The sequence below is a fragment of the Parasteatoda tepidariorum genome, chromosome 6 (genome assembly GCF_982258835.1).
Source record: "Parasteatoda tepidariorum strain Cologne lab strain chromosome 6, Ptep-v5.0, whole genome shotgun sequence".
NCBI classification, from domain to species: Eukaryota; Metazoa; Arthropoda; class Arachnida; order Araneae; family Theridiidae; genus Parasteatoda; species Parasteatoda tepidariorum.
This window is the reverse complement of record NC_141760.1, coordinates 88722366-88794454: the sequence shown is the minus strand read 5'-3', so window position 1 is coordinate 88794454 and position 72089 is coordinate 88722366. Positions and strand designations below refer to the sequence as shown.

The following is a 72089-nucleotide window of genomic DNA, read 5'->3' as shown; positions in this document are numbered from 1 at the left end:
AATTTATCAATGTAATAAACTTTATTCAAGCTTTTGCTTAATATGCAGCTACATTGTTTATTTTGAAGATTTATTGCTTTTACTTATTCATTCTCAAGAGATTCAAAATTTCTGATTTAAAAAAAAATTATATTTTTTTAATAAATCATATGAATATACATGCACAAATCATAATTTATAATAATATTTTTTTATTAATATTAAATGTTGGAAAATTTACTTGAAGATTTGTAAAAGAAATAAAATGCCTAAGTAATACTTTATTTTTATTTTCAATGAGAAAAATTACGCATTCATTATATTTAGAAATGTCATTATTAATGCCTAAAACTATGAACTTAATGGGGCAGTCAAAAATGCTTCACTTTAAATAATTAAAATATTCTTGGTGCTATTAATTAAGTAATCAAACCAACATTCTCTTACTTGATATTTTGAAACTTATTTCCGACATATTTCAAGCATATTTTCGTAGATACAATTGAACAAAATACTGGGGGTGGCTCAAAAATGGAAAAAACCCTATACTAATTTTCATATTTCTGCAGAAATACTGAAAAAATCCTTTTATGACTTCAGAAATTTTCATATAATGCAAATTATCGTACATATCTATGAAGCTTAAAGCTTTTAGAGTTCTGAGAGACCAACAATAAGTTACGAACTGAAAATAATGTTTTTGAACACCCTATGCCATGCAGCAATAAATTTGTTACTTGTGACAGTTATTTTGGTTATTATATACAATGATAACACAAAATTTCATAAGCTTACCCAGCATATTTATTAAGATATGGATATTTTTATAAAAAAACTAATTGTTTTTGTATAACGCTTTTTTTGCTATAGCTTGAAAACTATTTAATAACACTACACAAAACTTTTAGAGCAATTTAAAATTAATTACAAAATTTTGCTTTTAAATTTGAGAAGGATCCGTTTAAGACTGCGCAAGATATGAGTAATTAAGTTGGTTCTTTTATACTGAGCTGCGGATGAAAAAATTTTTTAAAAAATCTTAATTTTCTAGTGAATCACATTTGAGAACTAATAAAAAAAGTCCATTTGGAATATCTTAAAAATTTCTAAAAAGTTTTTAAAGAATGTTCAATGTGATAATGGGTTTTCCGCGTATTTCCTTTTGTACTTCTTTAAAATAAGATTTATTAAAAATAACCCGAGCATTTTTGGGGATAATCAATAGTAAAAGTATCTATTTTTCATTTATGTCCTTATTAAATCTCATTTTGGTGTATGAACGATTTATTGTAAGGTCATTTGTTATTAAATTCTGTCTTATGCAAAATAATATTTGTAGTAAATCCCTTATCATTTTGAACTTGTATTATTATTATCTAAATATTTTTTGAAGAGTAAAAAAAAAAAAGAAACAATTTTGAAATTCGCTTTAATTCGTAAAATTTTTGGAATATTCGCATCAGGAATTTGGAATTGTCTCTAATGTTATGACTTAAAATATCGCCAGCATTAATTAGCATATTTCAGGTCTCCCTTGAATCATCAAGATTGAATCCTATAAAGTGAAGATTCGATCATTAGATCAAAAGTTATTCCGAGTGTTCCAATTTTTATCTTCGACACTCTACATCAATGATGAATATTGCCTCTTACTACGAACTCTGAGGTCTTTGTTTCGAATTCCGACAGCAGTCATCATCTCTCTCGCATATTTCTTTTTCTACATCACGTTTGAGGTTATTCATTTTGCTAAAATATGTGCATATACTGTTTCATAAGACTAAGATTTTCGAAATCGACTATTATTTGTTTCGGATATATTTTAACGCATTTTTGCTCCATTTTGAGAAACCTTTTCTCACAAAGCAAAATTGTGAAATTTATGTGCGAATGAAATTAAATGCAGTTTGACATTTACATGAACACATTAAAAATACCTCTTGCAAGCGTTAATTCTTCGTGACATAATTAAATAAACCGTGAAACAAAGTGAAATGGTTTTGTGTTCAAAACTTATTTCCTTTCAGCATTTTAATAGTGCTTAAAATTGCACATAATTCGCTAAATGATTACATGTTTTTGCATATTTATATTTAATAAAGCACAACACTTCAAAAAGGAAAGAATTAGAGAATGTCAGGGGAAATTAATCTATTATAATTACTTCAATGCATATTTTAATTCTCCGAAAACACCTTTCATAATAACTGTCATTCATAATTATATTATTTTATTCAAGAATACAGATATAAAAAGAATGGAAATATAATTTAGAGAAATATTTTGAGTATTTACAAACAGATAAAATATAATAGCTAACTCAAAATAGCTGAAGATAATGAAATTATATTTATTTAGAAGTTTAAAATAATTCGAGGTGATTTTCTTTATGAATAGACAAACACAAGTTAATTTAATCAATTCATTTTTTTACATATCTTTGTATACTTCCTTAGACTTCATACTACATCTTTGTGCTATTATTCACTAAATTTATTGTATTTCAAAATACTTTCCGATAATATCCAAAGTATATATATATATATATATATATATATATATATATATATATATATATATATATATATATATAAAGTAAAAAGGAGATCAATTCAAAAAATTAAGTAAAATAGTTAAAATAAATGCAATAGCTTTTATCATATTATTGCAATTTTTATAAAATATTATTGTTTATTTGAAATTTTTAAAGGGAGAAAAGACAATGATGGTAATTTATATGAAGAGAGGAAGAAATTTATTTCCTGTTTTAACTTGTATAAAAAACTCATTCGCTTCTAAAACATACAAATTGGAAGTAACAATTGAAATTTTTCAAGCACTCAAAAATAGGCATCCATTTACTAGACTTGCTAAACATAAACGAGAAAAAACAAAAGCGATTTGAAATATAAAACGTAATATTGCCTGAGAATAATGGAAAATTAGGAGAAAAATAAAAATTAAGGGAGAAACAAAACTAGAAAAGTTATGTAGTTGTTGGAAGGGCCAAAACAAAACTGAAAAAAAAAAGGAATCACTGCCACCGAGAGAAAAAAAAAAAAAAAAAAAAAAGACAGGAGGGACCATTGTGGAATAGAGGAGCAAACCACTGTGGTTTTTCTTGTTCTGGGTTTCCTCGTTTTTTCCTTTTAGGTTACTGTGATTTTTATAGTTCTGTATCTCACCTTTATTTTTCTATTTTTTGATGGTAACTTTACGTTTAATATTTCAAATGACTTCTTTTTTTCATCTCATTTACGTCTGGCAAGTCTTAAAAATCTGCTTCTATTTTTAAGTGCTTCAAACATGTCAACTGCTATCTCCAATTCGTATACTTTTGAAGCGAATGGAATTTTTGATTAAGTAATATCTCAATGCTACAGTTTCCTGGGATTAAAGATTTCCTGAGTATTTCATTACACAATTGCAATCACAAAATGTTTTTTCTTCTGTTTTCTGTGTATTATTTACTCGACATATTTTAGATAGCAACCGAAATTAGATTGAAAAAAGATGTTGTAGTTGTAGTTCATTTGCGTCGCACTAGAGCTGCACAATGGGCTATTGGCGACGGTTTGGGAAACATCCCTGAGGATGATCCGATGACATGCCATCACAATTTTGATCCTCTGCAGAGGGGATGGCACCCCCGATTTTGTAGCCCGACGACCTGCACGCGAAGTCGTGCACTTTACGGTAGAACAGTTTAACAAGGACCAATACCGCACACCCTCGATCCCTACGCAGTCTGCTCCAAGTGGTCACCCACCCGCATACTGACCGCAGTCAGTGATGCTTGACTTCGGTGATCTGCTGGGAACCGTGTCTTAACGCTCTGCGGGACTGAAAAAAGATGGAACAATAAACAAGGGTATATTTTTGCTCTGCCCACCCCCCCCCTTTAGGAGACGAAAACGATTGTACCAAATTTTTTCAGTGCATTTCTCATTCTTACTATAAAGTCAATTATTATTTTAATTATTAAATTTATTATTTATTTGTGATACTAATCACATTATTTTATTTAAATTTTGCAATATTTTTTGCAAAAAATATTAACAAAAAAATTCTGTTGCTCTTAGTTTTAAAAATGAAATCTGACAAAAATTTCGATTTTTATTTTTAATGACTATGGCTGATAGAATTTTTTCTTGATGATCAAAAAAACTTTAACATCAAAGAACATAAAACTATTTTTTTTACAGCAGTTAAATTGCATTCGGAAAATGATGCTGGTAGTTCAAAGTTTCGCTTTTCGTTTATTGATATATCTGATACCGTGAGGACTTGGAACAGAATGTTTCAAGAGTAGCTCATATCAAATATATAATGATTATATGCTTGGGCGGAGTTAAGCTGTCATTTTTGCTAGGAAGTAATGACATACGATCTTAACCTTAGTAATCGCCTTATCATCTCATGGCAACCATTAATTTTATTGAAAAATACACATTCAAGTGAAGTTCTTGATATTGACATCTAAAATATTATTGATGCAATGATTCTGAAATAAATTAAATCTCTTCAAATATTTACATCTAATTTTTAATTAAGTATGTAACTGAAATATCAATTTTAATTATTTAATATTTTATTTTAATTTAACAAGAACAAAAAAATTAAAAAATGTTATTTCTTCACTTAAGCTTACTATTTTAGCCTTGTAATATGTTATAAGAGATATTTCTTCAGCTAAAAATAGAGAACATCTTTAGATTAAAGTTAAATATTAACATAATAATAATGGAATAAAAGTAGACTTGTTCAATGAGTTAGATTTGTCGTATATCCTTAGGGTAGCGTTTATAATCAGGAAAACAGAGCTAAGAACCAGAAAATCCCCGATTACCAAAGAGCAAAAACGAATAGGATTTTATGTGAATGAAGAGAAAAAAAAGGTCTTGTTGAGAGGATAGAAAGTGGCTGCTAGAAAACCAGAGTAGAATACATTTCCATGCGCAATGCAGGAGAAGGGAAGAACTAAAGATCACTTATTAAAAAAATAGCTATATCCACATCAATGAACCCAAAAGCAAGAAAGTTACATCTCAATAGTTTTTTTTTTTTCAAACAGAAATTTAAACGCTGTAAATGAAATATGTTTACTCGAGATTAATGAATCAGATCTACGTCATTAATCTGAATTAATTATTGATTAATTCGATTAATTCATCAATTGTATCTGGAACTATTCTTCTAAAGAAATTACGATTTAAATCTGCATCAATTCGTTAATTTTTTAGTCTCATTTTAATAAGCAGGAAACATTTTTACTCAATTTTAAAACTCTTTTGCTGATATTTAAATTTGCACTGATTTCACGGTGAAAAAATACAAAAGCAATTAAATTCTATTAGAATTATATAAAAAAAGTATTTTACTGTTTTTTATCCTGGTGTTAAATTTTTTAATAAAGAGGACACAAAATAAAACATGAAGTTGCTCATCGGTGTTTCGTTGCTCTTAAAAAAAGACAGCTAAGCTCTTATTTCGCTCAATGCTTTAAAAATTGTTAAGAAAATAATTAAATTTTAAAGAAATTAACAAAATGTAAAAAGTAGTAATATTTACTATACTTTTATGGGTGAGTTCCCAGAAAATTATTTTCTGATACATTGCTTTAAAAGAAGGAAGGTCAAATTGAATTGTTTTAGTACTTCAGAGATAAACAGGTTAAAATAAGAGTAAGGAAATTATTGAAGATCTTTCAAATCGTTAATTCTTACAAAATATTGCATTTGCTGAGTGCTGCACTGGTATTAGTTTCTGATATAGCATAAACAAATCAAGTCGTAAACATACAATTTTGCATACCTAATCCCAATACTTCAATACCTTATCCCAATGTACAGATTCTTAGAAAATTAATGACCTGACTGTCACCAGTGAATCAGATTGCTATGCAAGGTTTGAATAAATTAGCTTTTAGTGAACACGACGAAATGTTTAAAAGTTTAATAAGTTTCAAAGCGCTGTCTCAAATCTCAATACAAATTAAAATGTTCGTTAATTTATTGCCAAACTGTCCCCTTTAAGTATCATTCTGTGATACTTGGGACAATCTGGCATAATGATATGTTTCCAAGTTCTAAATTAAAATTTGAAAACCATGCCTTTGCTGTCTTGCTATGTTATGAATGGGATTGAGAGACATTAATTATTTCAAGAATTCCGTAAAATTTCTACGTTATGCGTTTAATTAAATCACATTGGTCTATAACTCAGATTTTGTATGGTTGTGTTTCAAATGTATTAATATTTGTTGTCTTAAAATATTTAGGAGAATTACGTTGCTGATATTTAAATAATGAGAGCATGGATGATGCAAAATGCTATATACAATATCAATTAAAATGAATTAGAAATGCAATTTGGATTCTACAACTGAAATAAATTAGAAAATTATTTAACTAAAAAATAAACCTAAAAATATATTTAATAACTTTAATAATAATCTCATAAATGAGCATCGACTCTCAAGACTCAACGCGAATAACGAAACAGTGTTTTAAAACAGAAACTTTGTTTCCATTGAAAAATTCATGTTTTATTTTGTTTTAAATCACTGTTGTTTCCTCATTCAAATCTGGTGAGTCTTGAGAATGGACTCCTATTTTTAAGCACTCAAAACAGCTCAACTTTCATTACCATTTTTATAATTTTGAAGCAAATTAAATTTTAAATGATCAACTATCATTACTTTACTATTTAAATAATTTTTTCATTCTTCAACAGACAAATCTTTTTAAAAAACTTCTATAAGATTATCACGTCCTATAAAAATACCAATACATAGAATTTTCTTTATTTTTTATTTTAGCTTTCATCATCTATGTAAATTACAGAACTTCTATTAAATTTCTCTATGTTATAATGTTATATTCAGTAAAAAATATTCTGCCCACCGTAACTCTGTGCAATCTTATGAAAATTATATTGCATTCTAAACCATTAAATTTTAGAACCGATAAAAGTGAATTTTTGATGCTAATTTTTTGAAAGAATATAGGAACAAGTTTTTTCCTTTTGTTGTCAAATGAGAAAACATGCTCAGCAAATGAATAATTCTCCTCAGCATTATACTATTGTAGAAGATATTGTAATAGATCACTTTATTAGAATTATTAGTGGAACAACATGAATATCCAATAGGAAAATTTACTTCATTCAAACAATTACAATATCCACAGAATAGTTTTCTAGGCTAAATTTTTGAACAATTAATTTCATATTATGTTCCTGCATATGAATTTAAAGTTTCCAAAATAATTTTTTTTTTACTTTATTCTAATTTTACTTACTTTAATAAATTTTTTCGTCAAAAATTAGAAAATCCACAGAATAATTTTGTCGGGAAAAATTTTACAAGATTAATTTAATATTTTGATCTCGCATTTCTAAAATGAAATATTTTTGAAACATTTTTTTTATCATTATTTTTTTTTAATTTAAAAATTTAATGTATCACATATTCTTTAGCAGATATCTTTTTTTCAAAAACAACTTTAGTCAGTTTCAATTTTGAAAGGGAAAAGGTTGTTAATTTGAACAGTTAATGACGTTTTTGCTAAAATCATTGAGTGTTAGATTATTTCAGTGGTATTTGGTCTACTTCATTTGAGGTAGCACATTGAACCAGCGAGATAATTAACTATGTTTATAAGCTATTCCTACTGGGTTTGCAATGTCAGTCATTCTAGTAAAGTAAAGCAATTTCAGTCATTCTAGTAGTTAGTAAAGCTTAGAGTTTATATTAATATTGAGTACGAAAAAGACCTAGATTTTCTGTTACTTCAGCAATTTCAATCTTTGTCCTTCAATTTATAAATAGTGTAAAATTTAAAAAAAAAACTTATTTAAAAAAAATTCTAATGAAAACTATAAATTTCATATTTTTTGTTCTCTGTTTCCAACTATGATAACACTCTAATTTATTCATTTGTCACTGTGATTCATATTACATTTAAAAACATGCCATTTTTTACTTTTATCTTGTATCACAATGGTTTGTAAATGAAACAGAGAGCACCATTAAGCAATCGGAAAGCAAAGCGATTTAAAAGGAAAGTTTGCATCCAAAAAATCTCTGCATCATGTAAATTCAAATCGCTCAGAAGAATGTACACGGAATTCGAAATTTTTGTTTACTTCAGCTCATGCATCTAAGCCTTAACCCATGTCATGTAGTTTTGGTATTTGCCATTTCATCCTTACATTTCATATTTCTACTGATCCGATCTCTTACGTGATAGAACTTTCGAATATGTCCATTTTAATGTTTTATCTAGAATTTCGGGAATCAATAAATACATGACGAAGATATTTATCGGAAAATTATTTTAACTACGATCATAGTTTTGTAATAAACGCAAAATGCCCTTTTCCTTTTGAGCTTCAAAAAAATTTTCATAAAATAAATGATGCTCATTCTATTTAACTTATCTTTGTAAATTTTTATGAAACTCGCATCCCTTATCTAATTAAGTGTCTTGATTAATACTGAGAAAGCTGAATTTAACATAACATGGGTTAAGCTTTAGATATAACATTTTTAGGAACTGCTCTAAGAAATGGTCACGAGTTCATGGAAAAGGATAATGATTTTAAAAATGGTCAAAGAAATAGTCATGATTTTTTTTAAAAAAGTAATCTACTCGTAAGGAAGTGTTTTTTTAATTTAAATTAAAAAATATGACAAAAATATGTAAATTTTTGTCAGACTATGGATTTCAATGAACAAGGTTCGAGTAAGAGTCAGAGATCACGAGTTCGAAAAACCTCTGAAAGAGGGAGTTCAAACATTAAAAATTATTCAAAGACAGAATTTGCATAGTATTAATTTTGAATGTGTAAGTACCCTCATTATGCAAGTGTTACTTTGTATATATATAACAAATCAAGATTGGATTTGGAGTTTTGTTTCTTTTGATTTTCATGACTGTATGTATTGAATTCGTCACCTCATGTTATGGAGAGGATTGTTTTCCTTTATGATGTTTAAGTTAAGTTATGATTTTTCTTGCTTAATAAAATTATGATTAGTTAAAAGATGACTTTTTCATTATGCTTGCTGGGCATTTTCCACAACGCACTAAACTCTGCCAGCAAGGTTATGGGCCATGCCTGCCTAGCTTAGTTAAGCTTTTGTCGTCTTTAGAAGCAAGTTTATTATAAAGCTACTGGGGCCGTGTAGACAGATTGAAGATGGCCGAAAGTGACAGCAGTTCCATATTGGGATTTACGAAGCTAAACAGTTTCAATTACAGTAGTTGGAAAGTAAACATGAAGATGTTACTTATCGATAAGGGCTCTTGGGAATTTGTTGGTGGCACAGAGAAGCCTTTACCAACTGATGCAACAGACAGAGACTTACGCTCTTATGAAATGCGAAAAGCTAGAAGTTACTCTACTATATTCTAAGGAATTGATGAGCAGTTTCAACCGCTGATAGCCGACACAGAGGACGGAAAGACAGCGTGGACTATTTTGAAGGAAAACTTTGAACCTACCTCCCGAGCACGGTTAGCCGGACTTATTGATGAATTCTTTGAATTGAAGTTTGATCCAGAGAAGGAGACTATTGGCATTTTCTGCAAGTTAGTAAATGAAAAAAGGAAACAGATTCATGACGCAGGTTTTGTAATGCCAGAAAAGCTCACATGTTTCCAATTAATTAGAAGATTGCCAGCAGATTATGACAACTTAGTTCAAATGCTTTATCGACTAGAAGATAAAGATTTTTCGATTTCTAATGTTGAAAAGGAGCTCCTAATCGAATCTGGAAGGATACAACAAAAGCAGAAAGACAGAGGAGAGGACATAGTCGCCGATGCTTATACTACTTCATCTACTAGAAAGCAAGCCTATCGGAAGTTGAATGGAAATAAAAGCAGTGGTCGCGTCCTGGGCAATGATACAACAACAACAATTATGTGTTTCTACTGCAATAAGAAAGGACATAGTGTGGAAAGATGTTTCCTGAAGAAGAAAACCACGAAACGGAATTCTAAAACTCAAGATTCCAAGGAAACTTTTTACAGTGATTTGACTACGATAAGAGATGCTGAAATTCGCCAAAGGAAAGACAAGCAGTTTGTTGAATTTCTGATTGACACTGCCAGCACAGCTCACTTCTGTACACAAAGAGACTACTTTAGTAATTTCAAGACTTTGAATCCTAGTCAAGTACTTGTTGGAGATAAAAATAGTAAGTCTGATATTTTTGGTATTGGTGATATACATTTTAATGTTAAAGATAGAGATAAATTTGTTCCCATAAAATTAGAAAATGTATATTTTGCACCCAATATGCGTAGAAATTTAATAAGCGGTTCGAATATGGATTTAGCAGGGATTACTGTAAAATGGTGCAACAACAAAATGACTGTATTTGGTAAAAACCATAATTATTTATTTACTGTACCTAGAATTGATAAGTTGTATATACTTAAAGGCTATGTTGAAAAAGTGGTAGTAACTAAAGAATTAGCATTTAGTACAGGTCTAGATAGGGAATTGGTTCATAGACGATTTTGCCACTTAAATATTAGAATGTTAAATCATATGAGTCAAAACAATGTTGTGAATGGTTTAGATAATTTTTGTGGTAAATTTGATTCTTGTAATACTTGTAAAATAACTAAATCAACTAGAACTAGTTTTAAAGTAAATCATGGTATAATGACTAAAAGTGTATTAGAGAAAGTACATATGGATGTTTGGGGTAAAAGTCCAGTAAATTCAGTTGGTGGAGCTGAATATTTCGTATCTGTAATAGATGATTTTTCTCGTTATGTTGAAATTTTTACTATAAAACATAAACATGAAGTTTTTAATTGCTTTAAACTGTATTTAGCAAAATATGAAAGACAGTTAAATGTTAAACTTAAATCTGTAAGGTGTGATAACGGCATGGAATTTTGTAATGTAAAATTTCAAGATTTTCTTAATGAATTAGGTATACGTATGGAGAGAACTTCAGTATACACTCTAGAACAAAATGGGGTAGCCGAATCTTATAACAGAGTAGCTGGAGAGGGAATACGCTCAATGTTAGCCGATAGTGGTTTAAAAGGTAGATTTTGGGCAGAAGCACTGCATTGTTTTGTTCACGTAAAGAATCGTAGTGAACACAAACTACTGGAAGGTAAAACACCGTTTGAAATTTTCTATGGTTACAAACCGTCAGTTAAACATTTCAAAGTATTTGGATCTTTAGCGTATGCTCATATCCCTAAAGTTCAGAGAAACAAACTACAACCAAATGCAAAAGTAGGAATTGTAACTGGATATGCAGTCAATACTAAAGGTTATAGAATTTACTTGCCTAAAGATAGGAAAACTATAGAAACTATACACGTAAAAATTGATGAAAGTAAAAACGGAGTTAAAGCACTATTTGGTAAACCTAGTAATGAAAACTTTTTATTTATAAATCTGAATTCAGACATCAATTTTGATGATAACAATGAAAATGAAATAGATAAGGTTCATGCTAAATCTCCAGATTTAAAATTAAAACCTTTAAAAATAACAGAATGGACTAGAGTTGAGAGACCGCGTAATAAAAGTAGCAGAATAGATGTTTACTATTACCCTCCAAGCGATAAAACTAGATTAAGATCGAACAACCAAGCTAAAGAATATTGCGATAAAAACAAAATTGAGTCTAATTTAAATTTAATCTAAATTAAATCTAAATTTAATTTTAAAGTTTTAAGCAAAACTCAAAATTTAACTTCTTCCCATAGTGACACTGATAGCGAAAGTGAAGATTCGCCATCTAATTCTTTTGTAGATAATCAAATAAGTGATATATTTGAAGGTGAGGTATATAATGTAGAAATACCGAAAAACTTTTCTGATGCACAAAAACTACCAGAAAGAAATCAGTGGAATAAGGCAATGGAAAAAGAGTTAAATATTATGAACGAAAGAAAGGTATGGGAAATAGTTGATAAACCTCCCAATGCTAAAGTAATAGGAAATAGGTGGGTTTATGCAGTCAAAAGAGATGAAAACAATAATGTTAAACAATACAAAGCTAGACTTGTAGCACAAGGTTTTAGACAACAGCATGGTGTTGACTTTCTTGACGTATTTTCACCAGTTGTGAATTTTTCTATTACTAGATTACTATTTATTATTCTTGTGTCTATGTTATGTTGGAAATATGCACAGCTAGATGTGAAAGCTGCATATTTGTATGGACATCTTAGTGAGGTAATTTATATGAAGCAACCTCCAAGTTTTGAAATTGAAGGTGAAATGAATAAAGTATGTTTACTTAAAAAGTCGATATATGGACTTAAACAATCAGGTAGAGAATGGAATGCTGAGTTAGATACTATATTAAAATCGATTGGTTTCGAAAAATTCAAATATTGTAATTGTGTGTATAAAATGAAAAATATTATTTTATTAGTATACGTTGATGACATGGTGTTATATTGTAAGACTAAAACTATTTTAGATGAAACTATTGAATTGATTAAGAATAAACTTGATATTCAAAATTTAGGAAAAGTCAAATATTTGTTAGGTGTTAACTTTGAGAACAAAAACGGTAATTTGTATTTACATCAAAAAACTTATATTGAAAAATTATGTAAGCGATTTAATGAATTACCTAAAACTCATGTTACGTTACCAATTAAAGTAGGTTTTAAATTGCCAAATAAAGTAAATGAAATTGTTGAAAATAAAATAATGAAGAAATTTCCTTATCGTACATTGATAGGGTGCTTATCTTTTATAGCAAATCGTAGCAGACCAGATATTTCATATGCTGTGAACGTTATGTCACAATTCTCGAATTGCTATAATTACCAACATTGGACTGTAGTTGTAGATTTAATGATTTATGTAATAAATACTAAAGAACATAAGCTTTGTTTATCAAATCTTAATAATTCTTCTTTGATAGCTTATTCAGATGCAAATTGGGGTTGTCATTTAACAAACAGATTTTCTACATCAGGTTATCTGATATGCTTAGCAGGTATTCCTTTTAGTTGGAAATGTAGCAAACAAAAATGTATTGCATTAAGTAGCATGGAATCAGAATTTATAGCTTTAACAGATACGGTTAAAGAACTTTTATGGTTTACAAACATATGTAATGAGTTAAACATAATATTAAAAATTGAAAAACCTGTTTTGTATTGTGACAATCAATCTGCAATTTATTATTGTAAAAATAATGTTGAAAATTTAAAGACGAAGCATATTGATATTAGATTTCATTTTGTGAGAAATTTGCTTAATGAGGGAAAATTCGAAATTAAGTATATTAAAAGTAAAAGTAATTTGGCTGATTTTTTGACTAAGGCTTTAACTAAGACTGAATTAAATAAAATTAAAGGAATTTATTTTGAAATGTTCGATGGGGCCGAATGTCAGACTATGGATTTCAATGAACAAGGTTCGAGTAAGAGTCAGAGATCACGAGTTCGAAAAACCTCTGAAAGAGGGAGTTCAAACATTTAAAAATAATTCAAAGACAGAATTTGCATAGTATTAATTTTGAATGTGTAAGTACCCTCATTATGCAAGTGTTACTTTGTATATATATAACAAATCAAGATTGGATTTGGAGTTTTGTTTCTTTTGATTTTCATGACTGTATGTATTGAATTCGTCACCTCATGTTATGGAGAGGATTGTTTTCCTTTATGATGTTTAAGTTAAGTTATGATTTTTCTTGCTTAATAAAATTATGATTAGTTAAAAGATGACTTTTTCATTATGCTTGCTGGGCATTTTCCACAACGCACTAAACTCTGCCAGCAATTTTGCCGAAATATATTGACTGTTTTAAACCAGTGTTCCCCAACCCCCGGTCCGAGGACCGGTACTGGTCCGGGGATCAAAGGGTACCGGGCCGCCCATTTCATTGAAATTAAATTTAAATTCTTAGGTTTATACCCCAAATTAAAAGTATCTGTGTTCCATTAAAGGGGGATCCATAAAAAAAGGGGGCCTCCGAAGGTAGTAACATAAATTTTTTAATGTTTGTAAAGTATCATTGCCTCCGATTTCCCCCAGATGGAACAGTCTCACTTCAAAGAAACAAGCTCAGGGTTCTCCTTGTTTCAACGCTCTAGTAAGTTTAAATGTTAAATCCTTTATATATATTTTTTGTTGTAACTGTATTTTATTTTGAAGGCATGTTTAAATACAATTAAATTAAAATCAATAAATCAAAATAATCTAAAATATAAGCAATCAACGTTCCCCCCCCCCAAGCGGACCACGGTGAAATTATCAAACGTTGACAGGTCCACGGTGATAAAAAAGGTTGGGGAACACTGTTTTAAACAACAAACTTCATTTTTAAATAAAAGTCCATAAAATGAACTTCATTAAAAATGAACTAAAAGATACATAAAAGGTATTACTTAGGTAATGGGTATGTTAACTAATGGAATAAATATTCTATAAAAATATTAGGCTTGCAAATTTTATTAGGCCAGGTGGCCGGGCAGTCAGCGTGTCAATGGTTGTGGCTTCGAATTCCGCTCAGGGCATGGAGAGTTCTCTCAGTGTTGTTCTTTGTTGTATGATGTGTGAATGTGGTCCACACTATGAACGGGTATCTGTAGCAATATAGCGAGGGAAATGCTGCTCACCTCCGTGACTTAAGTTCACTGGTGATCAAAGGGTGACTTAAAAGAGCAGCATTTCCGACAACTTCCGAGGCAAAAAAGTGTATGTCGTTTTAAAAAAAATATGTATGTTTGTCACTAAGTTATCATTATCAATATATTGAAAGAGAAAATATTAACTATGATAAGCTATCAATAATAATTTCCTGTGATAGTTTTATATTATGAAGAAATAATCCTTTTTTTAATTGTATCGATGGCGTCGTTTTTACTATGTATTCCGTTACTTTGTAGTGTTAATTTTTTTCTTCTTTCCTATGCATCTTTCTAGGTGAAACTGAGACGAGAGAGATAAAATTCTTTAATTTTCTTGGTTGAGACCAGTCTTTGGCTCCGAAGAAATTATCTTGAACTCCGGTTAGTTTCATGGAAGAGGTTTTGAATGATCGATCGTATTTTGAAGAACAAACAGAGGCATGAAAACATAATCACGAATGACAATTCTACATTATGTAATTAAAATGATACATTTCTGTTACTGTTGATCATTATACGTGGTTAAATGTTTCAGAATTTGGCTCATTAAATATTTTATTTAAGTGAACTAGTTTTCCTTCCTTTATTTTTATTGGTGCATATTATTGTCGAAGTAAAATTTCTAACACATTAGTATTAAAAGTCTCATTTTCATTTCTAGTATCGTCCAGTGTTAAAATATTTTAAAAATATTTTTTTTTAATTATTTATTATTATCTTTTTTTTACTTTAAAAAATTAATGTATTACATATTCTTTAGCACCTATCTTTCTTTTCAAGAACAATTGCAGTCAATTTCATTTTTGAGTCAGTTTCATCTTTCGGCTAATCGGCCAATTTCATTACCGGCTGAACATGGGTTAGAATCCCAGCGTTGGCACCACAGTATTTTTTTTCCATTCCTTTAATACATGAAGAGTTTTCAATGACTTGCACATTCAATGGGTAACCCTGCACTCTTAGAATACGATACTATCATTCACGCATAAATGCCGCAGCAACACAGAGCTATAATGTCCGTTTAAATTTCATTTTTATTGTTTCGAAACTAAGTTAGTCTTAAATGGTTGCAAAATCCGTGTAGTTTTGTGTTAACTGATTTTAACCGTACCAGTTGTAAATGATTTCAAAACCGTGAAGTTAAAAAAAAGTTCCAAGCCATAAACTTTATGATTAATAAAATGAACAGGCTGATGACGTTTATTTTACCCTAAATTCAGAATAAAAATTCTCACATTGAGTCATTTAGCTTGAATTTGCTTCATGTGAACAAACATTCCCTTTTCAATTCTTAATTTTGTTTCCTCCACTATATTTGAGGGAATATATTTGAATCCCTGAGAAAGAATTCGTCATCTAGAAAATTTTATACGCTGAAATTCCCGAAACTGTATGATGAATATATTTTCTGAAACTTCAAAGCAAGTCCTTGAGGAAATAAAGTAAAAGAATGCTGCAGTGAAACCATCCTAGAGAAATATGTTTTATTTGAAATGCTTATAATATAAGAATAGAACTATTAGTTGTTTTTATGGGGGGATAATATAAATAGTTTCTGAGAGATAATCTATTAGCGTTCTTCAGATCACCCCAGGAAACTATGCAATAATCATATTTCATGAAACATTAGCTACAGACAAAAATGCTTAATGCACAGTCTAATACAGTTTAATAAAATATTACGTTGTTTTTAGATAGGGAAAACATTACACTGATCTGTAAATTTGTTTTTTATGCACATTATTCAAGGAGCATTACGAAAAGAGTAGTTAACTATAAAATAAATCATTATTTTCCAGCATAAATAATGATTGAAAACTAATAAGTCATATTTAAAACTGTTAAAAGTTGTGAGAAGCTATTTAAGGTCTGTATGTTTAATTTTGTCTATCTAGTTTTCACTCTAAACTAATTATTATTTTGGAACGAAATAAATACAGGGTTATTCATAATTCCCTCCGCCTGTACACGCCATTTTTCTTTACCACAACTGGCTTCAGTGGTACATGTTACTGCCATCTACCTGCAACTGCTTAAATTAAAATTTGAATACTTTCGGAATAATTTCATATGTTCTTTTTTGCCATATTCGTCTTCGTTTTTTCACTATAACGCTTCGAAACCCCGGAGGGAATTATGAATAATCCTGTATATGAAAATAATCCACAGTTTTGTGAAAATGAAAAGAATTTGTTATCTTAATCTTAATCTTAGAAAATTTTTTGTAATATTTAATATCTTAAATTGTTTAATATCTTAATTTCAGAAAATTTTTTAATTGCTGCATTGTTTAATTTCATTATAATATGCAAAAATGAAGAATTTCTTATTGGATTTATTGATTGTCATCAGGGTAAAAAAAATCTCAATGAATCAAAACTATTTAAAAAATTATACCTGTATTTTAAACACATAAATTTTTTATCCATTTTAAATTCCTGCTATTTTTCCAGAAAGATAACATGTGTAGTTTGAAATTTAATTTTTGATTTGAGTTTGTATGCACTGAAACTGTAGTTGTTTTTCTAGGTGATAAAGCTTAGAATAGTCAAAAAAATATGGTCAGAAAAATAAGTTTTATACAGCTATTATATATCTATTGTATATATATTATACAGTGAATATAGTGATGTTTAAAACTAGAACAACGAACTATACAAAAGATATTATGTTATAAAATTAAAGAATTTCTCTTAAATATTAGTTCCGACATTTTTTATTTAAGAATAAATATTTTCGAATTATAATTTCATAAACAAAAAAAAAATGCTTTAAGATCGGTAAACATATAGACAGAAAATAAGAGTAAATATTTAATTTATACTTAATATGAACGCACAAATATTGTTTTTATAAATAAAAAGTAATACTCTATCTTTCAGAGCTATAAAAAATATTGCTCTGTAAACTGACGCGACATTAATCAACTCATTAATTCTACTTTAGAAAATATTTAGAAAAATGTCTTTTTTTTGTCTATCTGAAAAAATATTATAAACACAGGATATTTAGAAAGAATTTTGCTATTGTTATTTAGTATAAAAGCATTTTTTTTAAATTCGTTTAAATGAAATGTAAATATTCTCCCTTAATAACAATTGCATATTAAAAATTATTCCGAAGTTATTTAGCAAAATTTTAAAAAAAATTGATATTACACAATTTCCTACTTTTTCACCTATAACACTATGTATAATTTAGAGAAGAAAAAAATAGAGCTGAATTGAAGGTACGCATAGAGCTACACATTCTGAACGTGATACTGGAGACACTTCGATAAGTTTTGCAACATGATGATTCTCGGTTTCAACTTTTTACTTGAATTTGTAGGTAGCATATTAAACATGTTTTGCACCACTTTCATGAAGATTAAAAGCAGATTTGATGCTTTTTATGCATATTTTGACCTGAGGACAGTTAAAAATGGATATTTTCAATCCAAAATTTAAATAAAAATGACCTACAAAATAAAATGGTACAGAGATCTGCTATGCCTATGTGTAACAAATTAAATAATTTTTATAATTTTGATTTGCTTAATAAAAATAAATTGAAATCTTAAATATAAAGAGAAATAATTCAAGAAGTAATATTTAATGCTTCCAGACATTTTTAAAGGTTAGTTTTAATGCAAACTATTTAACATATCCTTTGAAGGAAAGAAAAGTCTATGGAATCTTTAGTATTCATTAAACTTTTCTTTTAACTTTACTTCTCCGGTTAAGTAGTTTTCATAATTGCTAATAGTTAATCCCGTTCAATTTTTTTTTCAAACATAAAAGATGAATAAAGAGTTTTGAAGTGCATATATTGGAAGGAAAGGTTATTTATTTTATTCGGAGTTTTCAATAGATGAAAGGAATAAATATAATCAGCTCATAGTTTTAAAATTTTTCAAGGAATTCAAAGCCACTTAACAACTAAATTACCTAGTAAAGATTTTACTTTGTAATGTCGTCTTGATTTAGAAACCGAAAAAAAATAATTGCTTGAAAAATCAGATTAAAAGAATTCCATTTCCATTTAAAAACAATTCTTGTAAAATGTTCTTAAGTATTCCTCAATAAATAAGTGCAGACTGATATGACTATTAAAGAACATTTTAAAAGAAAAATATTGCTTGAAATAAAATATTGTTTAAAATAAAGTTTAACAAAATAATTGTCTTAGAAATTTTTTTTTAAATAAAAATTTAAATTAAGTAAAATTTTAAACGTAATTTTAAAGAAAAAATTTATTGCAATACATAAAGAAACTGGTATTTTCTTTAGTTTACAGAGAGAGAAAAAAGTTGAGATCGATATGCCACGTGTTAAAAAGAATGTCAAGAAAGACATTGACCCATGTTTCATTCTCTCGGGTCCCTGATGTCAGGAGTAAAAAAGAGTAAGTCTAAAAATGACACGCCTAAGAAGAATGCAGACAGACAAACAGGCAGGTAGGCAGGCAGGCAGACAGACTGACACACAGCGTAATAGTTCAGCGACAATGCCCTGAAGAAATGCATGTAGTGTTTCTAATATGTTACCTGGTGGGCACCTGTCAACCTGAGCCACGGAAGCTAGCAATATTACTACAAATACTCATTCACAGAGTTGGCCACATTTGCGTATCACTCAACAAACAGAGGACAAACAAGGAAGTATAACTGTCGTTTAACATCTGACCCAATTTTTGGGGTTTACGACGACTAATGTTCAACTCCGTAGCCTTGTAATTTTGAACCCAATCCAGAAGAGAACTCCTGGATCAAGTCTGCGGAGAAATTTGCCTTACTTCGTGGAGGACTTTTTGATGGAACTATCCCGCATTTTCCTTAACATGGAGAGGAAAACCACGATAGCCTCCAACGGTTAGCCTGATGGCAAGAGGACTCTAACCCATGATCCGTCTATCACAGAGGATATTTTACGTCAGCACTGTGGTCGGTCCGCACCGGGTGTGGAATTCGTATCGTAGAATTCGAGTGTTGAATTCGTATCGAGTTCGTAACCAGCCATCACTAGGATTCACCTCATTGGAAGGCGAAAGCTCTATCTCCTGAGCCATCACGGCTCAAATTTAGAGATATAGACATACAGACATTCATGAAAAGCCAATGGCCGTTGATTCGGGAGTTGATCCAGCGACTATTGGTTTCGCAGTCCAGCACACTGACCGCTTGTCTTCCTGGCCGGCATATTTCTCATAATTCTTTCGGCTTACATCTTTATTTTTTTCCTCGTTTCTTGTAATAATATATTTTTTTTAGTATAGAATATTGGACGAGCGCATAAGGTAGTATAAAAAAGCATACTTTTCAGCGCATTCCAATTTTGAGATCCAATCTGCATTACTGTTTCATTCTTTGTGGTGTGTTCCGTCCGAACTAAACTTGCTTTTTTCTGATAATCATTTGATAAATATTTCTGAGATAGCATCAACAGCAATTGCTGATAAGTGAAACTAATCAGTAATAACGTTACCAATTTTCTCTTAAGAAATTAGCTTCGTAAATTTGACTGAGGAACTTCTTCAGATAATGACGTTTCATTGAAATCGAGCAGCTAAGAAAAATTTTGACTAACTTTAAATCTGTTATGGCAAAATATTTTCCTCGGTTTTTTATTGAAATTACTTCTTTCAAATCAAATTTAAAATTCAAAAATTAAAACAATATGAGTTTATTTAAAGGGAATATAGAAAATATTTCTCCAGAACGGTTTCATTGGACGCAAGAATTCGGAAATGGTGTAAAAAATGCAATAAAGGCATTAATTTTAATCCTGTAAATAAGTTTCAAAATATTTTTGCTTTATTAGAATTAAATTTTTTTGAAACAATCTATAATGAAATATTAACATTTTCTTCACTGCATTACATTTACGCTTACGTTACATTTACACTTACATTACATTTACACTTACATTACATTTACACTTACATTACATTTACACTTACATTACATTTACACTTAAATTACATTTACACTTACATTATATTTTAACTTACTTTACACTTACTTACATTATTATTAAACACAATAAGCTAAAATATAAACACAGACACAAACACGATCTAAAGCAAAAATTACTTTGATATAATGCTCAAAATTGTCATCATTTTAAAACCAAGATCTAACTATTAAAAAAACTCTTTTTATATCTAATAATTGTACTTTTTTAACACCTATATATAAATCATTTTATAGCCCTAATTCATGAAAAACAATTCTCTAAACATAATTGGGATGGTATAGACTAAATCTGAATTGTTTCGATTGTTACTATGGTGTTTCTAAAAAAAGTGCATGGATTTTTTTTAAAGAATAGAATATATTCTAATTCTATTATGGCAGAAAATAAATCGAGTACATCTTGCTTACAGATCGATTTCTAGAGTACAAGCCCAACATATTGTTCAAATGGAAGTACTTATACTGAATTGGATAGATGGAGTTGAAATGTAATTGGGTGGAGTGTCCTTGTCATCATCAGTCTTACAATGCAGAAACATACAGAAGAGTATTTTTTATGTTGTGTTTTATCATTATGTGCCATGACTTTTCCTGACAGTTGTGCACTTATATTCTGTATTATCATTAAATTAATAATATCATGAACTCACCTTTTTATATCATAAAAAAGCAGTAGTTTTAAATTTACAGTATTTTCAAATTATAATTTAGGTGTTTTGGGAAACATATTTATTGTGTTTTAAAATAATCATTCCCAAAAAATTACAAATTAAATAAAAAAGACATATGAGGAAATTTTTGAACTCTATTATTATCCATACTAAATGTATAATAAATTAATTAACTTGATTTTTAAGAAAATTTAAGAATGACAATTATTTGGATTTTCGGCCCTAAAATTTCAAAATTAAATAAAAAAGACTAGTGAGGAAAATTTTGACTTTTATTATTATCCATACAAAATGTATGATAAATTAATTACCTTGATTTTGAAGTGATTAAAAAGACTAGTGATTGGAAAATTAAAAAGACTAGTGAGAAAACTTTTGAATTTTATTATTATCCATACTAAATGTATGATAAATTAACTTGATTTTGAGGAAAATTTAAGAATGGCAATTATATGGTTTTTTGACCCTAAAATTTCAAAATTAAATTAAAAAGACTAGTGAGGAAATTTTTGAATTTTATTATTATCCATACTGAATGTATGATAAATTAATTAACTTGATTTTTAAGAAAATTTAAAAATGACAAGGTTTTGGTTTTTTCGTAAACCACACTTAAAAATCCATTGTTAATTATTATGATTCGTTTTTAAGCGATAATTTAATAACTCTAACCTTTTAAAAGTTAATAAACGATAATACATTTCTTTTTTAGCTTTCTTAAAATTAATTGGATTTTAATTTACCCCATTGACATTATGACTTCCTTAATTAAAATTTAAAATACTTAATCAAGGTTCATCATTATTCAAGAAATAATAATCATTAATTTTCCTGAAAATAATTTGACTTAAATTAATCCAAGCAAAGAGTAAACTAATGTGCGTAAACTTTTATATTGATTTATGTAATTTAATTATAAGTGAATAAAAAATCTGAAAAAAAAACTAAATTACTCACAAACATTAATTTTAAAATTTGGAGATATCAACTTCGAACTAAAATCTTTAATCGCAGCTTTGTCAATTAGTATTTCTATTAGTATTATTCAATTAGTATTAAAAATGAAAATTGAGGTTTTAAATTTTAATTTTAATATTTCCAATTATCTTTAGTTAAAAATTTCAACTTTTAAATCAAATATATAACACTGTGTAATTTAATGGACTTGTAACATTACTCAGAATGATTTGATAATGTCTGTACGCAATAAAGCAAGTTGGTGCGAGTTGAACAAGAATATTAATTAAATTTTCTGCATTCTAAATAGGGTAATGAAAATTTGAACCATCTTATAATTTTTTCTTAAACTCCATAACATAGTGGCGTGATTCAAATTTAACAAAAAAAATTTCAATTTGTTACTTTGTTTTGATTGAATTAAAAGCACCCAGAGTACAAAAAATATGGATCAAAAATATGGTAGAACCAATTTTATTAGAGTGTATAATGAAGATACTTTTGAAAAAATATCTATGCGTTCCAGATGAGAAAAAAAGGAAATAAAATACTTTTAAAACTGTAATTTTAAAAATAGATAATAAATAGGGTTTTATCTTCCTAAGTTACACAAGATTTCAAAATTAGATTAAACCTCAAAAAAGTAGCAACTTGACTCTAGGTTTAACTTTAAAAACTGGAACTAACTAGCCAAGCAAATAATATTTTAAATCAATTTAGAAACAGTTAGCTTAGATAATATTAAAATGATTGCCTCATGGAACCCATTTACAATAAAAAACTGACAGTTTGATTTTTAGATTATAAATGCATTGAATCAATGAATCAAATTTATCATACTTGATATTTCTTGGGATCAAACTGCAATGGCGGTTTTAAAAATGAATGTATAGACTGAGCAAGAATAAAAATACAATTTTATGCAGCTCAATGTGCGTTCGTTAAAGTGAATCCGAAATATATTTTTTCCAACTAAGCTTCATCTATATCCCAATACAATTTGATTTATTGACCCTCTTTAAGTTATATTGGAATCCATTAAACTGAGTGATTGGCATTTAAAACTAATGATGCTATTTTTCTTCAGGTTCTAGAACATCAAGAAGATTCTCATTTTGTTTTAAAGCTCTGGTTCTTTAATGTGGAACAATAAATTAAACTTAAAATATGAGTATTCTTTGAAAAGTGCTACCGTTTTCTTGATAGTAATTCATTTTATTTTATGACTGTCAGAAAGAGTAGTTTTTCTTTATTAAAGTAATGATTCTGGTGCAAAGGAGTAAAACATCAGTTTTAAAAATATCCTTCCTACACGATTAGAAATACAATATAGATAAAAGTCATTGCTTGCATTGTAAATTTGGATAAATTTAAATGATATCAAAAACTATGCGTCAACGCTTAAAGCTAACCATTTGGTTAGAAGCCCATTAGAGTTAAAACGGGCTCGTTTGTAGAGAAAAGGTTTCTTTCTCGGATGGACTCGAACTCATTATTAAAAGTTCAATAAACTTCTTGAATACTTTTTACAAGCGTCTGGTTTAGTTATTATTAAAATTTCTATAAACTTCTTGAATACTTTTTGCAAACGTCTGGTTTAGTTATTAACTGTAAAAAATGGGCATAAGAAGTTACAATCTAAAACTTCGTTTCTGTGTTTCGCTTTGTGAGACCACAAAATTTCGTCATTATCCGGTGTATACCTCGCTCTCTAATTAATCTTACGTATACCGGGTTCGGATGGACTCGAATTAAATTTTGTTGGGCTCGGAACTCCAAAGTGAATAAAAAGAAAACGAACTTTGGAACTCGTTATATTCATAGGAACTCCTATCCAAATTTTAAATTCAGACATAAGTAACTTTCAAACGAATGGTATATTTTCCCGATTTTAAACCAATATGTGAGTACTCGATTCCAGCTTCTTGTTTTTTCTTGTGAAATGAACTTCGATATCAAGTTTTCTATCTTATTTAGTTAGGTATGCAAGGTCTGTGACAACTGTGATATTTATATAAATTTTGATGATACGTTTATGGTCTATAAACATAATCTTAGGTTTACGAAATTCAAATCTGAAAGTTTTACATGGGTATAAGTGAATTCTGGAGGGAAAGAATGTTGCTGATGCGTTGAGTCGTCCGAACGGAATTAAAAGAAATAAAATTTATTCTACTTTTTTTCGCATTAGATGTTTTCAATGCAATATGTTGTTCTAGAATCAGTACAGTTGCGTACATACTTTTATAATCAGGATATTTTTTTTATATTTTCTAATATACAGCTGGACAATTCCTAAGGACATATGATAATAGCAACGATAGTAACCGCAAATTTGATTTAAAGGAAATGGGAAAATTTCCTTAGGTGCATGATACAGTAAAACATGTTTAGCTTAGGAAAATTTCGGATTGTCAAGCTGGTTTGTCACATGACAGTGCTTATAAGAGATATGAAGTATGTGGCGCGTTTTGAGCTTTGTTGTTTGAAATCAAAGTTTAATGGAAACAATAAATTGAAAAGCTGAATTTTTGATATGTCTTCCGGGTTTAATTTAGACTATTTTATGCAAGGCCGTATTATCGGGAACATAGAACAGGGCCCAAAAATATCTAATGTTGCCAAAAAATTTGACGTTAGTCACATTGTTGTTTCAAGGCTTTGGAAATCATTTCAAACAACAGGAGTGTGCAGAAACCACTGGGAGGTTGTGTTCCATGTATGATGCCTGAAACAAAAACATGCACATAGTGTTATCCAGAAAAAGGAACCGGTATAGTACAGCCAGTCAGATAGCAAAACAGATTCATATGACCACTGACTAGCCAATCTACTGAAAAACGTAGCCAGACGTTTCCAAATAGGGGATGATACATCCGCCGAGCTGTTGCATGCATGCAATAGTCAAGACGTCACCGTATCGCCCCGCTTGTAATGGTAATTTCAGAATTTTTTTTTCAGCATCGCAGTTCCCGCAGAAAGGACTGGGCTTGTATATTAACCTCAGATGAGAGTAAAATTCAGTCTCTCGTCAGATTCTCGACCCAAAAGACCTGGTGTGAGAGAGATTGGTACTGCGTATATTTGGGAAAACATACAGGAAAGGAACCGATGTCCAACATGTGTCATGGTATGGGCTGGCATTAATGGCCGTACGCCCTTCTATGTGCTTTGAACTGGAACTATGGCTAGTCAACGCTGCATTAATGATATTCTGTTCATATTCATTTGCTCCGTGAGGCCGTAGATGATAAATTTGTTTTTAAGGACGCAATGCAACATATTTTTGAACAGTGACTGTTGACGAGTGTGTACATAGTGTGGATATTCAACGACTCGTATGGTTAGTGAGTTCTCCAGATCTGAATCTCATTAAAAATATGTAGGATGCTTTGGGGAGGAATGTTGCTTGACGAGAATGTCATGTAATGAGTAAGGACTCCCTCATTTGTATACTAACAGAGACATGGAGCAAATTGCTCCAACAACTACTGGATAGTGTTGTGCAAAGCATGCTACAACGTCTGGAAACTTGCCACGTCTTCAATGTCCCACGTCTTCACGTCATAACCGATATTGCCATCTTATTTCATGATGCCTACAAATGGAATTTGCATTTTTTTCCTTCATTTTTGCGCTTGAAGCATGAAACTACTATTTTGTTTCTCGAATAAATTTCACACCTTCTGCGTTTCAGAGTACAATAAATTGTCCTAGGAGTCTGGTATTCTTTTGTTTCACTTAGCATATAACCATGCTTAATTTTTATTCGCTTTTCAGCCATTTGTGGTCCGTCCTTAGCCATTGACCAGCAGTGCATAAAGAGAATAGATTATTTTAAGTAATGTATTTCATACGGCAGAGTTGAAAATTAGCTTTTTATCTTTAAAGGAGTTATGGACGATGGCTACACAAGACTGGAAAACCAAGAAAGAAAGACGTCAAACAAGAAATAAGAGAGATTGAATTTTTCAACGATATTCAGCTCCTTTTAATAACTTTAATCAAATATGGTAATATCTAGCCAAACAAACAAAGCGACTGATTTAGAATGACCAGGAAACTCTCCATGTATAAGAGTTTCCTGGTCACTTTAATACCTATATAAAACCTGTAAACTATAAGACTCAAATTAAAATCTATGTAAAACCTGTGAACTGTAAGACTCAAATTGAAATCTATATAAAACCTGTAAACTATAAGACACAAAATAAATTCGATATAAAACATGTAAACTATGAGACTCAAATTAAAATCTATGTAAAGCCTGCAAATTAAAAGACTCAAGAATAAAGAGCAGAATGAAAAATAGCCTCGTGTTGATCAGTTCAAGCAATATGCGGAGATAAATACATTGTTTAAAGCTGAAAAATCCTGCAAAAGTGAAGTAAACTCAATCTAAAAATGAATAAAAAGCATATTAAATGTTAACAAAAATTGAATTAATATTCCCCATCAGCTGATGTTTTCTAAAGTTGAGTTGATTTATATAGTCGATATTGAGTAATAGTGGCTGAAAAAGTAAATATTTGTTTGTATATTACTATAAATATAATGCATCTTTAGAATATGTAATACAAAAGCACGAAACACAACATTGCCATGTACAATATTATTTTATTTTAGAAAGCAAACAAAATAATAATGCTGTTCACATGTTAAAAATAGAATAATGCATGATTTTCGGAGTAAAATAAACTAAGATGCAAAAATTTACAATAAATTTATCTTGACTTAAGCTTTTTGCTCACGCAAGCATGAAATAATAAAGCATTTTAGGAGAACTAACTCTTTTGGGAAATTATTCATTTTTTGGTTAATGGAACGTAAGTTGTAAAACGAATTCTAAATATCTTATCACATCTTTCAGCTTAGATGGTGTAGATGAATACGTGGGTGGAAATAAATAAACAGCGAACTCAGAATAAAGTAGTTTAGTTGCTAATAATGTAGATTTAGGTGTTTCTTTTTAAATATTCAAAGAGTTTTGAATTACTCCACATTATGATCCTTTCCTATTTTCTTCGCAGCTTTTCTAATGTATACATGTAAAAACGAAAATCCCGGCAAAAGTTAGTTTTATTAAAAAAAAACAAGTGCTTTTATTAGAGAACTTCTTTTACAGAATTATAACTTAAATTTACTTATGGAAATCCATATTAGCTTTATGATTTTCATGATTTTGCAGGTACTTACACAGTCTTTTATTAAAATTCACCGTAAAAAAAGTTCTAGTTTATAAGTTTTGGAAGTATCCAGTGTCTTTAAGATATGAAAAAAGATATCGATGTCTATCGTCTCCAATAAAAGTTAATAATTTTGGATAATAAGAGCTGAAATATCGCAGTCTCTCAAATTTTAAAATTGGAACACTGGGTCAAGATGTGCTTAATCGTTAATGCTTCTCGGTAACTGGAGAAAACAGGTTTTGTTTCGTTTAGTAGGTCTATGCGTTTGTCTATGCGATAATCAACATAACTCATAAGTACACGTATGTGTGGAATAGCATTTCAGCCAAATGACTCCAGAATAGTTTTGCTGAAACTTTTATCAAAATTTATAATTATCATTTTCCTCAAATTAGACTGGATTTTGTTAATACAGTACTTAATCTCCTTTAAGGTGATGCAGGTTTAAGGTCTTCCTACTCAAAAAAAAAAAAAACCGAAGAAAGTCTCAGTCAAGATTTACACATAGGTAGAATGTTAATTATTTGCGCATTTTCACAATCCAAGATGAGCGCGTATTTTCAAAATCCCTTTAATTTTTGGCATACCCCCGGCAATTTTTTTAACATTTCTATTTAGACTCTGTCCAGCGTACATACTTTAATGATAATATTTAACTAAAACTTGGCTCTTCATGATATGATTTCTCAATTTAAGAGAATAGGTAAGAGAAAAATAATAATAGAATAATAGAAGAGCGTTCGCCTTCCAATGAGGCGAACAGGGGTTCGAATCTCAGTCAATACGAATTCCACATCAAGTTTGCAATGACCACAGTTCTGACGTGAAATATCTTCAGTGGTAGATGGAGTGGTAGACAGTGTATCCTGTCTTTTACATTAAGTAACGTTGAATTACAGAGAAATAACTACTTATTCAACGTGAAGTCTTTCATACGCAAGTGTTCTTATTCTGTAGATATTTTATAAAGAGTCTTAAATCTGATCCCTTTCCAGAATATGTTTTCTACGGGGAAAATGTTTTTGTGATTTGAGTTAATTGTCTTGCGCAACATTCTTCGAACACGTGTTGAACATAGTAGTGGCGAATATGCTTTGAATTTAGGAGCTAATAAGAAATGAACCTCTACAATTTAATTTATTGCATAATTCTTCTTAATCAAAGCTATTATAAATTTCAAATACGTACCTACCTTAAGAAAATATAAATAATACTTTACAATTCGTAATTACAATTTCAAAATTTGAATTTACGTTTAGTAGAAATTCATTAAAAAAAACATATAAACTACTTTGCAAAGATTCATGTTGAAAACTTCTTAAAAAACAAATATTTAAAAGACATTTAATGGTTTAGAATTTAGCCCTCTACACACGAAAAGATTAAGGAAGCATTATAAAATTCAATACTCTCCTTAATGTTGTAAACATTATAGTACATAATAAATGAAAGAATGCAAATTCAATTTACATTTTAATGCAAGTTTTAAGAAAATGTAGCTAACCTCTATAAGTGTAATGCATTCAGATGTACGTTAAAAGATTTGATTTTCTATAGAGAAATATTGAGCCAGTTTTCAGTTGTTAAGTAAAAATCCTCTATTTTGCGGTGTGTAGTTCTGTTTATTCCCTAATTGAAATTTCAAAATTAGACTAAAACCATTTAGAAAGGTTCAGTAATAGACTAGACAAGACAATAGAATTTTTTTTTCTTTTTAAAAGGAGTGAAGATAAAATATGTCTACCACAACATATTTTTGAAATTCATAATATAGCATGGCATTCAACGTTTTGATAGTTTTGGTCCGTTACAGAACTTCCAGATAGTTTGAAAAATGTAAGATTCTAAATAAATTTAGAATATTCGTAATGAGTTTATCGCTAATATTTTATTAGATTTAAAATTGAAAAAATTGCGTTAGTCTAATAGAAAAATATAATTCTTAAATCTATAACGAAACAATTTGAAATTTTTTTCCTCTATATTTTAAAAATCCCAATGGTTGCCACCGACATTGTTTTGGGTGCACAGTGTGCAGAAAATGGTCCACTTAGAATAACTTTAGATCTAATGGTCGGATCTTCATGTTTTAGGACTAAATCTTAAAGGTTTAATAGGGTGACCACAAATGCGCTGATCAATAAGTGCAGAAGATATTTTAAGTTTCAAAAATGTATTTTTCCTAGATAAACATACCTCTTGCTTGATGTATTTGTATTTCTTAACTCAAAAATATAAGGGTAGCCGTAATCTGGGAAGTATGGTGTCAAGAGTTGGTCAGGCTAGCTGAACTAGCTTAAATATGAGCCCCTTCTCGTTAATTTTACTTTTTGCGTAGCTTGCTATATTTTGAGAACTTTTAAGGCAAATTGAAAAATTTCTACACACAATTATACAATTAGTTTACAGAAAAATGATTTTTTATAAATTTACCTTTTATTAATTATTCATTATATTTTATGGTTATAGTCAAAAAATGTTTGATTTGGAAGGTATAAAATTTTTACATCAATTTAAAGAATGTAATTTCACATGGCAAATGTTAAAGTAAATTTAGCAATATCGGTACAATAGTTACTCAGAAATTGAATGTTAAAAAAGCCAGTTAGTTAAAATTTGACTTCTCAGTAACCAGTCGACTGATTTCGCTTAAATTGTATATTTTGCCATAAGCTGAAAGTAAGATAGCCTCAAGTGAAATATTTAAATCTTAGTTTTTAAATACAAATTTTAACTGTTTAAAGACAAAAAATACAAGCATGTTCTGCAGAAGTAGTTTTATATTTGTTTTTCTTTAGAATGAAAAGCATAAAATTTAAATCCTATGAGTCCTAACAAAAACTAAGCAAATTCTAATATTTTTGTATTATGACAATAATGGTAATTGTGATGAAATCCTTAATATTTTAATTTTCTCTCTTACTTCATTGAACATTGATTTGCTTTTTACTTAAAAAGAGAAAAATTTGAATCTGATACATTATGCCTTTCATTATTAGACATTTTACAAATTCCAAAAATTCCTTCTTCATAATCATATGCATAAAAAATATGGATTATTATAAACTTTAGTTTTTTATTTACTAAACGTCATTAATTTTCCTGTTTATGTTTCATGAATACATCCTATTAAAGTCACACTTTTGAACTATATTTAGAAACTTTCTTTAGAGTTTCTTTTTTATTGGATCCGTTCCAAGAGAGCATAAAAAAAGGTTTTTCAATTACACTGTATTTAAAAGAATTCCTTAATGCTTCCTTTGTTTTCAAGATATCCTTCTCATTATTACATGAAACTTTGCCTTAGTATGAAACTCGAGCTTAACGTGAAAGTAACACCAGGTAATTAAATGTAAATAGATTTTTGTTATGGTCTGAAATTAATTAAAAATGTAAATTGCCCTTTTGTTATTATTTTTAGAGGACGGAAAAGTGAAAGTGTTGGTAATCATTTGCATTTTGCACACAAGTTTATCTATAAAGTGAATGTTAATTTTAAGTTTTCGCACTTTAAAGATTTTAATATATATATTATTGTTATTATTATTATTATATATATTATTATTACATATATATGGGTCATTCTCACAGAAACAGTCATTTTCATGTCCCCAGTATATTTTATGTTTGTTTTACAGCTTACGAAAAAAAAATCAGGGAAAGTGTTCTTCAGAATGCAAGCTAACAAAGGAATTAAAATAAAATTATCAATTTTTATTTTTTATTTATTTTAGGTAATTAAAATATACCAATATGTCATTCCCTCACTTGTCCCCACTGCTGATTTAAAAAAAAGAAAAAAATTGTTTCTGAAATAACAAAACTTTTTTTTACAAATTCGTGTTTTTTATTTCAGAATACTGAAATATAGAATTCAGAAAATCAATTTTAAATTTAATTTCTGATAAAAATATTAACACAGCACTAATTTAAACTTTGTCCCCAGTGTTTCGCGTCATTCCCTCACAACAATGTTCTTATCACCTGCCCTCTTCTTAGAATAAAAATATTTTAATAAAAACTTCAGAAGTTAACTACTGGCATCATGGAACAAAATTGCAGTATGTTTCCATCTTCAACATAAAGAAGCTTTGCTGTGGAATAAATTTGAATGAATCAAACCAGGTAAAATTTTAAAACTGTTATTTTTAAATTTTATTGAATTCGTCATTCCCTCACTAGTGTATAAAGTGAGGGAATGACGCTGAAGTGAGGGAATGATTCAAGATGAGTATATTATTAAATTTTTTTTTTTGTTCAATCGTGCTAGCCAATTTTATTTCCCAAACCTGTAAAAACTATTAAATATATAAGACTAAATTACAATAAATATTAGATATACTTAATATGTTATCATTTTCAAACTTTAGGTAGATGTAACTTAAATAAAAACATGTATTAAAATAAAATATCTATAACACTATTAGTGTCATTCCCTCACTTTTTAAATAATGAAAATAATTAATTTACTTATTAATTAATTTGAAAAATAAATTAAAAAATTAATAAATTAATTTATTAAATTAATTAATTTATTAAATTAATTAATTAATTATTAATTATTATAAATTAATTAATTATAAATTAATTATTTAAAAATTAATTAATTTAAATATTAAGTATATTTTATGGGATATATACTTTTTTTATAATGCCATTACATATTTCTATTAATATAAAAAGTTTCAGAGCTTTTTATTCACTTTACTTTTTTGGGATTTTATGAACTGAAAAATGACAGTTTTCGTGAGAATGACCCATATATATATATATATATATATATATATATATATATATATATATATATATATATATATATATATATATATATATATATATATATATATATATATATATATATATATATATATATATATATATATATATATATATATATATATATATATATATATAATATATATTATTGTTATTATTATTATTATTATTATTATTGGAAAAGCAATGAATATTAATTTCGAGTTATATTTATACTAATTTATTACACCACAACTAGTTCTAAAACAAATAAAATGATAAAAACGTTATCTTCCCAAGTTATAAATGCACTGAAATAAGTAGCTCCAGCTTCAAGTCCTTAAAATTCCACATTGAAAAGTTCAAAAAACTATTTTGATTTTAATGGTCAAGTGTAACTCTTGCTTCATATAAAAAATCAAAACCATAAATATGTTTCACCACAAAAGCATTTTCATGCATCAATTAACAACAATAAAAATTGTTTAATGAATTAAATATTAAAATTATTTCATTAGCATGCATTTCAAACACTATTTTAAATGAAAAATAAAATAAATGCTTGATTTTTAGTAATTTTGGAAACAAAAAAATAAACTTAACGCAGATTTCAATTCTTAGTTAAAATTAAAATATTTTTTTTAGCTTATTTAGACCGTATATAAGGGTTTGCATAACTGAAAAAGCTGTATTGAGTTACAGATATACCAGAAGAAAAAGCTTCATTTAATTAACTATTTCGAAATTTGGTGTAAGATGAATTCTAGATGCAAGAATATCTTTGCTTTATATAAATACAGTGCGCAAAAAATTAATAATTTACCCTGAATAACTTTTGATGTGATAATCAAATCGTCACGTTCAAGATTTCAAACTTTATAGTTTGAGGTGGGAAATATGCAAATTGATTAGTGCAATCAAGTTACGAAATCAGACACAAAAATGTTCTTTCTCTCGATAAACAAGAAGTTTTTTTCGTCAAATCTGGATTTTTGTCCCCCAAAGTGTTAGGGGTAACCGCAAATCGGAAAAATATGGTCCTAATGTGGAATTTTGAAAATGTCGACTGTTTACAATTTGATTTCTCAGGAACTATTTGACCGATTTCACTCATTTTCTTTTATTTTGCCTTGTAAAATTACATGTTTTAAAATGATGTAAAAATTGTGCATCTTACTATTAAAAATGTTTCCAACTATTAGTAAATAAAATAACAAAAAAAACTAAAAAATTTTGAAAAGTTACTTTTCGCATGAAATTATCTTTAGATTAACGATTTTTATAGTTGCGTGTAAAAATTTTCGATTCATTTTGAAAGTTCTCGAAATAGGGTGAAAGTCGTAAAAAGTAAAATTAGCATTAAAGAATCCAAACTGGGGGAGGGGTCACTCTTCTGATCAAACTATGTGTACCTTATAACCCAGCGCCACCCCCATATTTTGCTAGTCAGAAATCAGAATCAGTCGAAAAATTGCCACATATACTCAGAAAAAGTAAGTTTTTGTGTCTAATTTCGTAAATTAAAATGTAGTCTGTACTAATTAATTAGCATATAAGAAATCACTCCCTCAAACTATTAAGATTGAGTCCTAGAATGAGAAAATCCGATCATTAGATCAAAAGTTATCCAGGGTTAAAATTTTAAGGTTTTATTTTTTTGCACAGTGTTCACAAACGAAGACAATTCCTTCTATTTTAATTTTAAATATATTTATCACATTGCATTATTGAATCGTAGCGTTTTGAAATGCATGGGAAAACTAACCTAAGAATACACGTCGTATATTATTGACTTAGTAACCGATACACGTGAGCACACGAAATTGATTGCAAGTCATTTTCTCTTAAGGTAAAGATATATAGTCTCCGAAGAAATAAGATCTCGATCAAATCATTGGTACAGGTACACAGCTATAGGAACAATTCCTCACGTAATTGGACGTTGAAAGAATGAACAATAAAATGCTTGGCTGCAGAAAATAAGTAATCAAGACTATCGACGAAATTACTTTGGACATTCCACGATATATTTTTTCTCCATTATTTTTCGAAGAATATCACATTATTTCTTAACCCTTTCTATCTCTGCAGAGCCATGCAGAATTTACAGGATCTAAAATTTTTCCCATAAATCTCGAATCTCCTAGATTCAGCACGAGTGCGCTTGAGGCATCTAAATGCTTTCGGGGGCAAAATTTTGAAATTATTTAACTATAAATTTTTTATTTAGATTTATGAGTGGATTGTACAATAAAACCTGAAATGATAATACAATAATGAATAATATATGAAACAAAAAATGAAAAAAAAAATCGAAAAATTATCATGGACCTTTTTTGATAAAATTGACCTATTTCACAATCACTTAACTTTGTTAAAATTCATTATTTTTTCATTATTCTCGCTTTATACACTGTTAGAGGTAATTGATATTTTACCATTGATTGATATTTACCATACTGACTGATATTTTACCATTGATTGTTATTTTACCATATAAAAAAAAACAGTTAAATAACTATAGAGATGGTATTCAAACAGTCAACTTTGAGAAAAACAGTATATTTACTACTTTCCCCAAATGCAGTTTAACAAACAGAATTTAATCGCAACAACTAGGGTCACTTAATGAAGCTACTTAGTTCCTTGCAGTTGGAACATTTTTTAGCAGAGAAGGGTAATCTGCCAATCTCATGGCCCACAGAACGGGGTTCAAATCCTAGAGTTGATACCAAAATGTTTCATCCATTTCCTTCACCACATAAAGAGTTTCAAGTGTCCTACACTCTCTAATTTGTTACCATGGAATGTTAAAACACGATATTCTCATTCATGTATAGATGGCAGCACCATGAAGCTGCTAAACACCAATCGTAATTGTCGTATCGTAAGTATTTCCAATTTCTTAGGATGGGTGAAATTTTCCGGATGAAATAAAACTTAATGGTCTATAGTTTTATTTCATATTATGGAGTGCCTTAAAATAGTAAAAAATATATATTATAAACCATTTTAAAACTTTGCATGATTAGATTGGCGATGATCAAAGTGTCCTGTATGCCAAATCTGGCTTGTAAGTTACGGCGATTAGTAATGTCAATCGCAAAGTAAAGTTAATAATAAAAGTAAAGTAAAGTTATTAGTTAAAGTTAATATTGATTTAATTGAGTTTAATACCAGGAAATAGTTTATTTTTTGTAAATTATGCTTTACTTTCTTGTTTGTTGTTACCAAAAATTTTGAACTGTTAGTTCATATTTTTTTTAAGTCTTGGAAATCAAATTTTTTATTATTTCATTTTATGCACATTAGCAATTTGCATGCATCTATATTTGCCACGTGGAATGGAATGTATCGCCGAATATATTATCTTCTTCAAAAAAATCCCAACCTTCTTTTTTAATGAAACGAAATTTTTCAATCTTGGGAAGAATTGCTTTTATAAAAGCCCCTTCTTCTAATTTGATGACCAACCATATGGAATATTTTAATCGTATTGGATCTCAAGGAGCCTTATCCTACTTTATTCCATTATCAATATAATTTATTCGATTTTCATGGATGTCAAACCGTTCATTTTGGAAATTAAATCCGTTGGGATTATCTAATGACAGAGAAACTGGCCTGATTCCAGCCGGCGTGGCTCCAACTTTGTTTAAAACTTCAACAATTGATCTAGTAGAGAGGTTTTATTCCCCGATCTTGTCTTTAACTTAACGTTTAAATAAACAGAAAAATTTTTTAAAAAATCCCAGTATGCTGACATCTTATTTTAATCTCAATATTTTACTGAAATTATGTAGGGGAAAAATTTAGCTGGATATCTTTATTGGCTGCCATACAATAAATCGTATATAGGCATAAAATGGATTTTTGACTAAATACGAAAATCTTAATTCCTGCGAACAATCGTCTTATATTCGTTTCATATAACTAAAGTAAATTTTGTGCTTGGAAAAAAAAATTTATTTTGCCCTCTTAAAATAGTACTTTTTTAGATTTTTTTCAAAAAATATCCTTTTTGCATAGGTTACTGATCTTATTAAAGTGTTGTCATATATATCCTTTGCTATCGGCAGTTTGATTTCTAAAGTATTCAAATCTTGCATACAATGAGTCTTATTTACATATTTTTCCAAATTTCCGATTTTTAAACCTTGTTCAGTACAATAAAGGCAAACATAGCTTAAAAGTACTAAATTTCATGTTTTAATTTCAAAAGTTGTCTATCAAATAAAATAGTAATGCCTCATAAAATAATACCATAGGTAACTTTTTAATTCTTAAATTTTCAAGTGAAATATTATATATATATATATATATATATATATATATACAGGGTGTCTCAGTTAAAGTTTCAGAACTCCTAAAAGGGGTAGAGTGCATCCTGACGACCTGAAATCATATCGCAATGGGGGGTCGGAAATGCTTTCCAGACGCGGTAGATGGCGTTGTTCGAAAGTTCCGTGCTTTCCAGTGCGTTGGCCTCCTCAGTCACCCGATCTATCATGACTTGATTTTTATTTCTGGGGTCATGTGAAAACACTGAATTATGACACCCCTGTTGACAATGCTGAGGAGCTGGTTGCAAGAATCGCAGTAGCTGCCACAGAAATTCGAGATATGCCTGGAGTGTTGCGGAATGCTCGGATGTCCATGCGCCGGAGATGTGAGGTGTGCATCGTAGCCGGTGGCAGAAACTTCGAACACTTATTTTGACCCATGTGCCTTATGCTTTTTTCAATGTATTATTAAAACGATTTTTACCTTACAACCTCTTTTCTTTATGGTGCTTCTGTGTACATCACCGCTTCAGGAAAGCATTTCCGACCCCGCATTGCCATACGATTTCAAGTCGTCAGGATGTGCCCCACCCTTCTCAGGAGTTCTGAAACGTTCAACTGAGACACCCTGTATGTATATATATATATATATATATATATATATATATATATATAGGGGAGAGTCGGGTAGCCCCGCTCACTTAAAGAGTATAATATCGAGTAATAATCAATATTTTTGTATGTTTCTATTTTTTTTATCATCTAATTAAATAATGCAAAAAGAATAAACCAAAGAAAGAATAGTTTAACTTAAAAAAATAGAAATTTAAAAAAACATGTTTTTCAGCTCTTTTCAAAATGTGTCGGGTAGCCCCGCCCAATTACAAGAATTATGTTTTTTGACTTTTTTTTCAGGTGTCAATGAAAATGACCAATGTATTGACAATAGGTAAACCTCGTTTATCATTTTTATCGCAAAATTATTTTATTTATTACATATTTACATACTTTTAGTGAATTCTATCACTTAATAGCAACAATATTTGTTGTTAAAAATGCATATAACATTCAAATTTGAAGCAATAAAATAATAATCTTCGCAACCGTACATTTATCGACGAAATAAAATTGGTCGTTGATACCTGACATTCATGTGAGCGGGGCTACCTGAAATCCAATTTTTTTGTAAATTTTTAATTACTCGAAAAATTTTTCACATATAGACTTCCTTTCTTCGTGCAAATTAAACTTATGACTACATACTTTAATCCTGTATGTATAGAAAAAAAATTTTTAGTATTAAAATGAAGTTTAATCGAAAATTTCAACCAATTTTTCTTAATTTCATGACAACTGTATTCAACATATTTTCAAAACTATTGTTTACCATGTTAACAGCACATAAATACTTGAAACTTTGAAAATAATCTTTTTTTAATATAACAATTATAGTCCGATGGCCCACTGACTTGAAAAAATATTCTATACATATGAAATTGACAGTGGGCGGGGCTACCCGACTCTCCCATATATATATATATATATATATATATATATATATATATATATATATATATATATATATATATATATATATATATATATATATATATATATATATATATATATTTATATATATATAATTTGCGTCAAAAATGAGCCATTTTTGAAGTCTATAGCTTTTATAATTTAAAGTTGTAAGAATGTCATTTAAAGATGTAATACTATTACATAAAGATTATACGAATTCATTTTTAAGAAAATTCAACTGTTGTTTAAGATAAATTCACATAGATGTATTTTCCCTTTCCTGGCTTGATCCAAAATGTCCGATATTTTTGTGGACTAAGTTTAGATCTTTAGGACAAGAACAGGGTAAATATATGTGTAATATTTACCTTTCAAAATTATAAAGATATTCTTACCAAATAACTTAATGCAAAAGTTTTTTTGAATTAGGATATTTGATATGAAGAAAGTGTACTAATTATACTAATTTAGGCTCTAATATTTAAAAGAATACTAATTATGTCAATAACAGTTTTGAATTTTTTAATTAAAAAAAATTATCACTGAAGCAAACTGTATTTATAAAATATTTTCTTTTTTTCAAGTGCTAAAACAAAAAAAATGCATTTAAAAATTCTTCTCTTTGTTAAATATTCTGAAAGGAAGACCAACTTAAAAGCATCTCTAGCAGTAGATGTTGTAAAATGCAACAGGCGAATTGAAAATTATTCGTGCAAATAATTCAATTTCGGATATTTTCTCGAAAAACATTCCAAAAGTGTAGGGAATACTTATTAAAATAACGTAAAAAAACGTTATACCGCAAGTAATGCATTCTTTAAAATTGAGTTTCTTAACCTCATTAAGGTTCAAGCTTCCTTAGTTTTTATCCAGTGGAAATCAATTTTCTTTACAAGCGAAGACATTTTATTGGGCAGGTTTTCGTTAAAGATGGGGAAAAATCAATCCTTTTTCTTTCTTGCATGGAGATTTTATTAGGTAAGGCCTTACGTTAGTCTTAGGATGAAAGGAAATTGACTACCTAAGGCGAGAGGTATTAAAAGACTTTTTACACCAGATTTTCAATGTATGTGAATCGAAATTGCAGATGTACGATAGATAAAAAAGGTTCTGAAATATTTGTCTAGTCTCGTCATTTTTGAATATATTTCAAAAATTAATGTTTTCAGTGTTTTTCAGAAATAATTTTCTGTTTGTACAATAATCTATGTATTCCATAAATTAGTTACTACTCACGGCTTAATTTTAAATAGTTTGAGTCACTTTGAACTTATAAAATCATTCAATTTTGCTGAATCCTTATTTTAGTGACACGTTTAACCTTATTATATTGTCATTTAAGTTTATTTAAATTTGATTATATGCTTGTTATGGCACTGTTAGAATTTTTAGATTACTTTACATCCAAATCATCGCTATATTTTTCGGAATACTTATTTAGGTGACATATTTAACCACATTATTTTGTAATTAATTTAAGGCTCATGGTGACATTCAGACATTATTTTGTTTGCTATTTATTAACCACATTATTATTATTATTACTTTTTAATACTAATAATATTTATTAATATTTTATCATTAATATTATTATTTACTAACCACATTATTTTGTAATTAATTTAAGACTCATGGTGACTTTCAGAAGTTTTGGATCACGTTGAACTCCTTGAATAGTCCTATTTTGCTAAATACTTATTTAGGAGTCAATAACAATATATATATATATATATATATATATATATATATATATATATATATAAACCAGATTATAGCTCAATTTAATCCTGTTTAATCTTATTTTAACTTAAAGATAAAAAATGAAGTGAGTTTCTACCACTTTTTTCCATTTATAGTCGCCTGTAGCATTCCTGGAAAGGGAACATTTTTAATCTCACCTCAATATTTATATTTTTCGAAATTTCGATATAATTGTTTCAATTTCTATGTCAAAGTGTGTTAGCAGATTTAATCAATATAGATGATATAAATGATTTCTCAAAGGAATGCCTTTATTAACAATACAGCAACGTTTATCATTAGTGTAAAAATTTAGAACAAACTAGTAATAAATAAAAATACAAAAATGATCTCCTTCTCCCCAACTCCTGTAGTTGTTGGGAGAAGAGAAGGGTGGAAGCCCGTTTCAAGAACTTCTGTTGTGCCTCAAAATATTGCTTTTTACTTTATACATAGAGACAACAACAAACCTTAGATCACTGGTTAACATTATGTCTACGGAAGCTAGCTTTCTTCCCCTATGCATATTCTTTGGCATGCCTGACTGCGAAGCCAATGGCAGCGGGTTCGAATCCCTCTCAGAGCATGAACGTTTTTCTCTGTGTGCTGTTCTCTATTGTGCTTGACTTGTGAGTGTATCCCACTTTGTGAACGGGTATTTGTGGCAGTGGGGAATGGATAATGTTGGTCGCCTCCGTGACTTTGGTCACAAAGTGTGCACTAGCAACGGAAAATGAGCAACACTTCCGGTACCTTCCATAGCGGAGAACGATAAGTTCAGTGCACCATTAAAAGAAATTAACTCCATGGTTGCATTTTAGCAACCAACATTGTTATTTTACTACAAGTTTAACAGTAACAATTTTCAAAACTAATTATCAAACATTACTTTTTTTATTCTATTGAATTCTTTATACATTATTTTGTAAACCTTCATAATTTCAAGTTAGAGCAAGTCTTATTTTTGAATAAATTTGAATTTCGGAAAGAACTCAGCGTTAAATTTATAAGCAAATGTGTCCACTTGAGCATTTAAAATTTCACCTTTGAATTTATATTCCTATGGCTTATAGAGAGACAGGTATGATATTTTTTTCAACAGGTTCAAAATTTATAATTCTCGAAGAAATTATCCAATATTATTTTTTTATTCCGTCGTAATTCCTGTAAACTTTTCTACACATTTTAGTGATTTCAAGTTTCAACGTTTCATAGTTTTAGCGTAGATCAAAAAATAAATAAATAAATAAAACTCTTAGTTAAATATGCAAAACAGTGTCGAAGGCCCTTGTGATTTTTTAATAGAGAAATGAAAATGAAAGTAATATTATGAAATTAATAACTTATATATTAAGTAATAACTTAATATTATGAAAATATTACTAAGTTAAATATCTAAAATAGTGATGGAGGCTCTTATGATATTTTTTAATATAGAAATATATACTTGTAAACTAAGGCTTTACATAAAATTTTTCGGCTTATAAGATAAGAACGCAAATCTTTTAATGCCAAACATTCCATAAATACTATTTTCATCAAATTCATAAAAACAATTGTTTACTGTTAGATAATTAAAATTTTTCAGTTCCTCGCAAGAAATATTTATTTTTGCTAATTTTCACAGATTTTCTTTTTTCTGCGTACATTTTACTTTCGTTTCTTTAATTAATATCTTTCTCCGGTTGACGTGTTTATTTTACTTGTATAAAGTAAAACCAAAATTGAAGACTTAATCTGTGACAGATAAATAAATAGAAAAACATTATTAATAAAATACTGAGAATGAAATAAACAATATTATTTTTACATTTCGAACATCTTTTTGAGTATTGTTTGATCATTTTCAAAGCAAAAATTTTTTCTTCTTATTAAAAATTCTTTTACCTCGTTCTTTTATCACTACCATTAAAACAATGTACTAATCCCCACATTTTAGGATTAATTTCATAATTAACGTTTTTATAAAATTCATTTATAAGAAAAATACATTTTTTAAAAGTATTAGTAAGGCTTTTATTATTATGTACTTGCGTTTAAAATCTTTCTTGGTATTGTTACACATGAAAAACATTTACTAAATGGGGTTTAATAATGCATATACATTTTATATTTCATCATATTTTTTTCTTAACATGCATTTTTATAACAAATGCATATTTATGAATATGCAAATTTTATTTGTTCTAGTATATGTTTTCTTCGATAGAATAAAAGGTTATATTGAAATTTATTTATCTATTTTATTTCTTTTTTCTTTATATTTTTACACAATTTTTGCATTTCTTTTTGAATATCTTCCTGATCAATTTAAAAACAAATATACTTATATTCGATGAAAAAGAATTTGGCTACTACACAAATTGTTTGCACCAGTGTTCACATTTTTGCGCATTCTTTTACAAAATTAAATAATAATCTAATAATTGCATTTTTTGGCATAAAGTTTTATTTCTTCGAAATCCTTTTTTACTGTTTCCTGACACGTATTTTGTCTCACCGGAGTTTAAAATATTTTTAGCTCAGAATTTTTTTTTGCTATTATTTTCAGGGGAAGTGCATTATTAGATTTTGTGCTTGACTTTTTAACTTAAATTATCACCTTAATTTTTAAATAAACACATAAGGTAAAAATGGTAGTAGCCAATACGCTTAAAAATTCTAATGTTATTCAAGCCGTTTCACTTTTTTTCAATGGCTATAGATGCCAAAGCAATAGCGGCAAATTTTTATTATGATTTTAAAAATCCCCTGTATGATTCGAATATGAAATTTACAGTGTTTCTATGCATCACTTGTATTTAAAGTGCTTGCATAAACGTCATTTTGTGACTTAATTCTGTATGTTTTTCCTTTCTGAAGGGCGCGTGACCGACCAAGCAGTATTTTTTTTTTAAATTTTTTTATTTCACATCCATCATTGAACAGCTGACCCAATTTCGGGTTTGCGAATACTAATGCTCAACTCCGTAGCCTTGTAATTTTGAACCAATACAGAAGACCAAAAAACTCCTGGATCAGGACCCCCAAAGGTATTGATTTGTTAAGGGAACATGGAGTATTTTGCGACTCGACAGATTTAACTTGCATCAGTCACCATTTACTACATGGGGAGTCGTTGGCCGACGGGAATAGAACCCACGAATTCTTGGACATGGGCCCAGTGCCCTACTAAACAGGCTTTCCCGGCCCACCAAGCAGTATTGAAATTGTAAAAAAAAAAATTTAAAAATATTGCAGATCGCAATAACTGCATGATGGTTCGAACATTGCAATTTTTTCAACAAAGACGCTCGTAAAAATATCCATAATTTTTATACAACGAATCATGTGCACGAATAAGAACAACATGATCAGAGGACACATAATATCACAAAAACAGGCGTCTTATAATTTTAACTTCATAGTCAAGAAAATTCCTCAAGATCGAGACACACTGGAAAAGATTTTGAGAGAATTTTCGTGAATTTCAGTAACAAAAGTTGTGAAAATTAAAAATTAAGTTGATTTTTAATCATTAAGAAAGTATAATTCACTTCAAAAATCAATAACTAAACATTTTAGAACTTTTCAAAACATAAAATTATTCCCAGGTGTAGAAAAACAGTGTTGAATGATTTCATGATATTGTTATTTCGAACAAATCTTTCACGCCCAGTCGATACGTTTAGTTGTTCAATATAAGCAAAAACACATTTGAAAAAATTCAGTAAATACCCCAGAGATTTATATCAGTAATAAGGATTTAAATATGTTAGGAAGTTTAATTTGTTCAATAAGGAAAAAAAGAACAATTTAAAACTAATATTTTTGAAAAGTTTAGCAATGTGGGAACCGGTTCTGAGAAGAGGTAAAACAATGAATATTTTTTAGTGCAAAATATACTATTCATCGGATTATGTGATTAACTTTTTATAGTCTATTTATACATGAAAATGTCAGAAGGAACTCCATAGATAACAGTGCAAGAATTCTTACTAGGGGAGATTACTGTTAAAACAAATGTTTGTTTCACGCGAGACAAGCATGTGAAAAGTTGCTATTTTTTGATTATGATGAAAAATTAGAGGGATACCGCAAGGAGATTTCGATAAATATCAATGAGAGATTCATCATAATTGAGTGCAATGAGAACGCCAATGAAAATCATGCATGAATGGAATTGAATTAAATGCAGCTACTTTTCAGATTATGCCGACAGGACTGTATAGGGGCCAGGGAACTGGCCTTGTGTCAGAAAGGTTCTGGGTTCGAATCCTGGACAAGGCATGGGTGTTCTTTCATTTCTCCGTACTATCTGTCCTTACTGTGGGAGCAGTGTTGGTCCACCTAATATGGTGCCCCTTAAAGCGTGGCTAGCGAACATGCCCTTCAGATGCTTGTATTGACGAAAGATTTTTCCTAGATGGAGATTGGAAAAATTGTTTTCCAATTTTCCAATTTTTTAAGATATATTATGTTAAAAAATTGGAAACCGCAAGGGAAACATTTAGGAGTTTTCGTTAAATATCAGTGAGAGATTCATCATAATTGAGTGCAATGAGAATGCCTATGAAGGATAAAATATGAATTTAATTGAATTGAAAGCAGATATTCTTCGATTATGATGTAAATTCAGATGATAAGTGAAACAGCAAGGAGTTTTCGATACACAGTAGTGAGAGATTCATCATAATTCAGTGCAATGAGAATGCCTATGAAGGATAAAATGTGAACTGAATTGAAATGAAAGCAGCTATTTTTCGATTATGATGGAAATTTATAGGGATAAGAGAAACCGCAAGGAGTTCTTGGTAAACAGCAGTCAGAGATTCATCATAATTGAGTGCAATGAGAACGTCTAAAAAAATATATCGTGCATTGAATGCAATGATAATTCGAATTCAGCTAATTAAGAACCTGATCAATGTCAGAGTCGTCCATTAATGTGAAACAATCATCAACAAAAAAGGGAAATATAAATAAATCAAGTACTTCACAAATACACACATATTCCTTTTTACTTCGATTGGAGCATAGGGCTTCTTCTATCATAGCTTTCCCTCTCACTATTTGTGACCAGATATTTTGCCTCCCTCCATGTCGTTCTTATTGTTTTCAATTCGCTTGTAGTCGTCCTACTCCAAGTATTTTTAGGCCTTTCTCTTTCTCTACTGCCCTGAGAGTTCCAATCAAAAACTTGTTTTACTTTAATTGTTTCAGGATTACGTAGAACATGACCAATCCATTTTTACAAAACAGGTTTTTTTTGCCTTTTTAAGGGAAACAGAAGACAAAGAGTAACACCCTGGCCCTCCAGCTTTGGACTTGAGCATGAGGTTAACAATCCTATCTCGTTAAAACATACTTGTTATTGAAACTGAAATCGGGCAGATCAATCTCTCTAAAGTGGAGGAAATCAAAGACTTCATTTCAGAGTTATTCATTTACAGGTCACTTAAGAAAGGTCTAAACAGATAATTCATGGGTAATACTCTCAGTCCCTTTCTAATGAATAGTAATTAAAAAAGCTGCGACTTAATGTGATCTATGACTGAGTTTAGCTGGATTTATATGGGACGAACAACCTAATAAACTTACAAAGGAGATTTGTTTATTAAAGACGATGATAGATTTATAATTGTCCATTAGCTTCTATTCCAAAGCAATGCAGGCAAGCAATTATATTGAATATCATAAACTACTTCTATGAAGAATCAAATATGATGAATAATAAAAACCTTTTTGTTTTTGAGAATATGGAGCTCAATCAAAATTATAACTAATCGTCATTTTCAATATCCATACTAACTTGTAAAATAGTAATAAGTTTCGAAAATGGCCCGGAGGATATGGCTTCAGGGCCAAGTCCCACGGGGCACGTCACCCTTATACATTTAGAAATCAAATATTCAAATGACAGGTATATGTCAAAATAGCCAAGGAGAATTAAGGAATCCATGTATTGGCTATTAATCGCTTTATTTTAATGGCAAGGTTCTTTTTCCTTAGCCTTGAGCGTTAAAATGAGTTGGAAAAAATAAAGTGAGAGAAATAATCAAATTTTTTTTTAAAGGAAGAAAATTATAAACCATGTAACGGTTTTAGAATTTTAAGATAATGTGTAAGGCCTTGGGGTCGGCTGTTCAACGACGGTAATAAAATAAAATATAAAATGCGTAAGGCAGATGCAAATGGAGTCTCTAAAAATAGATTTCATTCTGCACTCAATTCAAGGTTGTGATATTAAAAGTTTACTGTTAATATTAATGATATTTATTTATTTAGAAAAGAATTAAATAAGGTAATAATTCCGCTTTTAAATGTTGGAAAATATGTTATGGATATTTTAGCAACAATATAGTTAATTGGTGAAGATTGACTCGAGTTATGACTCTAGCCAACTTGAAAATATACATTTGTGCAAACATTTTAATTTTTTCGGACAGACACAGTATAGAGTTCGTTCTTATTATTATGCTCATGAAACATTTAAGTAATGTCATCGTGAAATATTTATAGCTCTTAACGAAAGAAGAACAAGGTTTTTCTAAATTTCCACCGTTATTTAACTTCCTACATATGTTTTTGTTCTAAAATGATCTCATGTAATCCAAATATTGCATAAAAATTATTCATATTGTTATTTTTTAGTCAATCACGAAAATCAGGATTTCAAATTAAATGCGAGTTGTAAGCATGATAAAATCGTAATCATCAAGAATTTCGAAATCGTAATCAATTCGAAGAATTTGTGTTTATAAGAACTTTAGAAGTCACTTTATACAGAGCTCTAAAAATATTTTTTTTCTAGCTGTAAGCAATATATCAATAAATAGTTGCAGAAAGTAGCTTTGTAAACATAAAAACGTATTTTCCACATTTTCAAGGACTTGCTATCTGGATCTATACATTTCTTTTCCTACTTTTTGGGGAGAATTTCAATACATATATAATGAAATCCAGAGTATGAGAAATACCGGAAAAAGGGGAATAATATGTCTTCTCTTGATATATGATCTTGTCTTCCAACCAAATGCATTCGCATATTCGTTTTTTTTTTGGGGGGGGGGGCTTCAAAAATATATAGTGAAGATCCATGCAAAAATGTAATGATTTCTATGTTATGATTCTCCCAAAAGTTTGGAATGAAACACGTAAAAGTCTATGCTAGAGACCAGATATTAGACAGAATGTATAAGAATAATCTTGGACAGCGCTAAGAACATAAACAACGTCCGTCCTTCTGTTCTTTAATTTAAAAAAACTCACCTTTATTACTTTATATACTAAAAATTTCCTTTATAATTACATTGATGATAAGCATCTGCAAAAAATAATAATATAGTTTTCAAAAATATTAATGATGAAGTGCAAAAAGTAATAATAGAGCACCAAATGTAACATTTATGCAACATTGAAATATTTAATAAAAATGTTACAAAATGTCGTGACTTCCCTGTTGATAACAGAAACATCAAAATGTTCATTTCATAACTCGCAACAGACGCCTAACAGAAACATTTTTTTCGTAATTTGAATCATCTCAAAAAGATAACAATCATATAACTTTTCAAATGTTTGCTTCCGGTGACGTTTTTTATTTATTTATTTATTTGTTTTTGAAATCTAACCTGGTCAGTAATTGTAGAAACAAAGATGGAAACAGAAAATAGGACAGTAATTTCGTAAACATCTTTTTAATGTTTCCAAACTAATCAAAGACTACAAAAAAGTAAGAAATCAAGCGTAAGTTAATAGATTCTGTTGATGAAAGGTGAATAAGACAATAACTGTTTTAACTAAATTTGTTTTTCCTTTACTAACAAACTTTGAAAAAAAAAGTTAGTCCAAAGCAGTATAGCAGTTTAGTCCCAATTCGGAAATTAGCTGTATAGAGCCTGTTGTTTTTTAGATAAAATTTCAGGATAATTTCGGGCCATGTGAAATATATTCTAGTTTCTATGAAGAAAATATATTTATCCCAGAGAAATAAGCAAATTCATTTCAGTAAAATTAATTTATTATTTTGAGAATAATGTCATACTTAGAAATAATGAAATAAAGAAAGTCTCTCAAAGAGATTAAACGAATCATTCTCTTAACATCAAGAATTTCTGCAAAGATATAAATTAAATGGTTGGGACTGAGAGACTTAACCCCCCCCCAGTCCAACTTCATTATTGACACTTTTTTTTCAATTTTCATTAAGTTTTAAGTTGTTAATCAAATAAGTCAAATTCGAATAACATAGAAAATGTTGAATCCTACTTCAATGAAATGTCAATGCTGTAAATCAAATAAGACAAATACCAGTAACATAAAACGTTAAATCAACTGCATGGAAATATCATTGCTCTAAATTAAATTAAAAGTATCTTTCTTAGCTTTTAAATTCATCAAATCTTTGAAAAACGATTTATTAGAAACTTCTTTAGCAAACAAAGTACTCCCATGCACAAGTAGCAGCTTCAATGTCTTCTTTCAAAATAAAACACAATCATGAAACACCAAATCAATTTAATACTTGAATGACTTTCTTAAACATATCTTCTTGTTCATTTTTACCTTGCAGCGAAAATTTGTTTCAAACGAAAGTAACGTTTAAGGAAATCTTTTTAAAATTAAAAAATTGATTTTTCAAACTATTTCAGCTTTAAGTGTTTCTTCAGCAGTACTTCTTTTTTGTGAAAAAAAAAGTTTATTTTCATTATACGGTCGAGTTAGTTTCTTAAATGTAGTATTTTCTATCACTCTTTGATTCCCCTATCTTGATGCATATTTATTGATCTTCATAGAAATTTTAATACATATTAAATCTTTAAAATTAAAACGTGAAATATGCTGTTAGCTACACTTCCGCTATACCTTTAGCTTTATTAGAAATCAATTGATTTACTTCAATGATCTATGAAACAGTATCTAATTCTGGATTATAGGTATTTGCTATAAGAGTACTTGGTGATCATTTTTGCCAACACAGAAATCCATTACTTCAAAAACCTGTCTTAACTGCTTTTGATATTAATTCTATCATATATATATATATATATATATATATATATATATATATATATATATATATATATATATATATATTAATAGAATCAGGAGTAGGGGAGAGTAAGGTCAATCGTAAAATTTTTTACTTTACTATTTTTAACTAACAAAAAATCCAATATATTATTAGTATTAATTGACAGACGAGTCAAGTAGACTGTCCTTTACAATAAAAAAATAAATGCCTTATTTTAAATGTTATTATACTAATTATTAGAAATTTTTGACAGTCGTGCACTTGTTACAATTGTCCCCACTTATGGGGAATTTTAACAGTTCATAAATTCAACTAAAACATAGTTAATTATACATATTATCATAGTTATGATATATTTTTTATTGATCAAAATAGTAGTGATATGTTAGGAGTAAAAATAGTAATGAGACCTAAAGGGTTAAACTTTTAACTTTAAGGGGTTAGAAATTTTAATTTATGCTGTGAAAGGTGACAAATAAAATAATGCACATGCAACATAATATAAATGATATAGGAAACTATTGGTGGTTCTTAAAGATTTAAGTAATGGTCTGTAAACATAAGACTATTTATTTTCAGCTGTTACAATCGTCCCTTTACTTATTGTTACAATCGTCCCCAAGACGCCATCTCAGCTTCATTTGTTAAAAACAATGCTAGTTAATTAACAAAGCTAATCTTTTTTTGAAATGTTAATTAAGGTGTCCACTTACATATTCAGTATTCACATAATTAATAATTTTTAATTGTTTACACAAAATTACTTTGTTACAGTATAATATTCTAATACCAAAAAAAGTACTTACGAAGTGTGAAAATATCTTTTGTGATGTAACTCTTTCAAAAGTACATAAAAATGTTTGCCAGAAACTATATGGGGTGTACATGTAGATTTATTAAATACACCTTGTGCGCCACCTAGGAACCAAATCTAGAACCCGACACTCGAAATTTGGGCTTTGTTACAATCGTACCCTGTTACAATTGACCCCACTCTCCCCTATACCAATCGCTACCACATATCATTTTTTTCAACTAAGTCACTTTGGAAATATATTCCTTACACTTATTTCAGCTTGAAACTTCCAACATCTTTTTTAAAACATAAATTTAAAAAAATAAATAAATAAAGCTGAACGAAGTAAAAAATCTACTTAAGCAGTGAATTTAGCATAATTAAACATTTTAAAATTTAAGTACAATTCATTTCATCAAAGCAATATAATTTCCCATTACAAAACTCTAAATCGAACCTATTTTCTATTTATAGGAAATAATTTAGTTCTCTCTTCGTTTGCTAAACCCATTACTGTTACTTAATTAAGTTTTCTATCAGCGGATTCCAAAAGCACTAGTCTCAGGTAAAATGTCGAGGAAGAAACAGTAAAAATGTAGAAATCATCATATCCAGGACGATTAAAATCTTTTCAGGACTGAAAATAATTGAAATTCATCATTAGTGAATACTAAATTAAATGTTTCTGCTTTTCACTTCAATTTAATTTGTTTTGTTTTATTGCTTTTTTTGAGGTAAATTAATGCTTCCGTAGTGAGAAGAACGCGTGTTTTAAATTTTTCGCACTTTCAGCGTGATGTTCATACTAAAAATGTGATTTAAAAGCGCAAATATATTGAAATCCTTTCCTTTTGGTGAAATTTATTGTTTTATCTTTGGAGCACTGCAGAGAGGAAATAAAAAATTAGGAATAAATTTTTTTTAATAATAATAAATTTTTTTAATTTAATTAGGAATAAAATTTTTTAAAAAAGAATTCTACTCTGCGTTTTTTTTCATTCTTATGACTTAAAGAATTTTTATGTGTTCATTGCTAAGATATTTCAGGAGATGTTAGAGATAAGATATTTGCTACTATATTATTATTATATATACAGATATTTTCTGTAGAAAATAAAAAGTTAAATCACCTAAAAGTGTCACCCTATAGCAGTGTTTCCCAAAGTGTGGTACGCGTACCCCCAAGGGTACGGGAACAGTCTAGCGGGAGTACGGGTTGTTATGCGAAATATCTGGCAACAAACGAAAATTTCAAAAAAAAAATTTTAAAAACAAAGCTATGAAAATTTACGATTGCGTATTTTCCTATTACCTCTTTTTTGCAGAGTTAGCAGTTAATAATTAGTGGTGTAAACAGCCAGTTGGGATTTTTAACTTTCGTGCAACTTTTTTATCAGCACAAACAATATCGTCCTTCTCACTCATGCAAATAAGCTTATTAACAAAACTTGTACCAAAAAAGAAAAATAAGCATATTTTTAAAAAAATATGTTCATTTTTTTATTAGTGGTACACAGCGTTATGAAAAATTTAAAAAGAGTACACAAGATTCATAAGTTTGGGAAACAATGCCCTATAGTATCTTTCTATGGCCTATAATTCACTGACTTCATAATTTCAAGAACAATTGGGGAATAATTGATAGAATTCTCACTCAATGAACCCCTGTAATGATACATATTCAAAGCATTTGTTCAGAAATCTTTACATATTGTGTAAAATTTTGTCACAGAATTCACTTTTTCGTCGATTTCGAGCAATAACAAATTAAAAATTTAATTTGCTTTTTCATTTTTTTGACAAAAAAGCTTCAAGTTCAAACACCTTTATTTCACGAGATATTATAGTTACACAATATATATATATATATATATATATATATATATATATATATATATATATATATATATATATATATATATATATATATATATATATATATATATATATATATATATATATATATATATATATATATATATATATAAATTGTGGCGCACGCGGTGGTTGGCGTGGAAAAATAAAATTGCATTTTTCATCACAGGCAGCATGTCAAAAAATTCAAACTACCCTACTTGTGAACACTTTAAAAAAATTTTTTTGACAATTTGACTGGACTATTTTTTTTAATTTCAGATACTAATGAAACTGAGTACCAATTAATGTTTAAAATTAACGAAATATATGTTCTAATATAAAAGAAAAATTGAATCTTTTGTTTATGCTTTTCGAAATGTTTTTTGAAACGCACAATTTGTTACCGAAATGTAAAAAGAAATAAATGTTAGAAATAAAAAGAGTAATAACAATATTATTGCCCGGGTATATTATACTTTAGCAAATTACCTTGTTATTACAGAAATATGTGATGCATAATTAACACTGTGCAAATTTGTAATTGATGTGAGGAAGTATTTGTTTAAAAAAAAATTTTTAAATACTGAGGCTGAAAAATAAACTTTTTTTTCGATATTTTTTATAAACTTCATGAGAACCTTTTTCAATAATTTGTAATTAAAATGTAAATGCTAACTTGAAAGAGTGACGAAATATATGAATAAAACCATAAATTCATGCCTGATACTTTTGCTTTTTACAGAAAGGAAAATACCACATGTATACATAAATATCAAAAACCATAAAGTTAAAAGAATGAATAATAAACCGAATGAGTACTAATTATTAAGTCTTAGATTATACGAAATAAAAAAAAACAATTAAATACAAGCAGTAAAAAGTGCTGCTATATTTGAAACAGCGCTGACAATTCTAAAGTAGTTACAGGGTAGTATTTATCCCATGTGAACATACATTTTGAATTTATATTACTTCCTCTAATTTGTTTTCCTATTTTACCAGATATGAACAATCTACATTTCATGAAAAAAAGATAACAGTTCTCTTACTTTAACATACGTTCGTTAACGTCCGTAGAGAACATACGTTCTCTTTGGACAGGAAAGTCACATATATTCATCTGAAATATAAAGAGCATCAAGTTATCTTTGTCACCGGTATAAATTAAAAAAAATTGGCAAACGATATTTATTCTAACCATTATTTACTATTGACGATTTTTACTATCCTATATTATTATAAATCTTTATTTTTTCCTTATTTAAATGTACTTACCAATAGACGTTACAATTAATAAAACTAAAACGTTTTAATTTTATTAATTGTTATTCTTATTTATTTTCTTATTTGGATGATTGCTTACTAAGTTATATTCCTTTTCATTTTGATTATTGCTTACTAAATTATATTTATTTTTATTTTGATAATAATAAAGGTTTAAAATTTAAAGTGATTTTAGTTTATTAGATTGCAAAGCAATCACATAGTATAACCTAATTATGGAACGGTCAATTTAACGCTATACAACTATAAGAGCTAAATAAGTTATATTTTAAGTCATACTAACCACATTTCTATGATCACGCCAACCACGAAATAATAGAGGCTAAATCTATGGCCAACAAATGACTGTTTTAGAAGAGAACTCAAAAAGTTATAATTGTTTTTTTAACAGGTTATATTTATAATAATATTATTTATAGCTATATTATAATAATATTATTTTATAACTAAATAAGCAAGCAATTAAGATAATGATTTTTTTAAACTCTAAATATCCCCTTACAATTTCTAAACAACGTCATTGGCGAAATATTAATTTAAAGAGGTAGTAATTAAGAATTTATAAGGTTTAAAAAACCAAATTTTTGCTAAGTTTTAATGGTAACTTATGAAATGTAATTTTTTTTTCTAATAGAAGGAAGTTAAATCTGGGTTAACACGTTGAATGCCATGGGGGTCACCGGTGACTGGCAAAGTCCAGATTATTTGAAACACATAATTTGAGTAAATTTTTAATTTTTTTATATTACTATCGTTACTAAAATAGTTTAAAGAAATAAATGCAATATAGAACACACAAAAATAGTTTTATTTTCTATGCACAGAGATGCAAACTTTCTCCGGACAGCGAATAAATATTTTCAAGTGGTAGTTTATTATTGTGATTCTTGGTTTAATAAATTCAATTTAGTAGATTTTTATCCACCTCTATATCTAAACAATTCGTAGGCTTATATAATTCACCACTTTTTTCAGATGTGTCATGCTAAACCTTTCAAAAAACTAGCAAAATCTGTCTAATATTTGCAAATTTAGTTTTGTAGTTATTTACCGTTTGGACAGACGGGCAAGCCATGTAAAATCAGTGTGGCATTCAACGTGTTAATAAAACAAAAATATTTTGAAATAATATTTTTGAATCATTTTGAATTTCGCTGTGACAAACGATTATCTTCTACAAATTAATGTGATTGGAAAAGAATGGATGAGATTGGGGATTAAAGCAAGTTGGTAACCAAGCCTTCTAGTAAACAATAATAGACATACATATTTTAGCATTTTTTATTCATATACACATCATGACTTCTTACCAAACATAATATTGATTTTTATGATCAATATAAACTGAAAATAAAACTGAATGTTTGACAGCCAACATAAAATTGATTTTTAGAATTCCAAACAAAGCACTGATAGGAAATCACTTGTGAATCAAACTTTTATAAATTGCGTAAGATATTTCTTTTTTCTGCATTTATGTCTGAGTACTATCCAATAAATGTTATTTTTTACTTTATTTGTTGTGGTAAGTTTTTGATTATAGTCAGAATATTATTTATTGGGACTGGAAAAAAAAATGAAACGGAGAACATATTGTCTTTTTCGATTATTATTTCGTTGAAGTTATGTGGATATTTTTTTGTTTTCTATTGTTAGATCAATTTTTTCCAAAGATTGAAAATTTCTCAATACAAGAATGATGGAGTTTTTTTTACTTCTAAGTTTCTTGTTTAGGGAGTTTAGATAAAGTTTGCTGTAATATTGCGTATTATTTTGAAATTGTTATGTAGGCGGATAGAGAAGTTTCATTCCTTTTTCTTCTTTATTTATGTCATCATCCTTAGTAAACTATATTTTCTCTAGTTGAAATTCTATTGTAACTATTCTTTATTCTCTTTCAATAAGTTATAGTATAAAAAAGAAACTATTTCTAAACAAAAGTTTTAAATTTAAACTAATAATACAATGTTATACAGGGGAAAAAGTTAGAGAGCGTGAGGAAAAAAAAATGAAATTTCATACAATGGTAAAATCGTTTCAAAATAGAAATGGCAGTTAGAACTATAATATGATGCTTCTTTATAAGGTTTCAAATCGAAACACATTTCAGTTCAAATTGAACCAGACAATTATGAGTAATCAAACAAAAAAAAGCGTTGATTTGTGTTATAATATTGTACATTTGGCACCATATTTAAGTTGAAGGCGTTATATTTATTTTCGCGTTATAACTATGAGTTTTTTGTACTTCAGTACGCAATTTTCAGCGGATCGTTCGTTGATGAACAGGCATGCTAATACTGTCGAAATATTAGCAATGATCTTTGATAAAAAAAAAGCTTATTAATAATTATAAATTATTAATTATTTTATTTCAGCAATTAGTTTCCATTTTAATCAATAGCTCAATTAGTTTAAATTTTAATCAATAATTAGTTTTTTTCAGAACTTTCAAACTTCAGTAAATATGTTTGATATGAAGTGCTACGATAATATCTTCAATATATATAAAATTAAATTTATAAAAATATTACAGGATTCATCTATTGTTTTAAGGTAAAAACAATAAACTGAGAAGTACTATGAGAAATAAGTCTCACGCTTTACTGAATTAAAATCAAAGCTTCAAAACAGTACAATGACCGCTTATGCAAATCTGACCAACGTCCTCCGAAAAAAACAGGTGGCAAAATTTCTAAAAGCACATTCGAATATCTAAATCTAATAAATATGAAAATTAGTTTAACAAATAATAGAGAAATATATATTTTAATAAGCTGAGATAATATTTTATTGTTGGAAAAAATATAAACTGAATTTGATTTTTGTTCGTTAATAAGACGAGACGTTAGTTTTATCTCCAACCTCAAAAGTGAGAAATTGCAGGAAATATATCTGTCTTCCCATATAAAACTCGAAATTAATTTTATTTTCCGTCAGGGGAACTAAACTTCGCATGATGATAAAAAAAAGGCAGGGGTATTGAGCTAGTGTTCGTGAGAGCGTAAGTTCAAATTCAACCTGCCGAGGAATCCCCGTATATTTAATGGTGACAGCAGTACGTTGAATATCTCTGGGTCACAAAGTCCTCCAAGTTCCCATAACAAATCAATATCTCTCTAGGAACTGTATCAGAGATTCATCGTTCTCTGGTTTAGGTCAAAATTACGATCTTTGGATGAGGCAATGGCGTATGATTGGGTCCTTTCTGTAAAACAGACTGTGACGTTTGAGTGGATGAAGTCGTATTCAGGCAAGCCAACTACAACGCTTTTTGTAAAATGTTTTATAGAGTAGTAGACATTTAAAAACCAAAACTCTCATATTTTTTGGCAATTTAGCAACATTTTTGAAGGCTCACCATAAAAGAGCTAGAACAAAATGGAGTTGCATATGAACTTTAAAATCATTTATATGTAGTGGTGTGGAAATAAGTTTAAATGAATAAAAATAATACATTAAAACATAAACTTAGGTACCACTAGAATAAATTTTTACTAAAAGTGTAAAAAGTTGGTTGCTCTGCCTATTATTGGCCATAGATGGCGAAATTGCAAAAACGAAAAGCGCATCCTCTGCCTTAAAAATTTGCCTGATTCCTAGCAAGCTAGCTGGTAATTGGTAAGTGGCATAAGTAACAACAAAATGATTAGAAAATACTATACGAAAATATGGGCTATACCTTTAAAGTGAAAAAAATCTTTGTCATGGACTAAAAGTATGGATAAAAACTTATATTTCCGCAAACGAAATCGACAGTTGAGTTCATTTCAAATTCCTTTAACACCCAAAATTTTTAACGTATCGTCAGACATAGGTCAGTAGTGAGCTGAAAAACGGATTAGATTAGAAACGGATTACCCACCTAATATCTTACGTTAGTTTAAACTTCTATATATAAATGCTTTTCCATTTTCAAACTGTTATAAAATATTTTTATCGTCTCATAATTAGACGATAAAAGGAGGTGATTAACTTGCCATTGTGTTCCAGCAACTTACACCAAACAGGTTTGCCACCATTTTGTTTTCTGAGTTGTTTTTCACCTTGTTAGGCGAAAAAAAGAAGAAAAAAAATCAGGACTACGTAAATTAATAGAATTAGCAATTCTCCTTAGTTGGAGTTAGCTCAATTATTTGAGGAATTTGTTGGCTTCAAACTTAAATCCGAGGTTGGCATTGCAAGAAATTTTTGCTTTTTTTTTTAGATCTTTATCTTTACATTTGTTTATTATAAAAGAAATTTATCAGCTATTTTTTTTTCCTTCTATTACAAAGCAATTTGCATTATTATTTTTTTGCGTACTAGTTTTAGAGGCTGGTAGTCCTTTTTTTAAATTTTTTTTTTAAATTTTCTTTGTGAGATAATTTCTTACTTGAATTATTTATTAGCCGTGGTAGCTCAGGTGATAGAGCGTTTGACAACAGGTGAACCGGGTTCAAATTCCAACAATGGCTGGTCGATACGAATTCCACATCCGGTTAGCACCAACCACAGTGTTGTCGTAAAATATCTTCAGGGGTAGACGGATCATAGGTTAGAGTCTCCTTGCTGTCATGCTAACCGTGGGGGATTCCCGTTGTTTTTCTCTCCATGTAACTCAAATGCGTAAAAGTTCCATCAAAAAGTCCTCGACGAGGGGAAATTGCCTCCGATACTTGATGCAGGAGTTACCTTGTCTTCTGGATTAGGTTTAAAAATTACAAGGCTACTGGGTTAAACATTAATAGTCGTAAACGCAAAATTTGGTCAGCTGTTCAACTACGGTTATGAAATAAAATATTGTTTTTCTTATTTATTTACGCTGTTACGGCATACCACTAATACAATACTGGTGGTTAATTATGCAAATAAAGTGAGTTGCAATGAGACTACGACTTTTTTTTTTTAAAAAATTACTTGAAATATATTTAACCATTTTCTGTCACTTTTATCATTTAAAATTACATTCTTTAAAACGATGTAAAAAATTTTATATCATAGAATTCAAAACAGAACTTCCACTATTTTTAAATAAACTAATACATATTAACTTATTATTATTTTTTTGAATGAAATTTGTAATCTCATTCAAAAGTTTCAATTCGTTTAAAACGTTCTCGAGATACAAACGAACTGTGAAAAAAAGGAATTCAGCATGAACAGGTCTAAATTTTTAATTGCTATTTTGCCTAAACTGTTGGTTTCATATTTTCCAGATAGCGCCTACACCATACATGTCGAAAAAATATAAGTTTATTCATTGAAAGTAAGGTTTTGTTCTTTTTTTTTCATAACACAAAACATTGTTTGCTGCAATTTATTAGCTTATTTAAGAATTATTATTAAAATCATTGAGAATAAGTCTGAACGCGTGAAAATCCAATTATTAGTAGTCGAATCAGAAGTTATTCACGGGGATTGTTGTTTTTCATATTTTTACGCACTATGCGGTACATTATTCCATGACAGCAGATTTAAGACGTCACTGTACTTGCAAACCAAATAATTTATGGGACAAAGATTTCGGTCATACGTGTTCTGTTTTTAATACGAATTCTGTTCTTGTTCTATTTTTTTCCCTATTACCTTTTATTTACAGAGTGCGTTCTGAAAGTAATGCGCATTTTCTGGGAAAAATAGATTTATTGATCCTATGGATACAAACGGTTAAAATTCTTTAAAATAGTTCCCTTGTGCATCAATACACTTGCGGAGACGATTCTGCCACGCCTGGAAGGCACCCAGGAACTCCTCGACAGGAATGCCTCTCAGGAATCTTGTAACATGAGCTTGGATGTTCTCCACCGAATCCCAGTGCCTTCCTTTCAGCTCTCTTTTCAGTCGAAGGAACAAAAAAAAGTCACACGGTGCCAAGTCAGGGCAATAGGGAGGCTAGGGCACCAAGGGGGTCTTACTTTGGGCCAGGTAGTTTTTGCCCCTCCGTCAACACCTTCGGTACAAGCTTCGCACAGAACTTTCTCATTTGCAAATCCTCCGTCACAATCCCATGTACCACATATTTCGACAAGTTCAGGGTGTTGGTGATTGCCTGAATGCTTAACCGACGGTCTGACTTCAAAATTTCACGCACACGCTGGACGTTTTCATCTGTTCGGGCTGTTGTTGGGCGTCCAGAACGAGGCTCGTCGGTGACCTTCTCCCGACCCTCCTTGAAGGCCTTGTGCCACCTTCCACACTGAGATCTCGAAATGCATTTCACATTAAAATCGTCTTGAAGCATGTGATGAGTTTCCGTCGCATTCTTCCCAAACCGCATTTGAAACTTTATCGCTTTCCAGAGAACACTCCATCACGCTGTGACTCGATCGAAAAAAGACTTTGCGCAAAGACACGTCCTACCGCTCAAACTACTCGGAGCGACCTGAGACCAGGCGTATTTGGAAGGACAAATCCTCCACCACATTTTTAGACCAATCTGAGTGCGCTGCAATTGATAGTCGCGTCACAATAAAATCATGCGCATTACTTTCAGAACGCGCCCTGTATAATTTTACCTGGCATTAGAAAAAAATGCAAAAAGAAAATTTACTATTTATTGAATTCATTATTTTATGTACACGAAGGAAAATTTTTTGGAGTTCAAGATTGTTTTCCATTAAAAACTTTGTACTATTTTGTTGAAATGATTCCGAATGCATAGATATATTATTTGGTATAATTGTGAAAAATTTAAAGAAAAAAAATCGTCAATGCAAGTACACTTTCTTGAACATATGGTTACAGCAGGAAAAAATAGAAATAGTAAACATTTCCTAATGAAGAATTTCTCTCTAAACTTTTAGAGGAATTCTACGAGTGACATTATTTTTTACTCTTGTTTAATTGACATTATAATTATAATTAACTAAATTATAATTATGTTTAAGTAATTGAAAAATTATAATTAATCTGAACTATAAATAATTACAAAAGAAGTTAAGAAATTATAAGACGTTTGGACTAATCGAAATTATTTAATATTGAAAACAATATTAGACTAAACTTCTTAAATTACCATAACACAAGTTTCTACGTGTAAGCTCTAAAATAATATAAGTTTTTCGTTAGGTTTATCGGAGTTATATTTACAATTAATTTAATTATTTTAACTATGTTTGAATAAATATAATTATTCGAAATTATAATTATCTATACGCTTTTTTTAATCTGAATTATAAAATATTGAAAATAACATGAGCTTAAAGTTTGTTAATTACCTATTAAAACAGCAAAAGATAAAATTTAGCAAAATATATTAATTTTAGACTTGTAGTTAAAAAACGTTTGCATAGGTTTTTCTATAACCACCTTGAAATATTTAAAATAATTTCAAATTTTACTGATTGGAATTAGTTTGTTTAGATTTGTTGTTAATTAAACTCCTGTTTGTGAAAATTGCAACACCATGAAGGAATCGTCATAATTGAATGAAATTTACTACACAGTTGAGTGGTAGTAGTACAAATAAATGATTAAACTTTCAAAGCAAACAAACAATAACAAGAGATCGAAATCAGTATTTTGTGTAACCACCACACACCACAATAAGCGCTGCTACAAGACGTGGCATGGAGTCAAGCAAATTTTGAATGTCTGTCTGAAGAAGAGCATTCCATATAGTTTGTATGTGTACCCAAAGTTCGTCAGTTAAGCAACAGGACGAAGATCACGAGCGAGGCACCGACCAACGAAATGACACACATGTTCAATCGGTGACGTATCTGGGGAATAAGCAGGCCAAGGAGGAAACTGTACCAGCCGCAATGCAAGGAAGGATTGAACAGTCCTAGCAATATGAGGGCGGGCATTGTCTTGTTGAAATACAGCGCCTGGCAATGCTTGAATGAAGGGAACAGCTTGGGGCTGTAAAACTTCACTGATGGTTGTTGTTCAGATTACCCACAATTCGTAGCAATTGAGATCGTCCGTGATATGCTATGGCACCCCAGACCATAACTCCGGGTGTTCGTCCACTGTGGCGTTCGATAATGCACTCCGGAAGGTGGCGGTCACAGGCATAGCGTCTGACACGAATCATGGTACCACAAATTAAAGCGGGATTCGTCAGAAAACACGACATGCTGCCAATCAGCACGCCAGTCCTTATGCTGATTGGCCCATTGTAGCCGCAGGCGGCTATGGTTTAGCGTGATGGTGATCCTGTATAAAGGAGTTCTTGCGCGCAGTCCACGCTGCAGTTGACGTCTACGAATTAATGAAGCACACAATGAAACACCTGCAGCTATTGACCACTGTGCTGCAAGTTGTTTAGAGGGAGCCGTACGGCCTGTCTGCACCATGCGGACCAGGTGTCTATCATCGCGAGCTGACGTGACATTTCGGGGTCCACTCCCGGATTTCCGAGTTGTCTGACACTCGTCCGTCCACTGCTTCCAAACACGTATCACTGTGCTGCTGTTACGCTGCACACGAGCAGCTACTGCACGATGAGACAATCCAGCTTCACGAAGGCTGATGATTCTCCCCCTTTCAAACTCCGTAAGTTGTTGAAATCTCGCTCTCTTTCGTCGAAGAGGCATAAGTAACGTCTGAGCTAACGTTTACCACTAGCAGATAATCACCGATGACCATACACGCCTCGCTACAGCCGTCTATTCATTCGGATCCATCCGCCGTTCAGAGGGCGCTGCTCAGCATACGCATGCGCTACGGGTCTGAAATTCCAATCATTTGCACATTATGCTCTACTTTGCATTTCCTGAAAATTTCAGCTCACTCGCGTAAGTCCTTCATGGTGTTGCAATTTTCACAAACATGAGTTTAGAAATCAAGAAAAGGGAATATGATGTAAAAAATAAATAAGAACTGGAAAATATCATACACGAAGAATAGGATGACATTAATTTGAAATTTGACCAAACGATTAGTGCACCCGATATCTTATGGCTTAAAGTTGTGAAATGCGTAAAAGAAATTACATACCAATATATAAATATCCAAATAAATTAATAGTTATTCTAATTTAATTTTAATAATATGCTGTTTTCTGAAAATCATTAATCTTTCAAATAGCCGTAGGCAAAATGTTTCACTATTTGAAATACTTTACTTAATATATCGTTATTTATTGTTGGCTGAATGCCCACTGTTCATGCAGAGAGATAAAAAAACATACTTAGTAAAAAAATTGAATTTATAAATTAATTAATTTTATTAATTAACAATGCATAATCGCACACAGAACTAAAACGCATTACAAACCAAGACAGTTAAATGAGAAATAAATTTAATTTTTTATTATTATTTGTAGTTTTTCTCGATGTTTATGATACATTATGAGATAAAGATAATAAAAAAAAAAAGATATATTTAGTATTATTTGTCTCCAAAAAAATATATGTAATTGCGGAATGAGACACATGATAGTTAAGGTTTGCTACTTTTAAGCAATATTCTTCAAGAATTGTTTCTTTAATACATAGATGAATTTTTAAATTTCAAATACTATTGACTTTACGTTATTTATCTTTATTAGATATAGTTATTATTTTTTTATCTACCAAGGACTGCATATCGACTGTAAGACTATATCTGAAGACTTTATTGAAAAAGTATTTTAAAATATTTTTTTTTAAATTTTCAGTATGAGTAATATTAACACTAGAGTGACTGAGCGTAAAGAAATTTGTTTAATTAATTTTTAATATTTTTTATATTATTTACAGTTAGATAACAAGTTACTAGTAAGTATTAACAATAAAAAAATTAACTTCAATTAGAAAAAAAAATTATGCATTATTATTTGTAAATTTTTGCAAATGAAAAAGCAGTTAAAATGACTTCTTTGGGCAATTTAGTGATAAAAAAAATCCTATTTCTCAGATACACCTTTCCAGTTAGTCAATGCAATTTAGTCATTAAAAGAGGCTTTAAGTGTCATTACTGAAAAATATTTTATTTTTCATTTATATCATTTTTAAAAGATTTAAAAAAAAACTTCCTCGTTTAAAAATACAAACACTTAATACTCGAATAGTTGACTTGTTGCAACAAGGTCAAATATAAAGAATAAATGGCAGCGTGAGAGACAAACATACACTTACACAATAATCGATATGACTGTTGAGTGTGTTTAATTTGTTTACAAACAAATAAAGTAACAAAAAAGTGTGTAGTGACAGCCTGTGATAAATGACACTAACAGTAACATTATACTAGAATTACTTTTATGGTTCTCTTCTGAGATAATTTATCATTGGGATATAGTTGTCACGGTGATAAATGGTTTACAAATTTAATGGTTCAATCTGTGTTAAAAATTTCCGAGCCACTGAAGTGAAATAAATTTTATTGAAATAAATCATTTCCAAGTAAATATATATTCTTGTATTATATCATTGATATAAAGATGCTTATTTATTTGAAGATTTAACTGTAAATAAAAAACATTTTCCAACAATTTTAAAGTTTAATTATAATATTTTAAAACATTGATTACTAACAGTTATAAACCCAAATCCAAAAATAACAATTATGCTTCGTAGATCTCAATTTTTTTTGATTTATTGCACAATACAATATTTTGTGAAAAGTATTAAAATCTTATTTTACACATCTGATATATCCCTTAAATGAAACAAACAGGGTGCTTATATTGCCTTTAAAAGTTTAGGTTAGAATTAATTTTTATTTCCATACCAAGCTCTGACTTTGGATTACTACAGGAGTAAGTAACTGAAAGATATTAAGCAAATTAAAAAAAATTTTCTTTAAATAAAATAAAAGAGCTAAATTTTAAATGAGTTTCCATAAAGGTATTTTCCTTCGTGCTATTTATACATCATTTTTGAATTATTATAATTTGTAAACAATTTATCACTGTAACAATTACACCGAAGAGCCATTACATTATGACCACCCATCTATAACAATGGTCTCGCCCAGGTTTTCATGGCTTCTCGCCCAGGAACAATGCTTTCATGGGGCACATTAGGACCACAATCATAGTAAGCTACTTGAACATAGTTGCAGACCAGGTTCACCCATTCATGGTAGCAGTTTTTCCTGCGGGGGATAGTATTTACCAACAGGATAATGCACCATGTCATAAGGATCGAATCGTCATGGATTGGTTCGAGGAACATTCCAGTGACTTTCAAGGCATGTCTTGGCCCCCAAATTCACCTGGCCTTAATCCAATAGAGCATTTGTGGTCCTACTTGGAAAACCAAATTCGTGCTGCCACGCTACCCCCTCGCAATGTGAGGGAATTGCAGGACCAGTTGGTGAGCGCTTGATACCAGATATCTCAGACTACCTATCAGCACCTTGTGGAATCAATGCCACGGTGGGTGCTAGCAGTTTTGAGAGCTAAAGGTGGTCCTACATGTTATTAGCAGGATGGTCATAGTGTAATGGCTCCTAATCCCAATCATAAACTATCTCAAAAGAGAATCATAAAAGTAATTCTAGTATAATTCAGTCATCAATTTATCTGAACTTTGTTGTGTGCACTGTTTTTGTGAACTGTGTGTGTGCACTTGCTGCACTGTGAATAATTATAACAGTTAACACATCTATAGTGCTTTATCAGATGACTGTACTTCTACGTCTCAATTGAAAATATCTTATTGCCTCAAATACTAAACAAAAATGTACAAAAATTAATAAATTAAACAACAAAATTAATGCAATTTTAAAACATTATTACTTTTTTTCATTATGGAAGTGATATTTCTGAATTTTAAAAATACATTTTTAGATTAAATTTTATCACAAACTCTTCCATTAACTTTAGATTTGGAAAGTGTTTTTATTTTGGAATTTTTGAGTTGACCCAGTTTTGAGTAAAACTCATAGTTTAAAATCTTTTTAAAAAGTAGGTTTGTCAGTCATAACTTAATTTAAAAAACATCAAATGAGAATTATTTTTTAAATCAAATTAAAATTTTGGTAAATAAGTCTTATAATTGTATGGAAAAAGTATTTCAATCCAGTAAATTATTCTTGTGTAGTAATAGAATTAGTGTAGCCAATTTTTCCAGATATTTTAAGGTCCAAGGACAAACATTTCGAAATAAAAGTTTTAATTTTAGTTTGTTCTGATTTTTTTACATGTGTTTATACTATAAAGCGCAATATATTGTATAAAATGAAGAAAAAAAAGTTTTAATTAAAACTGCAGTAATTCACTTAAAAATTCGAATTTTAAATTATATTAAATCAAAATTAAAATAGCGAAGATTTATATTTTGATTGCTGGTCTGATATGAGAATTTTTACTAAAACGCCGTTTACAGAAGTTAGTGATGTTGTGGCGTAACTATCACTATAAATATTAAATATCAATTAACTAGTATAATGAGACATGTTAACTGATTCTATCTAGAGGCACCATTTGATAGACAAAAGTTGACATAGTCGATGAACTATCACCTTATAGGCAACCTCCGGACGTAATATGAATTCGTCAACCTCGATGAACGGTTCACATTATCCCTTGGACGGTTATGAACGAGTTCGGCACGCAATCGAATCGTGCTTCATAAGGCGCGCAAACGAGTTCCGATCGGGAGCAAGATTTCGACAGTAATGGTAAGCAACGAGCACCACTCGCGTAGTGAAATTTTTCCCCAATACGCTCTAACGAGTTGAGCTCGTTCGTCATTATTATTCTGCATTGACAACGTTAAAAACGAATCCTACACGCGAAACGTAGTTAGTTTTACTGCCTACAGATGGCAGTACGGGTTCCATGAATTTTTTTCATAATGAAGGGGGAATTTATTTTTTTACCTAGCTCTTTTTATGCGTATTTTGGCGCGGTTTTTAGGGTGTTTGTAAAGTAAAATGGCTGAAAAGCGAAAGGTAGATAATTATGATGATGATTATGATACCGAAAGCTTATCAAGTTTTGAGTCTGATGAAGACTTTGTTCAGAGTATTTGGGTAATTACTGAATTTAAATGCTTCATAAAGTTTTGCATTCGTTATATTTATTTAGTCCTTTCAATTTAATATTTGTCTTACATTTATAATTAACTATTATTTATATAATTGATTTTAATCATTTATAATTTACTATTAATAATTATCATTTATTAGTTATCTTAAAGTACTTAAAAACTGTTATTTATGTACTACAAATACTTTAAGAAATTTTTAAAACGTGTGAGGCGAGCTATCTACGGCATCGCCAGAGAAGGGTGACATTTTCGGAAGAACGGCGGTCGAAACAGCTGCCACTTTCGACTACTGTTTGCTCGTAATACTGCACGAATTTATGAAACGAAAACTGCTCATTTCTCTAACCGTCAAAGGGTTAAATAGTTGATTCGCTCACAAAATAGGTTAAAAAATCCGGTGAAATGAATAAAATTCTCCCGGACAATAAGGAAAAAAAATGAGTGAAAAAAAATAGCATTAATCAACTAGTGGTATTCGTTCATCGAATTCCATTACAGATTAAATATGGAAGGGGAATAATGTGGTACCACTGTAAATATTACTTACTAATTCACTGGAATATAAGAAAAGTTAATTGATTAATTTTCAAGGTATCTTTTGATAGATGAAGGTTGGCATAGTTTATAATTATATCCCCTTAATTTATTAAAATATTAATGACAAAATAAATAAGTAAATAATGTTTTAAAATAGCAATTTGTTTTAGAATAGGTGTTGAAAGTCAAAGAAACGTCAAACAAAAAGCATTAATTTCCTTTTTCTCATTTCAAAATTCTTTCCCGTTTTATTCATACGTCTGGAGTTTTCAAAATGCTACAAAAGCCGAACGTTTCAGAAAAATTCCGATCAAATGCGATTGATATCGGTCAACGTAACATAAATCGAGTGGTATCTTGGCCGCTTTAAGGGCAACTCAGAAAGTCTACTTCCATTTCAGGACTTTTCAGAGTGCAAATAAAAATGCCACGAAAAGAGTTAAGCAAGTGAGAAACTGTAATGAGATGTCATCTTTGAAAAAGCTAAACGGAGCAGAAAGGCGTGACAGTTCTAAAACTCAACGATGCGATCATTTTCGGCGATCAGCGAGACTCTCTTAAAACCGGAAAAAGATAAAAGATGCTATAAACCCAAAACTTCCTTTTAGGTAATGTATACCACCGACATTTCCAGCGAATCATTTCGGTTTTGCAGATCCTTTAAGTCATGTGTTTATAGTATAAAGTGCATTTTATGCTGGACCTGTTTTTTTATCTGCTATATGTTAAGAAGATTTAAAAGCATAAAATTCTCCTCCGGGCTTTAAAATATTTGTTAGATTTTTGTCCTTCAGAAAGTTTGGTAAGAAAAAGACTCCAAAATACTTATTAGTTAAGAAGATTTATATATATATACAAGTCAGTTATACTTCCGTCGTTTACTTCGCATGGTAAAAAAAATCTCAATGATACTTATTGCTTAAGCAGATATATACAAGGCGACATTTTTGTCCTTCGCAAAGTACTATAAAGACACAATAATAATTACTGTTAAAATCGGAATATATCAGACTGGTGTTTTTTTTCGCCATTTTTATAGTTTAATTAAGAATATTCTATGATACTTACTGCTTAAGTCGATATATATCAAACTAGTTATATTTTTGTCCTTCACAAAGGTTGGTAACGGACACTCAATAATACTTATTACTGAAGTACTATTCACCGAAGAGCCATTACATTCTGACCACCCTCCATCTATAACAATGGGTTCACCCTGGTTTTCATAATTTCTCGCCCAGGAGCAATGTTTTCATGGGGCACATTAGGACCCATAATCCTCATAGAACAATCCCTGACGTCTGTAAGCTACTTGAATATAGTTGCAGACCTGGTTCACCCATTCATGGCAACAGTTTTTCCTACGGGGGATGGTGTTTACCAACAGGATAATGCGCCATGTCATAAGGGTTGAATCGCCATGGATTGGTTCGAGGAACATTCCAGTGAATTTCAAGTCATGTCCTGGCCCCCAAATTCACCTGACATTAATCCAATAGAGCATTTGTGGTTCTACTTGAAAAACTAAATTCGTGTTGCCTCGCTACCCCCTTGCAATATGAGGGAATTGCAGGACCAGTTGGAGAGCACTTGGTACTAGATACCTTAGACTACCTATCAGCACCTTGTGGAATCAATGCCACAGCGGGTGCTAGCAGTTTTGAGTGCTAAAGGTGGTCCTACATGTTATTAGGAGGGTGGTCATAATGTAATGGCTCTTAGGTGTGTATATATATATATACATACAGACTAGTTTGGTCATTTTAAAACTAATTTTATCTTTTTATCTTGGAAATGGACTGTTTATTTAAAATTAAGATACACTGATACGCCGTGGATAAACATTTTTCTTTGAAATTCAATATTTTAATAAAGTACATGTAAATGCATTGAGTAAAAAGCTTTACGGAAAATTTTCTTTTTAACAATTTTAACTTAGATTGCAAAAATTCATGATGGTTACAGATTCTTACGAAAGAAAAGTCTTTTGCTTGGAGGAGCCAATTTTACATCATTTATGTTTCATGCCTAAAAGTGTTAAACATTGTATCACAATTTAGGTCTAAAAAGACTGATAGCATGCAGGCAAACAAATAATACATTGCCTTCTGAAGCATATACGTCAGTTACTTTATTTAGATAAAAAGAATTTTATTTGATTTGTTTTTCATTTTATCCAATGAAAAGACTACTAGAATAATACATGATTAAAAATGTAGGCCAATTTTTTCTTCTAACTAAGTTGTGGTTCAGGTGTTAAGAAATTTAATTTGAGTTGGCAATGGTAATTTAGAGAAATATTTTTAACTTAGGAGCTATTTTGTTCTTTTATCTTTCATAGTGGTAGTAGAATAACAGTAAGTAAGCAAATGTTTTAACGTTTTACTAGCGTTACTTAGCAAAATGGCTCTTAGGTCTTTCATACGAATGTGCTAAACATAAAATGTAGTTAGAATTAAAATATTAATCTTGAGTTCGCTTTAAATATTTTGAAAATTCTCAGTGAAAAACAAAACAAAAAAAATCTGGTGGATCTGCATTTAATTATATTCACTTTTTTTACGCCCCAACAGCCCCTCATATGCTTTTCTCTTGCAACAAGTGGGTAAAAATCAGATAGTAATGTCCTAATATACGATCTACCAGTGTACTAGACAATTTCTTATAGTTTGAGATTTTGTTTTGTTCTGTACTTTTAGTGCCACTGCCCGGTACTGACGTTTTTTACACTGAATTTTTTTTAAGGTTAAGTACCACTTTGCGGTATACAATTGTCTGGTATAACCTACATTGGTGTTCGTTTAAATGTTAAGTGTCTTTGCCTGGTTTATATTTCCTCGGTATACTTTACACTAATGATATTGACTGCAGGGCGAAAATCATTGAAATTCTTAAATATACCTTGGATGATCTTCTTGCCCCTGAGAGTACACCTGACTAATTTTATCTGGTTTTATTTTTTAAACTTTTGGCTTTCAGGTTTTCTGGTTTTAATGTTTGCTTTCAGTATTTTACCTCGGCACTTACTGTTTCCTTGACTTTGTTCTCCCCTTGAACTGCCATCTTCATTATACATAGGACATTCGGATTGAAATCTTGATCTTGGCCAAATTCAGAACCCTCTGTCTTACCTGGTGTCATCTTTGAGTGTTTATTCTTACTAGAGAAACTTTGGTTTACCTCAGAACATTTTTAATCTTAGAGGCACTTAGACTTGAAAAGGGGACACTAGAACTTTTAGTCGACTATTTTTATTATTCTATTACTCTTATTTTTGTCTTATTTGCATTTAATATGGTTTTTCCATATTTTTACCATTTGATGTTTTACCCGACCTTACTTTCATATATTTTTACCTGTATTTTCAACACTTTTATTGTTGGTTGATTTTATTCACTTTGATATTTTAAGCACTTTTAATTTTTATTAAGTTTTTTCATTTTATTTTTTCGATTTAGGGATTTTTCCTATGTGTATCAATCTTTTTAGTTTTTGATTTTACTTTTCTGTAGTTTTGTAGTGTTTAGTTCACGTGACAACGGGTGAAACCCTTATCCGCAAACTCCTTAGGGGGTAGGTCGGTTACTATTGGTCTTACACTAATGCTTTTTGAAGGTAAATGCCAATGTCCGGTATAATTTGCACGGATGCTTTCTTTTCTATTAATGTTAAGTACCACTGCCGGTATAATCTTGTTATATTAAATAGTAGCACCGTATATTGATCCGTAAAGTAACTACACGGATAGAGGACATTTCGGGACAATATCAAACATATTAAATTTGCTTCATGCATTAATTTATTCAAATAATAACTCATTAAATAGTGAGTTAAGAAATTTTTTAAAGTTTAAATCCATTTTCTCTTCCAGTAATCTGGTTGTTTGACTTTAATTTTGCATTCAAAAGTCGGCTTAATTGCTTTGCATTAATCTCAACTGGATGGCCAGAACAAATCTTTAAAGTTAAAATTTCCATTTTTGAACTCGACAACAAAATAAGTGGGGGCCTTAAAACCTCCATAATAAGCAAAATGAAGGGGATGTCGAAAGTTTATTTTTCTCAACTGAATATTTTATTTAAATTTTTTTGAAAATTACCATAAATTAATTCAAACAAAAGAAAAAAACAACCATTAGAACAAAGTATTGTTTTCATAGCGATATAAAACTCTACACTAAAATATTTAATGACATATGCATAATGTTAAAACTTTAAAAAAATATGATTTAAGAAATGAACCAAAGCGTTTTCAGTTATCAAAGCTGGATTTTCCAACAGGCGACCGCCTAGGCAAACCGCCTAGGGTCACCAGATGAAAAGGTCGGTAAATTCATTATTATGATAATCAAGATCAAATTTAAGTTTCATACGAAATAGTAACCCATGGCATTTGCCATACTGTGGGAAAATACAAAAATTATGCTTTCCAATCAATCTAATAATAACAATAAGCAACAGAAAATTTCTAGAATTATTTTATAAAATCTGTTGTATTTCTTTCCTTCCATTCGAGAGTTTTTTAAATTTTGTTTTAAAAGCACTAGAATATGTTTGCTTCCCAGATACACTAAAAATTATGAAGTAAATATAATTTTTTCTATACAGATACATTTTATTTTATAACCAGCCTTGTTTGTACCCAATTCCGAGTTCAAAACTATCAATATTCAACTCCGTAGCTTTGTAGTTCTGAATGCAACCTAGAAGACAAAGGAACTCCTGGATCAAGATCGGAATGAATTAGCCTTCGTAGAGGACTTCTTGATTTAACTAACCACATATGCATTACATAGAGAGGAAAACCATGGAAGCGTGTCACGGTTAGCCGGACAGCAAGGAAGTACTAACCTATGATCAGTCTATCAGTGAGGATATTTTTCACCAACACTGTGATCGATGGCAGACGGAAGTAGATTTCGTATCAACCAGCTGCCACTGGAATTCAAACCTAGGTTACCTCATTAGGAAGCTCACGCTCTATCCTCCGAGCCCCTACCCCGGCTGTTCTGCATCTTTTATTTTTTATAACAGTCGTTGAACAGTCGACCCAATTTTGGGGGGTTTGCGGCTACTAATGTTCAACCCCGTAGCCTTGAATTTGTGAACCCAAACTCCTGGATCAAGTATTGGGAGAAATTTACCTTCGTGGAGGACTATTTGATGAAACTAACTAGCATTTGCGTTACATGGAGAGGAAAACCTCCCGCGGTTAGCCGGGCGGCAAGGTGTAATAAATAGAAATTTATTGTATTTATTTTGATCAATACTTTTAAAGATGGGTTACTTTTTCAGCGGAAATAGTTTGCTTATTTCATCAATAAATGGCTGCACTGGTTAGCTCTACTTATTTTCGAATTCTTGTGAGTGTTTATGGTGTAAAACATGATTTGTCTCCAGGTGGCAACACCATTATAAATTTGAAATTCAATCACAATAGTGATATTTATTAGAAATTTTAATTATCCTTTTAAACTGGGATTTTTGGGTTGAATTATGTGTATTTAAGTTTATTTATATTTAATTAGTATTGTCTTATCACTTTTATAATGTATTATTCAATTTGTGACTGTTTTTATAATGGATTTTTTTTTGTTGTTGTGACGTTCACTGGTTGCGCTGTTGCTCGTGGGAGGAAAACGGGTCAGTCCGAGATTCATTCGCCTTGCTGACACAAGATTAAAAAGGTGGTGAAGAATGGCTGAGAGATGATGGACTAAGATGGAACCGCTAAGAGGATGATGAATTAAAGCCGGAGTCGCTGAAAAGATGGACTAGGCTGGAGCCCCTGATGGATGAGCTGAGTTTAGGAGTCTCTATGTTCGAATCTGTTTGCCTATCCAGAGCATCCCTATGCTGAATGTCTGTTGTCCCACAAGTGCTAACTGCCTTACTAGAAGGAAACCTAAAGAAGTGTTCGAGTGTTGTCTATCAGAGAATGGAATGTTGCCCTGATCCACGAGTTTGGCGGAAATACCGGTGGGCGTTCC

General features: G+C 29.7%; 1 pseudogene; it reads right to left on the bottom strand.

The window, feature by feature from the left end:
• Nucleotides 1-24878: 24878 nt before the first annotated feature.
• On the bottom strand, nt 24879-58914 carry LOC147808198 (protein GVQW3 pseudogene; annotated as a pseudogene).
• Nucleotides 58915-72089: the final 13175 nt, after the last annotated feature.